Below are 72,089 nucleotides of genomic sequence, written 5' to 3' on the forward strand. Positions count from 1 at the left end.
ATTAATGTTGACATGTTGACAGTGTTTACCACTATGCTAATAATTGGTTTGCACATGCTAGCATTTCATTGGTCACTTGAAAGCATTTTCAATTCCAGGGGGCCAATTAGTTATTGGTTTGCATGAATCATTAATTTCCTGATACTTGAAAAATTATTTCTCGAAATATAATTATTCTATGCTTTATCCACAACTATTGAATTATGCTATACCTTGATCAATCTGGGGTTACAAATAAATTGGGGTGAGAAGGATTTATTTTTGGTGAGGGTGTGTTTACCTGAATGGGTGTTTCAGAGGGAGATATGAACATATATTTTATATGAAGTTAATGAGATTTGGGATGAGGTATGAGACTTATTATTATTATGCCATAATAGAACAGATCCTTTATTTTAATTAAATGAGATTGCAGATTTTTTTAATGATAATTATTATGACTTATTATTTGACTTTTAATTGTGGACCTGCAGCATTAGTAGAATAAGTGCAAACCAGATGTATTTAGTGTTTTATTGCTATACTGTTATTTCCTTTGACAGTGAGCTCTCCTGTCCTGTAGCCCTCAGTGAACAGTAGAAAGTATGGAGCTGTAATATTGTATGACAACAAATAAATAAACAATAGCAAAGACATAACATAATGACTTATGACATTAAAGGCCTCTGACTTTTTTCAAGCCTCCTTTATTGATGCCCCTCCTGGTGTGATACACGCAGCAGTGACAGTTAGCAAAAGCCCTTACATAAGCGGCTTTTCGAGACATGCGGAACCCAACAAACCAACTTTTGAATAAGTCGGCCTCCGCCACAGAAAAGTGAGGTAATAAAGCGAAAAACAGGCAACACAAGCTCGCTCCAGAATCCCCCTCTGTGATAAAATAATGAGGTCGGCAGCAGCTGATCTAAAGCGCCGGCCATCATGAAAGCGGAAAAACAATACCCGCTAAAGCCCCCCGATGCCCAGACCCAGAGCAGATCAAATGTCTGGCACAGACATTACACACGCTGCAGTCATATCTATTAATGAGGGCGACTGAATAATTGAACTAAAAACATATAAAGATAAAATATGAAGGCGACATCTGGACGCTGTTTTGAGGGGACCTTCTGTTCTCTCCCAGCATCGTGATGTCCCTTTGTGTCCCGGGTAATGATGCATTTGTGAACGCCTCTGTTGTCTGCAGAGTCTCTGGGACTCACGGTCGGCCTGAACCAGAATCTGACAAACACAGAAGACCCATTTCCCCTTCCTGTTTTCACTCAATTCCTTCCTCGTTCCCAACTGGTTCTTTGCTCATTTTTTGCTACCGTTTGAACTATTGCGATCTGCCTCTGATTAGTCCTCTTCTGTTCTTCCCCCTGCTTTCTGCCTCTTTCATCACTGGGCTTTAATTGGGGTTCTTCCTGCTCTTAAGTTCTCTTTGCTTCAAGTGCGCTCCAATTCCCAGGCTGAGAAAAATGGCTGTTAAAAGTAGAAGAATTGAACATGATAGGGAGGGCTTGATCGAAGAAGCCATCGTGAATTATACAAAAAAGAAAAGAAAATAGTCTGGGCATAAATGATAATGATGCAAAAGTTTAGTTTTAAACGTGTACACAAACAACTATTATTAAAGTGCGAGGAACGAGCTCAGTAATTTCATAATGCTTCACTGATGAAAGCAGACACATTCTCCCAGACAGTCTAAACACCTTCTGCTCATTTCTGTTTTCCTACCCCATTGAAGTGATTGCTGGCATATAATGCATAACAATGGTCTAATTTCCCATCTACGTTTCATTTGCTGCACTGGAAACTCAAATGATTGGGTTTTGATTGTTTGTGTGAAAACACACAGCAATTTTCAGAGGTGCGAATTGATGTTGTCATCTAGGAAACAGTATTGTAGTACAAATAAGCCTGATGGAGTATTTGTGGATGGCTTTTTACCAAGAAATGTGAGGTTTTCACATGCACAGCACAAAGTAGTCAGTATTATTAAATGTAATTGGTGCTATAAACTATAAAGGGATGCTTTCAGCAGGACCCACTCTAAAACCTCAGGACATGTGGCTTTCCATGAAGTCTGCTAAAACCCCATGGTGGCATTAAAGCTGTAGAGTAATTATACTTCATTCGATTATTCATGTTTCTATGGTTTTGTGATGCTTTTATGAAATATACATAGAGGAATACAACATATTGAAATATTAAATTAGTTTTAATTTAAAGAGAACATATGATTTGAATTGTCAGGTTCATATCAGTATGTAGTATCTCTCCTGTGACATGTCTCCATGCTTTAATGTTCACCCTGTCTGAAACCAGAGCCCAGTCTGCTCTGATTGGTTAGCTGCAGCTTTACCAAAATGTAAGCAAACCTATACATAAACTCAAAACATATGTCATAATTACAACGCAGGGCTAGCTCAAAGGCACACAGCACTTGATAGTCTATTATTTTAGTGCCTGTTTTTGTTAACCTCCTTATTATGCTTACAAATCCCTATCCTGTAGCCCTCATTGGACAGCTGTGTTTACTTTCCTTAACACGGCTAGTCGCATAGCATCATCCATGTGGACTCCAGTTTGTTCATGCTTTTTAGTTTTTTCTGATATGTGCTTTAAGTCACTCACATCTGTCTGGATCCATGCTGGGTCTGATCCTGACGTTTGAAAAAGTGGCATTGGGATATATATTTTTGAAATCCTCTGGAGCAGAGAGAGGAGCTGTGGATTATTGTTATTGATTAATGCATCAGTGTTTCTTAGGGTCAAAAACACTAAACTCACAACTTAAAATGAAAGCTTTTAATTTATTTCATAAAAGAGTACATGTTCAATGTGAAAAGTGAGAGTAGATTGCAATTTGGTCCTATATATATATATATATATATATATATAAAAAAAAAAAAAAAAAAAAATGTTAGCTTTCCCTCCAGTGTCCTCCTCTCAAAGGGTGTTTCTTTACATGATTAAACATAATTGTCCTCCATATTCGCTATCTAGTTTTGTTTACACTCCGTCTCCGTCTAACTCTCTCATTCAAATGTCAATCACTCATTCTGGGCTCCTGCTGCCCCCTAGTTGTTGGCGGTGTTAACAGCTGCTTTGGGCGCAGTTTGGTGCGCCTCGAGCTACTCCTATCTGTTGCATTGAAGAGGTGCGGACTGCACATGCACCACTTATTGCGAGAGTCAATGGACAACGATTTCTGCGCCCCAAGCCGGAAACACGTCACTTATCAATAACTTTAGATGTAAAACATTTTGTATCTATATTTTATAGTAGATTATACATTTAACTGACACCAACTATATAATATGTAGCTTGTTCATTAAAAGAAAATGTATAAAATAAAAATAGAGGTGGGGGTGGCGCCCCTAGCGCCCCTATGGGCCGGCCGCCACTGGTTAGCTGCTCTGTTGTGATTGGTCAACCTTATAGAGACATCCCACCCCTTAGCCTCGCGTATTCGAATTCTAGCCAGTGTTTCATAGTGATGTCACTATGTTACGGAAGTAAATAACGTAGTCCAATGGAGGTGTTTCAGGCAGGGGGCGGGGAAGTGTGTGGGAGGGAACACAGGGAGGTTAGCCTTTGCAGACCGTTTACCTGAACACAAACCTATATTACACACTACAGGAAAAGGAAACCCCCCAAAAGCATAATAGGGCCTCTTCAAACAACAAAACCAAATTTTGCTGATTGTGCTGCTGTCTTACTGATCTTAAATCATGGCTGCAACATAATGTTTTCCAACTCAACTTCAACAAATAAGAAGTTCTCATCATTGTTCCAAACTGCCTCTCCTCGCCCACCCAGTCCTTCTAGCTCACCATCGCTGGCTCAAATGTCACCCACACCATCCAGATTTGGGTATTTGATCTTGCTATAAACAAATGAAATGCTGATTATCAGATGTCTCTTTTCCAATGCAAGTCAATGGTAAGATGTCTTTCTGGTCCCAAATGACGTCATAGATTAACACATAAATTGTAGTACCACCATTGAGCCACTACGAAAATATGCTCCAATGGCTCATCTTCTGGGGCTTGGTCAAATCTGAAATGTGACTTTAACTAGATACAAAACAGGTTTCGATACATAAACCTTGGTTGTACAGATGTAGCACTGAATTTCGGACTCCAGTTTACAGCTTCCAGCCTACGGCCTGCCAAAGACCAGTATAGAGGAATGTTAAGCCCTCCCACTATTTTCCAAGAGGGCGTTGCCAGATTTTCATTTTCAGGTTTTAACCAGGAGATGGCGCTTCATTCACAAATACAGAAAGACAAGTTTCATGGACTTTCAGTTGTGTTTTGAAGAGCATTTGAACACATCAATATTTTAGATCAACTAAAGTATATCTAATCTTGTAATTCAATAATATATAGTCTTTATATATTAAATAATCATAATTATAATGTAAATGTTTACATTACACTTCTTTATTTGTTATGCTCATACTTTAACCTTTACAATCGTTTGCTTTAATATGCAGTTTATTTTTGTGTTTGCTTCCTCCTGCTCCCTTTCGGACACATACTGTATGATTTATTATTATTATTAATATGAAGATATTATTAAGATAAGATGTTACTTTATTGATTGAACATTTTAGTTTAGAATGTGCTGTCCCACGGTAATTCAGAAGGCTCACAGGTCACATTCCGACCATTATTTAAAACAATAGGTGCTTTCACACCTTCTACAGTTTGATTTGTATAGAGGGAGCTCTGTCAGTTTTCGAATTACCCATTTGCTTTCGGGGAGCCCTATTTTTCAGAGCACATCCTGCTACTAAATATGTCACACGCACGCTCTGTTGACTGGCGCAGCAGCGCGGATGCGATCAATTGCTATAAAAACTCTCTTCTACTAATACAGACGGTGTCACTATGCCGGCGGATGTGGCCGTTGTTGAAGCCTCTTCAGGCTCCGCATCGGCAGGCCTCTCCCTCGGTGTGGAGCTGTCAAACTCGACCCTCACGCCGCTTACAGCCGGCCAACTAAAAGTTGTTTTCCGTTCATGTTGTCATTTTTAGACTCCTTCGCTTCTTTGTTTGTGAATCCAAAAGCTGTGACGCTTGGCTGTTTTCGTTTTGCCATATTTTTTTATTACACAGCCAGAGTTAAAAAAATATCAATATGAACATTTCAAATACCGCGCCGGCATCACCGCCATAATCATAGCAACGTAAGTAAGAATGCAGCGCCGCCGCGTACAGATGGCAAAACCCAGACATATTCACAAATATAAAACAAATATTCAGAAACTGTAATGAACAATAACTATTATTTATTTCAAGAACTGTTATTTACAGAAACTCAACATTTCTAATCTGTGTGACACAAATATGCACGATTGTTTTGGGCTCCCCCTATTTATCTCAAAGTCAGCCTTCAGGGGAGCTCCCTCCCTCTTTGGGGGAGCCATGCTCCTCCTAGCCCACCCCCATTTCGAACAGTGTCTGTGGCTGAATGGCCAGCGATTAGGTGCGGCGCATTTGTCATAGGTGATCAGAGCTAACTGCCTGCCGTCAGATTTCATTTAAAAAACAGATCTGATTTTAAGACTATTTCTGCGCTCATAAAGAATGATAAGAATAAGAATAATGCGTATTGAACTGGTTTCATTAATTAGTGAGTTTATTTAACACTAGAACCGCCAATCGGGTCAATTTGTGTGATGTGTGTTGTGTGTGTGCAATGTAACTTTTTTTCAATAAAATATTAAAGTCTCCCAGTCCCTGACTTTTCCTGAAAGTGTGTTATGTAGCACCCTATGTTGTTAAAAAATTGCATTCTAATAGCGGGATTTGACAGGTTTAGGTAGGCCTATACAAAAACCTCTGGCGGTTCTAGTGTTAAGGTAATTAGGTACAGTAGAAGCCCTTTTTTATCAGTAACGAATTTAGCAGTTGAACATAAAAGTCAACTAACTGAGGGTCACTTGCAATGACAGTGTTGTGCTTAACTGTAAGCTTGTCACTCAGAGTAACCTACCGTTAATTTAGCTGCTGGAGAAGAAAGATCAAGGGGGGAGGGGGGGAGAGAGCTGTGGTTGATGGGCCATTAGTTGTGTAAATACACAGCTGAGAGCTGCCGTTTCATTCAGACTGTTTAAAAAACTGTAACAACCGACTATTTTTCTTAGCGGATGCATGTCAATTGAAATCAATACATACAACTATTTTTTAAATCAATACATAAAACTATTTTTTAAATCAATAAAAACATTTTCTAAATCCATAAAAGCATTTCAATTAATATTGGGAGTCATGTCGATACTTTGTTGAGAATGTGGCCGTGTAATAAGCGGGATAATTTGCAGCGACTTGTTCCTTATGGGGAAAATAACACCCGTCATGTGTGTGTAGAGGTGTGTGTGGTTAAAACACTTTCATGAAGTGAAGGAATTTCCTTCTATAAAACAGCTGTGGGCAGCAGTGAGTGTCACAGACATGAATTCATAGATCAAGGCAGACTGGTGCACACACTCTCCTGTCCTGCCAGGCGACACGCCCGTTCTAAGCCGTGTCCCTCACTCCTCACATCCCAAGCATCCCCACAAGTGTATTATGTTGTTACATCGTTTCAGATGTTATGTTTCAGTTGTGCTCTGTCTATGTTCAGTGATGCAAACTTGTCACCTTTCGGCGAAATTCGCTGTTTTGAATCCAAAATAAGTCGTTTGTGTGATTCATGTAGATCTGCAATACAAATATTTTTGGGGTATGGGGGGCGCTGGGACCCCGGAGTAATCTGCGGCCGTGAGCTGTTATGTGCCATCATGACACGCATTGTGTTCTTTTTTTATATATTATAATGAAGTACGAGCTGTGTGCTCGAGTCTTCATGCCTGTCGGCTCTGCTCATGGATGTATAATAAGGCACTGCTGCTCCGAGATGATGGTCTAGCTTCAGCAGCTACATTACCTACGGGTGCGTTCGTTAATATTAACTGTGCGTCCGGAGTCACTGTGGCACAGACTGGACCGCTGGTGAACAGCTGTTAGAACGGGCTGTTCAGGTGTTCAGAGCAGAGCTCCCTGTCCGAGCGGCAGAGCGTGATGTGAACTGAAAAGTTTTTCTGTGGCAATATTATTTAAGGAATCGTTGAGCTAGCTAGCTAGCATACATTGTCACTATCTGCTAACGTTAGCTTTAGCCTTCTATTTCTAATAGTTTCTTTCATAGGCTATAAACAGAGGTGGTATAAGTATATTGTACTTGAGTAAAAGTAGAAGTACTCAGATCTTGTACTTGAGTAAAAGTAGAAGTACTCAGGTCTTGTACTTGAGTAAAAGTAGAAGTACTCAGATCTTGTACTTGAGTAAAAGTAGAAGCACACAGATCTTGTACTAGAGTAAAAGTAGAAGTACTCAAATCTTGTACTTGAGTAAAAGTAGAAGCACACAGATCTTGTACTAGAGTAAAAGTAGAAGTACTCAAATCTTGTACTTGAGTAAAAGTAGAAGCACTCAGGTCTTGTACTTGAGTAAAAGTAGAAGCACACAGATCTTGTACTAGAGTAAAAGTAGAAGTACTCAGGTCTTGTACTTGAGTAAAAGTAGAAGTACTCAGATCTTGTACTTGACTAAAAGTAATAGTCCCAGAGTGTAGGAATACTCTGTTACAGTAAAAGTCCTGCATTCAAAATGTTCCTCAAGTGAAAGTAGAAAAGTATTATCATCAAAATATAGTGAAAGTAGCGACAGTAAAAGTAGTCATTGTGCAGATTGGTCCATTTCAGAATAATAGATATGATATGTTTTATAATGATTGATCATGAAAGTGTTCTCAAAGCTGCTAAAGGTGCAGCTAGTTTGAATGACTTTGTATACTGCAGGGTAGCTTGTGGATTTGCTCCAGGTGGAACTAAAGTCTGATTTAACACTTGATTATATTTCACTTAATTAATCCAGATCTGTGAAGTAACTAAAGGTATTAAATACATGTAGTGGAGTCAAAGTACACCATGTACCTCTGAACTGTAGTGGAGTAGAAGAACAAAGTAGCAAAACATTGAAATACTTAAATAAAGTACAAGTATCTCAAAATTGTGCCCAAGTATAGTACTTGTTGAGTTTATGAACTTAGTTACTTTACACCATGTGGCTATAAAGATAACAAGACTTAAGCCTTGCACAGAGGCATGAAAATACATTTTCAAAATGCTCAACAGTGCTGCCAAAATTATAAACTGACTGCTCCACAATTTGAAATAAATGCTTTTATATATTTCTATTATGTGACTCTTTGGCGTTTCTGTTATTATTAACACTGCTGCTTTAGTTGTTCTGACTGCTAAAATCCTCTGTCATTCCGTGGGGTGGGGGAGCCGGGGGCTCGGATCCTTGTCACCTTTTTCATACCTGATGAGTTTGCATCCCTGTATGTTAAAAAGCCTCAGTCACCTTAATTCATGTAATAAAAACATCTCAGGTCAGTAACACTCAAAGCTAAATGTGCAATACCATGTTCAGCTATGTTACTATTTATAATGTTATTGTTGTTACATCAGAAGATGTACATATTGAAATGATTTCTTAACTTACAGTAGGCTATTTTTTACAATGTGTGTTGGAAGGATTTATTAAATTACAATGAATATTGTCATTGTTGAAGGCTTTTAGAGAAGGGTGAACTATAAGCCTGAATTACATAAAATGTTATACCTAAAAACATAAAAGCCACAATAAATAAGTCACAATTATTGTAGTTATTGTTACCTCCCGTATTGCTTTCAACCCACCAGCTTTTATGGTGTTGTTACGTCACTAACTGTAAGCTTGTCACATACAGTCTATGGTCACTCAGAGTAACCTACTGTTAATTTAGCTGCTGGAGAAGAAAGATCAGGGGGGGAGGGGGGAGAGAGCTGTGGTTGATGGGCCATTTGTTGTGTAAATACACAGCTGAGAGCTTCCGTTTCATTCAGACTGTTTAAAAAACTGTAACAACGGACTATTTTTCTTAGCGGATGCATGTCAATTTAAATCAATACATACAACTATTTTTTAAATCAATAAAAACATTTTCTAAATCCATAAAAGCATTTCAATTAATATTGGGAGTCATGTCGTTACTTTGTTGAGAATGTGGCCATGTAATAAGCGGAATCATTTGCAGCGACTTGTTCTTTATGGGGAAAATAACACCCTTCATCCAGATGAGGATCCCTCCGCTACACTTTGGGATCCTGATCGACCGACGAAACTCCATTAAAATATACATATTTTTGGTGAATTACTGGCACGTTAATAACGTTTTAATGAACATTATTTTGTTAAATAACAACATGGTGATGTTTTGTAAATGATTACATGTCTCTTATTTAGCACAGTAGTATGATATCCGTGACATATGGATCTTAACAAAGTTCCGCTGTACATCCAGCATACTGTATCTCACTTTATTTCACATGAGCTCCAGTGTGGAACCCCACTGCACCCCCTGGTGGATCATTGATCCATTGCAGCTGGCTTCATTATAATTACATTTATCTATCACGGGGGCGGTTTCAAGTCAAGCTGGAGGTTTTCCCTTGAGCGAGGGCAGATCACGTACCAATCACGGCCCTCGCGTTTCAAACTGTCTGAAATGAATCGCTACATCTGTACCTGGTGCTAATTAGTTTGCATGCTCACTCGCTGACTGGCTGTTTTCATATACTTTAATTTTCCGACTTTGAAAAGTAAAGCAAGTAGTCAACCTATGTAGTCGTGAGCCAGGGCTTGTGACGTACTAAGAGCAACAACACGGGACTTTCACTAAAACACATCTTACATACTGAAGTAACGCTATTTTTATTATTTCAATTCAAAACCACAATCTTTTTATAACCCTAACAAAGCAGTATTGTGACCTAAACCAGTTCTGCACTTCAGGGGCTTGTACTGATTACTTTTTTGCCACTGTAGGGAAATAACAGTCAAATCAAACGCATGCTGACAGTTTTAGGAAAGAGACTTGATGACCTATCTCTGAACCAGACACACAGAGAGGAGAAATAAATATTGATCGTCTCATCTGACTGGGGGTTAGAAAGCAAACAAACATATTTACCCAAATGTCAGAGCGTTTCTTTAATATCTAAATCCTGAATGCAGAAAATATGAATAACCTCCCGTGGTTACATATCATTCTGTTATTATATGCTTATGTTGCATTTGATTAATTGCTATTACCACCTTGCACAGTGTGATAGAATCCCTTTTTACAGTATAATAAATGAAAGCCAAGTGTCTAACATGCGCTGTAAGAAATGATCATCACACACACAGCGAGAGAACATTATACGAGCAGTACTTAACACTCGTTTCACACTCGCACAAACACAACCAGACGCAGTGGGAAGTACCCCATCTGTGGACCACCAGATAGTGCATGTCACACTTCAAACCCCTCTTGTAAACACACTCACACACACTCAGTGTACACCTCATCTTTTGCAAAGTGGATCACACTTGTATACACTTCACACAGCCAGCCCTAGATAATGCACATACTAATTACAAAATCATAAGGTCATCAGTTGACTGCCCACTCAAGGGATAGCATGGGTATTATAGTATTACAGTTCACAATGAAGAGCTCTTTGGAAGTAGGTGGTCACAGTATTACTGTTATTATGTAATTACAAAGATCAAACGTAATTGCTATTTGCTGCGTTAAATAACAATACACATTTAACATTTCGTTAAAAGGATGTTTTCCTGCATTTCCTCCACATTTACCGTTTAGTGCGGCTGATAGCTGTAACACTCTTTCAGAACTGGATACAAGCACCAACTTGTCCATGTTACTCCCTCTCGGGCCATTTAAAAAAAAAAGCCATTTAGTCACTTTCATTTTCAGAATGGCAACCATTTTCCAAGATGGCCGTCATTTCCAGCTGATGAAACAGTATTTTAGCCACTTGATAAATGTTGGTATTGAATTCAATATTTTAGACTATGGGGAAGTCAAATGTATTATTTAAAAAAAAAATATGTATAGAGGTTTATGCTATGTCAATCAAACGTTTGCCTTTTCAGAATGACATCCCAGGTATATATGTTCGGCTTTCAAAATGTTTCGTTATGCATGTTTGTGTTACCCATTAAACTACCAAATTAGACCAGGACTCCAAAGGGTTAAGAGCGTGTCATTTTTATCACAAAATTATGAAATGTGGAGCATTTTGGACACTAAACCGCACCAATACTAATAATAGTCTTCTATGTTAGTAACATTTGTTAGCCGTCACTAAACACTACTAGACCATAGGGGTTTCACAACTACCAACATTTACTAGTCGACTAGTTTTTCAAAATAGTAGTCGACTAGTCGACTAGTCGTTACGTCATAATAGAGACACACAAAGAGAGGTTTACAACTGTATTTTATATTGGAACTCATACAGTAACATTAAACACTGCATTTTAATTTGTGTTACATGGCTGAGTGAATAACAAACACTGGACTCACCAAAATCGACAGCAAAAAACTTTTGTTTACATAAATGCCACGTAAATCCAGTGCACAACAGCGCATTGCGCAACACTTTATTCGCTGTCCTCCATGATAACGTCCACCTTTCCATATTTTTGGTTTGAACACCAACGCATCGACATGTGAGGGAAGGAGGCTTGACCGCTTTCGGGTGACAGTGTTGCCTGCCAGGGAAAAAACCCTCTCACTCGGGGTGCTTGTGGCTGGAATAGCCAGGTAGCTCCTCGAAAGCGGGGGAAGCGGTGCACGTTTTCTGCCCACCACTCCAGTGGATTATCCATTGTGGGGATATGCGGTGTCCGCTGGCAGTAATCCCGTAGCTCATCATCCGCATCACTGTTGACCCGTGTTTTCTTGCTGTTCGTTTGCCTCTGTTCAGTGCTGACGCCGGTCCGTTGCTCACTGGTGCTAGCATTACTGCTAGTGCTAGCTGTCGGCAGCGGGTGTTTCATCTTCAGATGGTTGCGCATAGCAGATGCATTTGTATTGTACTTCAGTACAGCTGTACACAACTGACACTTCACTGTGGAGTTGGTTACATCTTCGTTGAAGTACTGCCATACATAAGAATGTCGGACGTGTTTTGTAGCGTTTTGCAGCACCTCGTTTACCTCCATTTTTTTCCACGACTAGTCGACTAGGGCCTACAGCGCCGACTAGTGGTAAAGGTAGTCGACTAGTCGACTAGTCGATTAGTTGGTGAAACCCCTACTAGACCATGCCCTGGTCATGTTGCAAAAGCAATACCTCTTCTACTACACTCATTTTTAATAAGCAAATTAAATGGATTATAGGGCTTGGACATAGTGTAACGTCTGAGGTGTTAAGGCTTCAAAGATACTTCTGTGTAACAAGAACTCAGGAACTTAGTACTGTTTGGAGCGTCACAGACAGCACCTCCATTTATTATTGTCGAGTCACACCACACTCTCCTTTTCCACTCCCGGACAGACTGCGCATGATCACAACACATGACCTCTCAACCAAACGCTCACAATAGTAAAGAAAAGCCTCTGAGTAATTTGTGATGTCTGAATTTGGTACCAAATTAGACCAGGACTCCAAAAGGTTAAGAGCTTGTCATTTTTACCACAAAATTATGAAATGTGGGGCTTTTTAAAAATCATTTTGGACACTAAACCGCACCAATACTAATAATAGTCTTCTATGTTAGTAACATTTGTTAGCCGTCACTAAACACTAGACCAGGGCTATTCAACTACACATTCAGTCGGGCCAGATTTTATAACTACAAAATTCAGCCGGGCCAGACATTCAGCGGCCTGTAAAAAGCGGGTAGTCACACATTTTAAACCAACACATATTACTGCGATGAAAAACATGCAATTTTTATTCATTGTTCATCTAACAAAGGTATGTCAAAAAGTGCATAAAAAAACTACAAATTAGCATTAATTTAACAGAATCTGAAAAAAAAGTGCACAGTTGTAGCATTACATTTGTTTGCTTTAGAAGTCAAATATTCAGGTTATGTTTTTTGAACCAGGCACATCACAAAGTGCATTTACTGAATACAATAATAGCAGTCTTAATAAATGTCCTCACAAAAAACAGTACTGTAGCAATACTATTTTTTCACTTTTCAAGTAATAACAAAAAAATCATACGTTTTGGTCACATTTGACCCAGACACATTACAAAGTGCATTTAAATGAATACAGAAAGAACTGTCAAACCCTTCAGTGCACAAACCCATAACAAGGGATAAGGGTAACTATATGAATGAATACTACACTACACGTCTACTATAGTAAACTAGGTGCTTACTATCACCTCATTTGTGATTTCTCATCTCTGACTTTCTCAATGGGAGAAGTGACATTTTTTGTTTTGAACAAGGTCATTGATTTTTGGCTCATAGGATGTCAATGCAATCCTAAGACATTGGTGAAGAGTGCTGTCAGTCAGGGAGCAGCGAGTGCTACTTTTGATTGAGTTCATGTGTGAAAAGCTTGATTCACATGTGTATGTTGATCCAAACATACTGAGCACACAGATCGCTACTTTCTGAACGTTAGGGAACTGCTGTTTTTTGACATCACTCCAAAACTTCGCTGGCCTGTTAGTGCGCTGCATTTCAATAAGTTCCAGTGTATATTTCCCCTTGTTGATGAAGGGGACCACTTCCTTTGCTCTGGTTGATACGTCCCCCTCTATTGCAACAGTGAAGGGGTCTCTGGCAAAGCCCATCATCACCTCTGTGGGCAGAGCAAGTCCATCCAATCGACTGGCAAAGTTCTCTTTCAACATTGCAATGAAATCTGTCATCACATCCGTGATTTGTGCCGGAGATGTGATGTGTTTGGGCAGCGTCGGAAAATGCAGCATCCGACCCGTGCTCAAGTCGGTCGCGAAAAGGTTCAGCTTGACTTGGATCTGCTCCACAAGATCAATGACCGTTTTGTCTTTGTTTACGCTTTAGAGTTGAGAGAGACATGTTTTAGAGTTGCTATCATAGGACCACCGTTACTAGCACCACTAGATGCACTTTCAAAAAACGTGCTGCGTTGTGGTTTGGTGGTTTCTATGCAACGCAGAGTGTTGCGTTCATGGTCTGTACTAGTGTAGGAATTTGGCTACGGGAGGCTGGGCCACTCGGAAGTAGGCCTGTGGCGATAATCGATAAATTGACTTATCGTACGATAAATAAAAATTGACTCGATAACTTTTCTGAGCTCGATAAATTGCCGTTTACATAAAGATGTGACCAGCATTTTAGCCTGGAGCGCTGTGGCTGCCAGGCGCGCTGTGAGGGGCGGGGCTGACACACAGCCAGGTCAGGACACTCCGCGTGCACGCGCAGCAGCGTCGCAGCCAAATTAATAATAGAGCGACAAGCGGGAGACAACGTGTGACTTACTCGCGGGGAATTTAAAGTGAAATGGAATTGGTTACAAAACCTAACTACACATCTCGATTCTCCGGTGTGGCAGTATTTTGGATTCAAACCAAATCAACGAGGCGAACCTACGGACTTGAAGGAGCCGGGCGGTGTGTCGCATTGGTTTAAAAAAGGTAGCGACAAAAGCAGGCAATACCACGCATTTTAAACCACCTAAAACACAACCACCCCATTCCGTTTTTCCAGCTGGGAGCAAACACGGCAGCTGGAGATGGAGAGCCCCGCCCGACAATGCAAACATGTTGGTGTTCCTTGCTCGAAAACTTAGAAAAACAGATTTGGATATGGCCTGTTGAGGCATCTGGGTCTTTGACAGTGGACTGTACACTTGACTTGTTTTAAGGAGGGTTTTTTTGCTTGTGAGATAATGTGTGCTCATATTTATTTATTTATATATATATATATATATATATATATATATATATATATATATATATATATATATATATATATATATATATATATATATATATATATATATAGAGAGAGAGAGAGAGAGAGAGAGAGAGAGAGAGAGAGAGAGAGAGAGAGAGAGAGAGAGAGAGAGAGAGATCTATGTGATCCAGCCCATTGCGCTGTACGGTAGTGAAGTATGGGGTCCACTCAGTCACCAGAGCTATACCCGCTGGGACAAACATCCAACAGAGTCTTTCCATGCAGAATTCTGCAGATACATTTTACGTGTTCAGAGAAAAACACCAACAAATGCATGTAGAGCAGAATTAGGCAGATACCCACTGATCATTAACACTCAAAAGAGAGCACTGACATTCTTTAACCACCTTAGATCCAGCCCCCGAGACACCCTCCACTGCAAAGCCCTCCAAAGCCAAGAGCTAACCCCAGAGAAGAGTCCCCTATGTCAGCTGGTGCTGAGGCTAACTGCCCCCTCTCAGAGCCACTCTGACCAGTCTCTCAACAACACTGCTCTCCAAACACCAATCACAGTCAAACGCATTATAACACAATGTAAAGACAACTATTTACAACATTGGGAAGAAGAAACTAAAAGCCAAAGTAGATTAGAATGTTACCTGGCTCTAAACAGAGAGTATGAGCTGGCAGAGTATCTCTCTACTGTCAGAGATAGAAAGCAGAGACAGATCCTAACCAAGTACAGGCTCAGTGACCACAAACTGGCAATCGAAACAGGAAGACTCAAAAGATCCTGGCAACCAAAAGAGAACAGAACATGTGGTCACTGTACGACAGGTGAGACTGAGACAGAGATGCACTTCCTCCTGAAGTGCCAAACATTCAACGAAGTAAGGAGCATTTATTGGAACAAGTTGAACTCTGTAATCCCAGGTTTCAAGGAGGTTGATGACCTCTCAAGACTGAGAGTACTCCTAGGAGAAGGAGACAAGGCACACCTTGCTGCCCAATATGTATACACATGCCACAACCTGAGGGACAGTGAATGAGACTCACACACACACACACACACACACACACACGTGTTGAAATGTAATTGTATCACTGTATATATATATCATCAATAATATGTAAAAATTTGAAATGTCTGTTAATGTTGTTAATTATTTTGTATTGTGATGCTTTGGCAACATTGTTTAATTTAACTTTCATGCCAATAAAGCCCCATTGAATTGAATTGAGAGAGAGAGAGAGAGAGAGAGAGAGAGAGAGAGAGAGAGAGAGAGAGAGAGAGAGAGAGAGAGAGAGAGAGAGAGAGAGAGAGAGAGAGAGAGAGAGAGAGAGAGAGAGAGAGAGCTCTGTTTTCCAGCCTGACTCTATTTAATTGATTGTTTTGGTTGTGTGTGATTCAATTAATTTATTATAATTTAATTAATTTGTTTTATTTATTATATATCATTTATATATTTTAATATTATTTCACATTTCATTTGCAATGTTGAATGTTCAATAAAAAGTTATGTTTGAAAGGATGTACTTGAATTATTATTATATATTATCATTATGTCTAAAATGGTCTTAAAACGGCGCCGACAATATTATCGTTTATCGCAATAATTTCCAGAAAAATTTATCGTCCAATACAATTAATTATCGTGACAGGCCTACTCGGAAGTTGGTTCTGGGCCGCATCTGGCCCGCGGGCCGCCAGTTGAATAGGCCTGCACTAGACCATGCCCTGGTCGTGTTGCAAAAGCACTACCTCTTCTACTACACTCATTTTTAATTAGCAAATTAAATGGATTATATGGCTTGGACATAGTAAAGAAAAGCCTGCGATGTCTGAATTTGGTTTCCACATGGTCGAAAATAATGTGTTGACACCAAGATCACCTATATAGGATATATAAGGAAAAGTGGTTTTATGGCAAAAAATGACATTCCCAATCCCAAGCCATCATTGGTGGCCATCTGCAAAATTGCCACAAATCTTGGATTCTTGAATTGCTAACACGCTTTTTCAGAAGACTCAAAGGACTTTGTGCCAATTTTAGTATTAGTATCCGCTTTCGAAAGATTCCCTGAGTATATTCATTATCTGCACTGTTTATATTACACTGCACTGCCTGGCTGTGTGCTGATAAATATACCAGATACTTCTCATTGAAATGTCTCCACACAAAGCATCCTAAGTGAACAGATATTCAGGGAATACGGGACCCAGAAAACAGCAAACGACATGATTTACAACCGTTTCTTTCCCCAAAATGATTTACTTTCAATTTGTTCAGAGGCTGGGGGTTTGTTTACATTTCGGGAAACAAACTCTGTACTTCGGAGGGAGCTTTAATGTTGCTTTAATAAACTACTTTCGGCATCTTTAACAGTCTTGATTGCTTTGCCTCAGCCTGGTTCTGTAATGTATGCAAAAGGGAATTTATGGGAACCTGCATGAGGAACGACTTCCCGGAGCGCGTTTGAAAGAGGGCGATTAACTCTAAAGTCAGTGTATCCAAATATCTGCTGAAGATATACAAGCAAAGCAGATGTTTAACTCTCTACAGCCATAAACAGGCATTTAAAGAAGTAAATAAAACCGTCAGTTTGGGGCCTGCATTCTCAGACTACTTTTAGAATTTATTTTTACTAAAAGAATGTTTAGCATGTCCTTGGATGCCAAGTATTTCTTCAAAGATCCCTGAAAACATTCAAAAGAATTGCAATAACATAACTGTTATCCTCCTAATTTCAAGATAGTTAAAACTAGTCAACCATTAAACTTTGCAGAAAATAAATTACAAAAGTTTAAGAAATCACAATGTTTGCGAACATGGCTTCCTTGAATTGAGAGTATAGCTTCAAGTACAGGAGAATGGAAATAAGAAATATATATATATATATATATATATATATATATATATATATATATATATATATATATATCAGTGACGTGCGGTGACGTTCATGGCTGGTGAGGCACTCACTCTTTCAGTCAGATTTACAAATATTATATTTTGACCTTAATCGAAATGTCCGGTTATTTTCAAAAACTTTTTTAGTCTGATGCTTCGATTAATTTTAAACAGACTGTTCAACAAAAGGATACCCACAATCTAAATATTGGATTGTTCTTTCTTAGTAAGATCCCATATTCATTACAATTGTGGTCTTACCTTGACTTGAAGATGAAGTCCATGCTCTCCTTCTGGACAACAATCTCTATTAGTTTTTGTAAAAGTCCTCCTTATCTCCCTCTAGTTTCAAAACAAAAGTCTAGTTTGTTGTTTGCGTCTACCGTCTCTGCGTAAAATAACAGTAGCAACAAGAACCTGTGGGCTCACGTGCGCCCCCTTCAGTGCGGCAGAGGTTATGGGTGCCTCTCCAGGTGCTTTTTTCATTGTCGTTGTATGATGAGACCAGCGGGCCTAAATATCATATATACGTGAAATAAGTTATTTAGAGACTAAGGATGGCGAGGATAAATGTAATAAAGGGATCTACAAACATTACATGTATGACATACAGTGAGATGGTAACAGGCATGCGCTTAGGGCCCGCTTTCCAGACAGTTTCTGTGGGGTGACGCATTCTGAGGTGAGGCAGAGCTCATCTGTGCCTCACCTCACCCCACAGTAACTGGCTTGAGCGCACTCACAAAATAAGTGCCCGCGCTAAATTAGTGCCCGTGCTCCAGCAAGTTACTGTGGGCTTACGTGAGGCAGCGCTCGTCCCTGCCTCACTCCTCTTCGCTCCCATGTAGTTGTAGCGGAGCTCGGACAATTAGCTGATTCGTATACCGTTAAGCCGCTCGATAAACGGTGCTGCTATCGGTATATGTGTTACGTCTACTTCCTTAGTTTAACTTTAAACCATTCTGGTTGGTTGGGAACCGTCATCCCGTTTGATGTATCCGGTTTGAGACCCCTCTGATTGGCCACTGTTAATGCCACTCGTCATCTCTCTCAATAGCGCTCTTATTATTGTTGTGAGACTCCCGCAGGCATGGCGGACAGAGTGAAGCGATCGAAGGTCTGGGTGCACTTTAAAAAATGTAGTGGCGATAGTGCAAGGTGCAATCTATCTACTCAATCAGTTGCTTGTAAAGGGGGTAACACAAGCAACTTAATGAAGCATTTGCAAACAAGACACTCATTGAATCTGAAACGGTGCAGCGTATTTGACAGCCTAAACAATGTGATTGCTAGCGATACTGCGAGTGCTAATAGTACTAGCGGGCTTCAGCCGCGCCGTGTGTAAATGTGACCTGAGCGAAGGTTCGCAGGCAGGTTAGCTGCTGCGCACTGGTAATATGTTTTGTTTACCTGAGTGCAGTCTTGCAGGCACATCGCCTTGTCTTTTTTTAGTTTATTAACAGGGCTGCACATAACTGGTGCGCATGCGCACCCCCCGCCAAAAAAGTAGTACCGGATCATTTGAAAAAATACGCATTTGCGCAACAACATTGAGAGAGAAGAGAGAGAAAAGAGCAAAGAGAAAAGAGAGAGATAGAAAAGAGAGAAGAGAGAGAGAGAGAGAGATAGAAATGAGAGAGAGATATTTGCGAGTCTCTCTGCCTGTCCTGTCTCTTCCTGACATTGGATGAATGTATTTAACTTTAGCTCTCTTGCTAGTTTATTCACGCAATTTAAACCAAAGTATAGCCGAGAGCTGCAATATAAGTTAGTGTGCATGTTGTTGGACGTCCACTGACTAACGTAGAGCGTTCACACAGGATATGCTTGTCATATGATGTCCTGATGAACAGAAACACAAGCAGCCCGCTGGACTCAGATCTCTAGATACCTCATCACTCCTCCTCCTCCTCCGCTCCTCCGCTGCTCCGGTTCAAGTCCGGGCTGCGGTGGTTTGCTGATACATATGTCGTCTTCTTCTGTTTGCTTTAATCGAGGCTACGTAGTTATGCAGCGCCCCCATCGTCAGTAAATGGAAGTACTACAAAGAACCCCGTTAAGTGCAATTATTTCACAATCTTTATTATATACACAGCTCGGAAGAAATTACCGAGGTAAGGACGGTGACCTCAATGGTGGATATGGCCCTGCATAGGACCCTATTCGGGCCCGGCGCCACGAGGGGGCAAAAGGGGGCATTGCCCCCTCAGTTGTATTCTTTGCCCCCTCACTTTGAGCATCATTCATCCATCAAAAAGTACAATAAATGTCACAAGTATTAAATAACTTAAAATAATTATTTTCCCCAATACACGTTACTATGTTTGGATCAGATATGTGGGCAGGCAGTCAAGCAACGTGTAAAAAAGCCTCTAACCCAAATGAGCTTGTTGTCTTAATGTTAGCGTGTGTGCTTAGCTGTAAACACAGTCGGATGGGTGACCAAAACGTCCCCGTTTTCCGGGCAGAGTCCCCGTTTTCGGTGGCTGGTACCCAGTTGAAACTCCCGAAAATATTCCCGTTTTTTTTTCTTTCGTTAAAAAAACTAGAGCAAGGTGAAATCAAATGTTACATGTCAGTAAAAACAGAGTAACAGTGTTGTGCCTGTTTGTAGCGTTAGCGTATTTCGTCTTCTACTACTTCTTCTTCTTCTTTTGTCTTTAAAGGCGAATCGCTTCCACTTGGAGCATATATCGCCACCTACTGTTGATTTATTAAATGTTCATATGAAATCTTTGTCCTCAGGCCAGTGTTTTTGAGGAACTTGAAGATCAGCTTGTTTACTTAATTTCTTGATTTACTTTCGCATATTGACTTGAAATCCATGTTATTTGACATCAACCAAAAATAAGACAGACAACTACAGATATCACCACACGTTATGGTTACTTGTTATTATTTAGGGCTGTATGGATCAGGGGGGTATACTACGAAGCAGGATTTTCGCTTGGCCGGCTAACTTCAGGGAAAACTCTGGGTTTCCGGTCCTACGAAGCTGGTTCTCTTTTTAGCAGGCTAGATCTCCATGGTAACTTATGCTGTGCGGCTAACCTGCCCCAGAGCAGGTTAGGTTGCAGGCTAAGAAATCAACTCAGTGAAAGCACTGCCTGCTGACCAATCAGAGCTCAGTGTGCGGAGTTTAAAGCGATCAAGTCATATTACAGGAGAAAGGAAATACAGAAAAGCTGCCGTTGCAGGAAAGACGGCCGGCAAAAATCACCGACTGTGTGAACGTGAACATTAATAGAATATCACCTCCCATCTTCAGAGCAATCTGACTATTATAACATTAGCGTTAAGAAAGCTTACTTAAATATCTGCCACAACATAAGTAACCGGATCAGAGTAACATTAAGTACAGTAGGACAGTCCATGGCATATCACATCATAATGTATCATATATTTCCTTATCTGAGTCAGCTGAGCCGTATCTGGCCGTGCAACACTCACAGTGTCACATACTGTATGCAGAAGTATTATTTTAAGCAACACATTAAGTTGACGAAACACTTGAGTCAAATGTAATTAAAGTCAGATCGTGTCTTAGACGGGGCAGTGATATCATAAACTTGTTAATGTACGCATTCAAACACTTTTTCTTTTACCAGCTGTATTCACCTTGCAGACCTGTGCAGCTATGTGGCTTTTATCCTGGATAAAGTGTTTAAGTCATGGATGTTTAAAATGTAACTTCTTCATATTTTACTAATATTAAAGTTCACTTTTCATTCAGGAAGTATGACGCTGCGCTGTCAGTATGCTTCTCCATGTTTGTGATTGGTCGAATTCTCCAAATACCACCCCTTTCATGTAAACGCGCACCTAACTAGATAGGGCACGGCTGGCTTGAGCGATCCACTTGATAACCCGCGTCGTAGTACCGTTTAGCGAGAGCGCGTATGTTTTGGATTTGGCCAACAGGCTAACTCAAACATATCCAGGTTAGGTTGAACCAGCTTCGTAGTACAGGCCTCAGGTTTTTGCCAAAGCGAGCCCTTTTACAATAATATGTTATGTATTATATTAACCATATTGGTAGAATGAGCGACATCTAGTGACGGATTTCGGAACATTGATTTGATTTTTCTCATGGCAGTTAGACTCTAGAGACAAACCAGGGGACTTTATGTTTATGTTTAATCTGAGTCTGTCCATTTGGTGTAGTATTTGATCCAATATTACATTTGGTTTATATATTAGTCACTTTCTTATGAAATGCCAGGTTTGAGGCCTTGATTTGAACATTCAATCCTGAAAATAAAGAATCAATCAGATTAATGTTTCTTTAATCCTGACCTGACTAGAGTAGATAGTAAGTAAGTAAATCTGTATAGGAAGACGAGTTAAGGGATAGAGGAAAAGGTTATGGTATAATTACAGAGCCTGTCCATTTATAAATTGAGGATATCAATGTTAGTCTGTTAACCAAAGTTCGGCCATCTAATAATGTAGGGGAGACCCGGTACAGTTGAAACACGGGTTGGTTGTAACACCCTCAATATCTCCAATCATAAACAAGCTAGAGTGATGACACTCACTCTGCACATGCGCAGTTAGATGGTAAGATCGCCGAAATAAAAAGGAGCCACGTTTGAATATCTCACGTAAGTTATCAGCAAAAGTGTGTTTCTGAGGTCAAATATTAACTAAAATGATATGAGGTATTTTTTGGATACTGTCTTGAGTTCAAAATGTCTAGGAATCCAAACTAGTATTATTAGAATAACTGTTTTGTAAGCTACAAATATAGCTAGCTAAATATGGGTCAAGCCAGCAATCAGGCAGGTTCACAGGGGGTGAAGCAAGACTGGTGGTTCTGGGACGGTTGTAACGGGACGGTTGTAACATGGCACATTTACAATGATGGCTCATTTGCTTGAATGATCAATTGTTCATTCAAGCATTGATTGGTGTGCATTGTCCCTGTAAAAATAAACAGAATTAAATACTGTACAGTAGGCATAAAGTGTGTGTGTGTGTTTACAGTATGCCAAGTATCAGACAGAGGAAGACCGACAGGGGAGTGCCACTTGCTCTGCTGCAGGTGGCCTCAGGTGAAGTTCAGGATGGCAAATCATTCAGGGAAGTGGCAAAGTCCCTGGATATATGCCATGTCACCCCAGTGTTTCCCCTAGGTTTACTGCCTTGGCAGGGTGCTGCTCGGGTACCTCGAAAAAAAAATTCGGGGCACCCAAAAAATTTTTATCCTTTGGAGCAGAGAGAGGGGCTGTGGATTATTGTTATTGATATCGTACAGTAACAAAGTATTTGTACATTAAAAAGTAATAAAGTACAGTGTTACACTGTACTTTATTACTTTAATTCAAACTGTATTCCCTTCTTATCATGTAGCCTACACTTCTTCCTTTCATTGATACATTTAAATCACCTGACTACAGCATATAACATACCTGCTGCAACCCTGTGCTGCTGCTGCTTCTCTCTGCCTCATCCTCTATTGCTGGAGGCAGCTCCACCTCATCTGATCTCTGATATGAAAGCAATCGTGTTATGATCATATTGAGCTATTGGTGTGAGTCTAACATTAAACAAGCAGTCTGCTTGTCATACATTGCTGACGATACATTTTAAGTGGCAATTTGTTGAGTCACTGCCGCTAAATGTCGGTAGCATCAAGCTAGCAAATCCTGCATTAGCCTCACATCAACAAGTGACAGAACATCCAATTATCCTGAGCTAATTTACTGAATAAACCAACTCACATCTCCTGTCTTTTTTTTCACCCAACTCATTAGACTATTCTTCTGCTGGCGTTTGATTGTTGTTTTCTGTCAAATTCAATACTGTAGTTCAAAACCGCGGTACCTGCTCACCATCTGTGAGCTATTTTTAGAATGCGCACGCTACGTTTGTTGTCGCGTTCGCGCGCGTCCACCTGGGCAGGCTGTGTGTGTCCTTCTCCTGTGACGATAACGGCTTGCGGTTAAAAAATAATAATAAACAAAATTGAAACTGGGAGGACACACAAACGGGCAGACTGCAGAGCTGTTGTTCTCCTCCTTTCCTCCGCTTTTTTATCTCTGATTGTGAGTGTGTGCATTCTCTTGTGTGTGTGTGAGGGGGGGGGGGGGGGGAGCCCCGCCCTTCAGAAACAGAGCGGAGGGAGAATGTGAATACGCAAGGCTGTGGACACTGAAACATGCACATTGGATAAATAACATAGGCTTTTAGTTTATTTAATAAAAGAGCACATGTTCAATGTGAAAGTGACCGTAGATATATTACTTCAGTTGCAATTTGGTGCTATATATATATATATATTTTTTTTTAAATAATAAAAAAAAAAAATGTAAATTAAAAAAAATAAATAAATAAACACCTTGAATTTTCAGGCAGGGCGCGGGGCTCCGTTGGCAGGGCGCAGCGCCCCGCCAAGACAATGGTAGGGGAAACACTGCACCCTGTACCGGTTCCATAAGAAGAGGCTGAGGTTGGAGAGTCAGGGATCACACACACCCCCAAGAGTAGGCTACTGGACTCCAAAGAAGGTGTTCTCAACAGAGCAGGAGATGCTATTGAGAGACTACCTGATGGAGGCAGCTGATCTATATTATGGTCTCAGCTCAAAGGAGGTAGGTCATAATTAAGGTAGAATAGGCTATCTATAGGCTACTGAACAAAAGAAAAGTAAGTGATCAAATATATTGAGGCCTATAGTGAACAGACAAGTGAAATATTTTCCAATGTATATTCATTTTAGGTGCGGAAGTTTGCCTATGAATTGGCAAAGAACTACAACTGCAACTTCCCTCAAACCTGGGCAGAGAAAGAGATGGCCGGAGCTGACTGGCTCACATCGTTTTTGAAGCGGCACCCTACCCTCTCCATACGCAGACCTCAGGCTACCAGTCTCTCACGGGCTACAAGCTTCAACCGAACAAATGTGAAAAAGTTTTTTGACAACCTGTCTGCAGTCCTGACGAAGCATGAGTTTGTCACACAGGAAATTTGGAATATGGACGAAACCGGAGTCACAACTGTCCAAAACCCTGGGAAGATTGTTGCCAGAAAAGGGACGAAACAAGTCTGCAGTGTGACATCTGCAGAGCGGGGCACTCTCGTCACACTTGCATGTGCTGTAAATGCATTGGGGAATTCCATCCCCCCAATGATGATATTCCCCCGGAAGAAGTTTCATCTCTTCTTCACCAGCAATGGCCCTCCTGGCTGTATTGGCAGAGCAAATGGGTCTGGGTGGATGCAAGAGGAAGACTTTTTGGTCTTCCTCAAGCACTTCCAGAGCCATACCAAGAGCTCACAGGAGTCAAAGGTGCTGCTGATTCTGGACAATCACTCCTCCCACCTTTCTGTGGAGGGGATTAATTTTTGCAGGAGCCATGGGATCATCCTCCTCTCTTTTCCTCCCCACTGTTCTCACAAACTACAGCCCTTAGATCGCACTGTATATGGGCCACTGAAGAGGCACATCAACAGCCGCTGTGACAATTGGATGAAGACTCATCCAGGAACCACAATGACCATTTACGATCTGCCGGGCATTGTGAAAAGTGCCCTTCCTCTGGCTGCAACGCCATCAAATATCCAGGCAGGGTTCGCGTGCACTGGAATTTGGCCTTTTAATAGAGACATTTTCAATGATATCGACTTTGCTCCATCCCAAGTCACAGACCGCCCACCACCAGAACCTTCTACCAGTGCAGCTCCAACACCAACTGTGGCATCCTCTCCTCCACTCGCAGCCTCCTCTCTTACACTCGCAGCCTCCTCTCCTCCACTCGCAGCCTCCTCTCCTCCACTCACAGCCTCCTCTCCTCTACTCGCAGCCTCATCCCCTGTCAGGCCATGTGTGGAGCCTGGGACATCATCCTCTGCAACGCCTTTCTCACCCTTGTCCATCCGTCCACATCCAAAAGCTGGACCAAGGAAGCAGACCACAAAGGGGAGAAAAAGAAGAGAAACCGCTGTCCTCACAGACACTCCGATGAAAGATCAACTCGAGGCTGAGAAAAAAAGATCTAACGCAAAGAAGTCTAAAGCGAAGACAAAAATCAATTTCGGCCAAAAAACCATACCCAACAAGAAGCAGAAGATGCAGGCCTCATCTGATGAAGATGAGGCCCAATACTGCATTGTGTGCCTGGAGAGCTACTCCAGGTCCAAGGAGATGTGGCTGCAGTGTTGCTCCTGTAAAGCCTGGGCACACAAGGACTGCACAGATGGAAGTGCCTTTTACACCTGCCACAACTGTGAATCTGATTAATTCTGGTGTTCTGTTTTAAGTTCTGTTCAAGTTCTGTTCATTTTTCATTGTTTGTTGGAGGATGTGTGAAATCCCATTAAAATCTTGTTGCCTTAGAATTTGACAGCTTTCCCTATTTTTTTGTCATATAGTGTGAAAAAGGGTAACCGTTATTAAGATGTTACAACTGTGCCTGCATGGGTTACAACTGTCCCTGTACACAAGGACGGTTGTAACAGTTGAGTTTTTTTTTTTAAATACATTTTCCAACCTGTACTTATTCCATAAAAACATCTTAAAGACATTGTTTCAGTAGCTGACATATTGATAATGCATAATATAGCAAAATGGCTATCCAATTGTAAATGGTTTTTTACTTATTGGGGAAAAGCCCCAAAAGTGTTGCAACTATCCCTGGTCTCCCCTACTATCGTTAAAGATCAGAGGAAAAGAACAGAACGAGAGGGGTAAATCCAGAATAAAAATAAAGAAGCAAAGAGATTGCAGAGCAGTGAGAAGGAAAAAGCTTGGTGTGTCAATTCATTACATTGAAAGTATTTTTCGTTGTTGTGAAAAAAAATCGCCCCCTCGGATTTTTTAACTGCCCCCTCAGTCATTTCATCCTGACCCTATTGCATCATCTCATACACTGGCACTCAGTGGAAAGTCAGTGCAAGTGCATGATACATGTCTCTAAACTAGTGATGGGAATTCCGGCTCTTCTTGGTGAGCCGGATCATTTGGCTCGGCTCACCAAGAAGAGCCGGCTCTTTCGGCTCCCAAACGGCTCTTCAGTTTTCCACATATTATACCTTTTATAATTAAATCAAATGTAGCCCTTTTTTGACTAATGAATGATGTATAGGCCTATGTGTACACATATATCACTTAAATTAATCAATACATCCTTTGTACTGAAGTATTCCAAAGTAAAAATGTAAAAGTAAAAAAATAATGTTTTCATTGCATTTACAGACCCATGAACTCTCTGATACCACCCCATGAATGCACTGACTTGCTTGTAGAACCACGCTACACAAAACAGATAGCAACACCTATAAAAACTATTAAAAAAAAAGGGGCTACTGTATCGACATTTTAAAATGATATTTAAAGAAAAGGCCGATTCTGTGAGCTGCAGCGGACCACGCCCCCCTGCAGGAGAGGGGAGCGTGCTCTGAGATCAGCTGCTGGGCTCTCAGAAGAGGGGGAGAAAAAGAGATCTCCCCCCTTCGTGTTTTATTCTTATAGTAAGAAGAGAAGTAACGGGGCAGAAACCCTCCTTTTTACGCATGCGGTCCAGACCTAGACATCAAACGGCGACACATTCAGTTGATATTTACTTTGGCATTAGGGCAGGGATATCGAGATACTTTCCAAGGTTTGACATAATGAATTGTGCTACTTTTAAAGCAAACAACGGTGTTTTCAAATCTGTAATCAAAAAGCTCCTCAAAAACACTATCGAAGCAGTTCCTGCCGTTACGACGTTAGTTCAAACAGTAACAACGGACTATTTTTCTTTAGCGGATGCATGTCAAATTAAATAAATCCAACTATTTTTTAAATCAATAAAATAATTTTCTAAATCCAGAAAAGCATTTCAATTAATATTGGGACTCATGTCGTTACTTTGTTGAGAATGTGGCCATGTAATAAGCGGGATAATGTGCACATTGCATGATCATTGCATAGATCATGCCGATCTAGATCCCGCCGCAAAAAAAAAGAAGAACCGGCTCGTTCGCGGGCGCCAACCGGCTCCTGGCTCGATCGCGACTGACACATCACTACTCTAAACCAAGATGAACGACGGAAAGCCAGGTGGACCAAGTCACCTGCCGATATCTTGCCAATCCTTTTATGGAAAGCACTCCCTGCAGTTATAAAACTTTTGGTGACATCAAGTAACAACTAAGGAAACATATAATTCATAAATTGTCAAAGTATTGATTGTATGTTTGCAGGAAATCCTGATTATTCACCTGTCCATTAAAGTGGACGTCATGCATCACTGGATATATTTCAAGTACATTTCATACTGTTACTGCTACTGTTCTTCTTGAAAATACTTCATTTGCAATATGTTTTTGGGCGTTAAATATATATAATTGAGTTATTATAATGTCATTTTAAGTTTTCACATCTTTATTTATCATTTTTTCCAAATTTACAAGTTTTCAGTTTAGACTTTAACGCATACTATCCACCTGAGTGGTCATATAAAACATGTTTTTTTCTAAATTTGAAAAAACTAGATAAAAAAAAAATTAAGTTCAAATCTTGTTTGTAATGCTCCAAGAGCAATAAAAACACTTGGTAAAAAAAATCCTGAGTGAGGCTTTCATAATTCATGCAATAAACTGCTTTTAATTATTACCAATTTCAACTGGTGTATGTTGCTTTTCCTCATTCCCTAGTGGGGACGTAACAATATGTTTATATATATATATACTGATCATAATCAGTGAGACATTTGCTATATCAACTATCTCCATTTTTATTTATTCAAAATAGTTGATGCCATTCGAAAAAATTATAATCTGATCTACAGTTGAAGTAGAACATGTGAGCACAAGACAATAGAAAAGTAATGATATCTAAATGAACAAAGCTCAGAATCATGGCTTTGGACTTCAAATATAAACATAACAAATGATTATTATCTCAGCCAGGTGTATGTCAATGTTAGTGGATCAAGGTCATCGGTAAATAGGTCAATGTTGAAATAATTAGAATTTGAGTGCAGTTCTCAGTGACGATTTGAGCGGCGCTCAACACCGAGGGTAGCGCTTCCGCAGTCGGGCGGATTGAAACACAACGGTAATGCCGGCACAGAGCTGATTTGCCCCTTATCATGAGAATGCAAATGAAGGTAGCTGGCAGGAACAACAGAGTGAGAGAGAGATGTGTCGTCTGAGTACACGTTTCTAGTTTAATCATTCTCATTTTCTGAATGTACACGTTATTGTTAAGGACGCACTCAGCCACAGAAGCAATGGTCATTGAGGGGTCATGTGATTCTGATAATTGACAGTGGTCTTTTCGGCACACTTCATAAACATTGCAACTATACACAAGTTATTGAGCCGTTTCCGCTCTACATCCTGAACTCCTCCCTTCGATGCAATGCACTTCCGTTTTGGCGGACTGGGTTTGTTTTGCTAGCTAGCTCCGTTGTGCCGACAAAGCACTGATATCACAGAGACAAAGAGGATATAACAATTACAACATGAAGAAAAGTGGTTCGGGAACTACGTGTGCGGTAGTTGGTTGCAATCACTCGAGAAAGCACCTGAACGAGTGGTTAGATAGAGAGTGCTACGACCACAAACCAGCACCCAGCACCCAGCCATGTTGTTCATTAAATACAGATAAACACAACAAATACTGCATGCATTGTATTTTTTAATATTATATATGAATATTTTCATAGTGATGTAATTGTGTGGGCTGCTTTTATATTTTAATTTGTAATACCTGTTAGGATTAAACATGTGATATTTCTTGTTGAAGCCATTTCTTTAGTTTCCTCTAAACAATTAATTCATTCAGTGTTATTTATGTACAGTATGAGCTTAATATGAATGATGAACTGTGTTAAAAGAAATTGTAGCACTCTAAGGAACATATGAAATGCAATAATGCAATAACAGTGCAATAATGAAATTAAATTACATCAAACTTTATTTTCACTCAAACAGTACAGGCACATATGATATATTGCACAGCATAAAGAGATCATGTAAATTGTGCATTATGTAAACAACAGACAACTGTTGGCTCCTGTGGGCATGACCTAAATAAGGCAGTTTATTTTGGTTTTAAAATGCTGAGATATTTACTGCAGAACTGTAACCTTCCCTCAACAAAATCGTCAACAATTTTCGGGAGCATGTGGGCAAAGTAGAATGTGCGCAGCCTTATGATATGCCCCTGGACAAAGTCTTGGTCGTAGGGTACTTCGATTTCTAGGTGCTCAGTTTTGTTCCAGATCACCAACTTGGAGTGCTGAAGCCCTGTGCAGTGCATCCCAATTTGTACCTGCATATAGTAGCCTTTTGGACCATTGCAGGCAATATGGTAATCTATCCTATTTCCGTTTGCCACAGTTGTGATTTCACAGTTCTTTGTTGCCAAACATTCTGCAAGTGACTTGTTTCCCAACACAGGTGATTTGATCTCCAACAGAATGTCTTTGTTTATCACTCCATCGGGAGATGCTGCAAGCCACGGATCCTTGTCGCACACCACTAAGCCTTTGGTTTCAATGCTGTTGCCCAGAGTTTCCAAATAGTCCCTTGCAAGTTCCTCCCCCTCCGCTCCTTGACGGGTTGCAGCATTGCCACGGAAGGATGGGTGTAAGTGTTCTGACAAAAACTTGTCGGGCGCCGTGGTTGAGCGAATGGGCACCTTTCTAGCTGTGCTTGCTGTGATGCGCACTCTCCGCGCATCATGCCAGACCTGTTCTTTGCTCTGTGCTTTTGTAACCTTCTCGATCTCCTCAAGCCGGGCTGTGGACATGTTAATGTACTTATCATAGAAGGTTCTGCATTTTACACAAGCCAGTGGTATGTGGTGCTCATCATGGGTTAGGAGATGGAGGTGTGGACATGTTGTTGGCTCGGTGATGGAAGAGGTATCAGCATTAAAGCAGAACTGCAGGAGGCTATTCCCAGGGCAATTGAAAAGTTCTGCCATTGGTTAGGCAAGTGTGTTCTTCCTCCACTCTTCATGAGTCCTAAAGAGTGTCACCTCCTGTGCCGGTTCTGGAGTGGTAGAGGATGGCTGTGAAGTTGGTGGCGGCTGGTAGAGATCCTTCCTGTTGTGTCGTTTGAAGCGCACATACTTCATCTTCCTCTGACCAGCATTTCTTTTAGACCCAGCATTCCACTGGTTCTGTCTGTCTGTGCAGGCAAGCCCGGTTTTCCCCTGTCTCACAGCATTTTCTACCTAGAGAGATAGAGTAAAAACAGTGCATAGATATTATAATGGGTTCACTGCAAACATGTCATATGATATAATACATCATGGCATACACACACTTTGCACTCTAGCCAAGTAGCCTATGATGTAGTTCGGATACCAACAACAAAAGACACAGGCCTAGGCTACAATGGTCAAATAATCTAGTTACCTTCCACAGGATCGCAGCTGAGTGGGAACAAGATCTCCCTGGTCCAGCAACACACGTACATCCCGCAGTTTTGACTTCTCCAGCTTCAGTTACCAGCACCCAAGCATTATGCCACGCATTGTTCAAACACTGGCTAGGCTCTACCTTTGCTTTTAGATAAACAAAACGATCATGTTTGTATGACATGACACAACCAACTTTGTTGCTGTGCAAATATTGATATGCCTCGGAGGCCTTCAGACTGTCCATTGCTTTTCCATCTATTGCCATGGATTGAACGAAGTAGGAGCAAATTTTGCTGTACGTTATGCTGGGCCACGTCGTCATGTTATCCTCCCAGTTTTGCACTGAATTCGGGTGGGGGAGAGTAACGCCATCTCCAGTCAAAGAAGTAGAATCGTGTTCCCAAGCTAGCATCACTGTTAGCATCGAAATCGCTGTGTTTACACCAGTGCCCGTCTGACTGTTTACACCGGTTTACACAGACAGACGCTGTGCAAAAGACTTCCGGCGGAAATGAAGTGCATTTGTGTAGGGTTATGGCGCTACCCGTGGTTTGTCGCGTAAACTTGTCTATTGAACAGATTTCTCCTCATGGCTGGTCTGCCTGCAAGTGTCATCCAACCTCTGTAGCCCATCCAGAATGCTGCAGCTGGACTGGTATTCGACCTCCCTAAGTTCTCCAACACTACTGCACTCCTCCGCTTCATTCACTGTCTACCAGTGACTGCCCAAATCTGCTTTAAGACAGTGGTGTGTGTTTCTGGCTTTTCATGGCTCGAAGCAACTCAAGTAACATACTGTAATCTCAGTCACAATTGCACAGATACAGAGAAGCATGGAAGTCTGATTGTGTAGCTGGATGATGATCGTACAAAGTGGAGCAACAGATAACTTCTGTCTGTTGGCATGCTGTGTCAACTGCAGATTAAAGTTAAACTGCTGAAATGTGTTTTTAAAATAATGCTTGGCGTGGAAACATTGACAGCAATAGCAAACTGTTGTGATATTAAACTGGTACCTTGTTATTGTGTTGTGTCATCCAATTAGCCTTATATTCTTTTTAAGGAATGCACACATTTTCAAAGGGTATACAAACTATATAAAACCCTCTCTGTAGATCATTAAGCTGACCGTGGTGCATTATGGTCATTACGAATGTTTCAAAAAGGGCTTTTCATAATCCCCATAAAAGCAACACGTTCTCACTCCCAACCCGTCACATATTGACGGACGGTCAGGGCCCCTCCCCGTCACTCTATTACGTACAGGGTACCCCTTGGAAGTCAGTTTTCAACGGGCAGGGCGTCCCATTGACCTTCATAGACCTCCCATAGCGTTGATAATAGACGCCATGAGAACGCTCCCCGGCAAATGCTACCCCGACGGTCGGTTGTTATTGTCAATATTAATATAATAATTATTTATTTTGTAATAGTCACACTCGATTTCGCCGATTTTCTTGTTGCCCCAGCTGGTCGACACCTCTTTTAGCAGAAACAAAGGCTACTGTTAGAGCTACAATGAAGTCAACGTTATTATTTCTATTCATAATTGATAAATGATTTAGTGATGGAGAATGATTCATATTGCCGTGGTGAATATGTTTTGATGAAGTGATTGTTTATTTTATATCGTAAATATGATCTCTTTCCGTGTACCTTCCGGTGTGTATTTAAGTGAGGTAATTGAGGACAGCGTGCTCGGAGACCTGATGAGACGGGGAGCGGAACAGTTTTTCGACCGCAAATTGGACTGTAAACAAAGTTTAGTTTGTATAGGAAAGTATATCGCCGAAATATTATTTAAGATTTGTTATTTTGAGACTATTTAAGTTAATACTTTTTTGTTAATAAATTAATTTTTTTTGACTGAAAACCTTCGGCTGCTTATTGTTTTGGATTGCGTGTCGTCAACCCCGCTCTATAGTGGCAAGAGGAAACCCTTGGATGCCACTACAGCTACATTAATGTATTAAATCGATGTTAATCCATGTGTGTGGTTGTGGAATTAATGGACGTGCCGTTGTGCGATTGCGCAACCCAATAATTTACAAACTCTTCAACTACAACCCTAATTATATTTACAAACATTTTAGAAGGCCTCACGAAATACTTTAATGTAAATTTAAACTTAAATGTGAAGGGATGTGTGTAATGTGGGGATTATTAGTAACCTTTGGATCTATGGGTTGGGGTATTGTTGCGCACGGACATTATAGTTAACCGGACTTCCTGTTGATGTGAAATCCGCAAACATTTAAAAAATAAAAAATAATACTTTATTCCGAGTGTGCTTGCTTTTCTATTTGAAGGTCATCACATAACGGCATTGTAATACACGGTTCGGCTGGCCCTGGTGAGAAGACTTCTAGACAGGAATAACTGCTGCCGAAACTGAATATGTGGCGTGGAACATAAATATATCAGCAATCAAACAACATCTTCAATTTCTCTAAACACAATACGTCTCCTCGCAATATCAATACTAATTCGGCTGACTTTTATATTTGATCCTATTTGGTATATTGGTATATGTACACCATAACGGTGCACAGCTGATAGAAAGGGACAGCTGGTGGTTAAAGCGCGTTATTGAAATGCATTATTTTTATTATTAGATATTAATAGGAGACAGACAAACTAATAAGGCTTTATTTAAACATTAAAGAATACTTGAGATTAAGGTATTATTTTGAATAAGAAAAAAGCTTTGGGGGTATACAGTGGGGCAAAAAAGTATTTAGTCAGCCACCAATTATGCAAGTTCTTCCACTTAAAAAGATGAGAGGCTGTAAGGGGGGTTGGGAGGGGGGGTGGGCGGGGGTCCATGAGTGTTTTTTATTGGTTAAGTGGTCCTTGGTATGAAAAAGTTGGAGAAACACTGCACTAGTGGATTGTCAAAGGGGGAGCCTCGTTGCGGGGAAATTATACAGATGGCTAGTCCGCCCCTGACAATGTCTATGCAAACGTTATTATTAATAATAATTTAAAAAAGTATATTTAAAAAATATATATTTTCCATTTTTATTTTGTAATCATCTCGCGACCCCCACTCGGGGTCTCGCGACCCCCACTTTGGGAAACCCTGCTCTAGAGCAGTGATGTTTTGGGGCTGTCGCTGGGCAACACAGACTTTCAACTCCCTCCAAAGATTTTCTATGGGGTTGAGATCTGGAGGCTGGCTAGGCCACTCCAGGACCTTGAAATGCTTCTTACAAAGCCACTCCTTCGTTGCCCGGCAATCACTGTAAGTTATATTCTTGTTTAAATAGACTACTCTGTTTCATTTATTCTACTCTGTATAATTGTTCTGTAGTTATTGTAGCTAAAACGGCGCTTTTGAGAGATTTTAAATCTCAGATCTGCTCAACTGAACCTGTTACACAGGTCTCAGTGGGTCACGCGTCTCATCCCTGCATTACAATAGGCAGGAACACTCTAATGTCGTCCATCAGCTTTAGAGAGTTAACTAATTAGAGGGGCATGGCCCCACAGCTTTGAGAACCCAGCAATCAGGTGTCCATCTTAGGTAGCTCTTTCCTGGAGCGTCAGCTTCAGCGTCAGACAGTCCTGCGGGAGACTGACAAAGACATTGGAGTCCTGCGGGAGTCACGAGGGAGGCAAAGAGGAGGCAAATCCTACTTTGATTGAGCTAAGTATCGCTGGTGTTTTATTTTCTTTGGTTTTCTAGCCCCTCATGCTATAATCATGTGTATTTTCTCCATTCCTGTTCATGTGTCTTCTCACAATTATCACTGGCCCCGTGTATCTCCTAATCGATATAACCGGCCTGCTCTCGTCTATCCCACATGCTCCACTGAGATCCAACATCTAGTTTCAGGTGGCCTGTGGAACTGCCAGTCAGCTGTTCCTAAGGCTGACTTCATCTCTGGCTACGCTTCCCTGCAGTCTCTGGATTTCCTTGCTCTCACGGAGACCTGGATTACTCCTTCCAACACATCCACCCCAGCAGCTCTCTCCATATATTCCTTCTCCCATACACCCAGACCCACTGGCAGAGGAGGTGGCACTGGTCTCCGGCTCTCTCCCAACTGGAGCTTTTCTCTCTTCAAGCTACCTAACTTCACTCCTTCCACCTTTGAATTCCATGCCGTCACAGTAACCCATCCTATACAATTAACCATTGTTGTTCTCTACCGTCCACCAGGCGCCTTTGGAGACTTCTTGGAGGAATTAGATAATCTCCTCTCAAACATCCCTGAAACTGGCCCTCCCGCTGTACTTCTTGGAGACTTCAACCTCCAGACAGGGAAGATAGACAAACTAACATCTCTTTTAACCGCCTTTGCTTTCTCACTGTCTCCATCCCCACCAACTCATAAAGCTGGCAATGTCCTTGATCTCATATTCTCAAGGAACTGCACTACTTCTAACCTCTCTGTAAACCCGCTCCACACATCCGATCACTTCTTCATTTCATTCTCGCTACCCCTTTCCAAACATAACAAACTAATCTCTTCTCATCCGGCACCTGTCCGCCGTAACCTCCGTTCCCTCTCCCCCTCTACCTTTGCCTCATCGGTGCTCTCAGCCCTCCCTTCCTCCAACTCGTTTCAACCTCTGCCTCCAAACTCTGCTGCAGAAACTCTCCTCTCTACTCTCTCATCCTCTCTGGACTCTCTGTGTCCTCTCACATCTCGGCAGGCTCGTCAGTCCCCTCCTGCTCCCTGGCTAAATGATGCACTGCGTGCTAATAGAACCATCCTTCGGGCAGCAGAGCGGAAACGGTGGAAATCCAAACACCAAGACGACCTCCTAACCCAGGGGTCTGCAACCTTTTTGACCAAAAGAGTCATTTTTCTCCTTTTTCCAAAACATGTTTTTGTCTGGAGCCGCAAAACATATTTCATAGCTTGATAGCTAATACAGTTGTATTTATTGTTATATCAGACAAAAACTTCTTTTTTTTGTGCATTTAATAGGCTATTTATTACATTATATAAAACTGTTAACCTCTAATAAGAAACAAAGAACTCCTATAAGGAGAATTATAAATAATACACAGGCCTACTTTAAATAAATTAAACACAGCACTTGAGGAGTCATCTGCACATTTGAAGGGAAAAAAGATATTATTAAAATGGGCCCACTTTGAAATAAATAAAACATATAGCTGCACCCTGAAAATAGTTAAAGGTAGGGTAGGTAAGAATGGAGAAACCAGCTCGAGTGCGCTAGAATTTGAAAATACACAACCGGAACAAATATGCCTCTTCCTTCAGACTTTCTCACAGAGTCCCTCCTCCAACACACACGAACGCGCACATGACCAATGAGGGCACGAGATAAGTTTGTGCACAGATGGAAGGCTGACAGGCAGGTAGGCCATCCAATCATTTTAGCCCGGCCGGCTAAAATGATTGGTCGTGCTTTTTACAGCGCTACGGCTTCCAGAGATTAATTTGTTTATGTATTTATTGTCAAAGCATTTAATATATTCATTGCTATCGGGACGTTAAGAGCATTCCATGGAATATAACAAAAACTGTTTTCTGAAATAAATGACATACCTCATTGAATTATGACTGAAGATTGTCAGCTGTCTTCCTCTCCCATGTTGTTCCTCGACACGTAAAGGCTCTAGCACCTTTGACAACTTCTCTCCACATATCAAACATACCGGTAAACCAGCATCGTTTGCTGTGAAAGCATATTACTCTGTCCGCACCGAATTAAATCCTGTGTTCCTCCGGTACTTTTCTTTGATTTATCCATAGTTCGCTCATCGAGCCGGGGGTCAGGTTATTCGCCTCCAAGAAAAGGCGCTCGCGCGGGACCGTAGCAGGATGTGACGCATATTTTAGTTGACCTAATTAAAACCGTTTTGTTTTTTATTTATGTGTCACAGTATCACCTCAAAATACAAGATACGAAACATTTTCAACCATGCAACAAAATATAAATAGTCCTACAAATACTTTTATTTTATTTCCTTCTTATTTTTGTCTAAAATCAAGGGAGCCAGAGCAGAGGGCTTAAAGGGCCGCATGCGGCCCGAGGGCCGCGGGTTGCCGACCCCTGTCCTAACCTATCAGGCTCTCCTCTCCTCTTTCTCTGCTTCGATCTCTCAGGCAAAAAGCACTTTCTTTCAAGATAAGATCCAATCTTCCTATTCCAATCCCAAAAAACTATTTTCCATCTTCTCCACCCTCTTAGACACCCCCAAAGCCCCTTCCCCCTCCTCCCTTCTGTCAAGCGACTTTGTTAACTACTTTGAAAAAAAGGTTGATGATATTCGCTCTTCTTTTTCTGACTCACCTTTACTCACCGCTGGGTCACCAGACCCTCCTTTCACCCACACACTGACCTCCTTCTCCCCTCTCTCTCCAAGTGAGGTTCTTACCCTCATTACCTCTGCCCGTCCTACCACCTCAAACCTCCTTCAGACTATCGCTCCTGATATTCTACCGTTTCTCACCCATTTCATCAATACTTCTCTAACTTCTGGTCACTTTCCAAACAGTCTCAAGGAGGCAAGAGTAAACCCTCTCCTACAGAAACCCACTCTCAACCTGTCTGATGTTATAAACTACAGGCCTGTCTCTCTCCTCCCGTTCCTGTCTAAAACACTTGAACGTGCTGTCTTTAAACAACTCTCCTGTTATCTCCATCAGAACAACCTTCTGGATCCTCACCAGTCTGGTTTCAAGGCAGGTCACTCAACAGAAACTGCTCTCCTTGCTGTCTCTGAGGAACTGCACCCGGCTAAAGCAGCATCCCTCTCCTCTGTCATCATCCTTTTGGACCTGTCTGCTGCATTCGACACGGTGAATCATAAGATCCTCCTTCGCACTCTCCAAAAACTTGGAGTTTCAGGAACTGCACTTTCCCTCCTCACCTCATACCTCAAAGACCGCACCTACAGGGTAACTTGGAGAGGGTCTGAGTCCGATCCTTGTCAATTAACTACAGGGGTCCCTCAGGGCTCTGTTCTTGGTCCCCTCCTCTTCTCCTTGTACACAAACTCACTCGGATCTGTCATTAGCCCGCATGGTTTTTCATACCACTGCTACACTGATGACACCCAATTAATTCTGTCCTTTCCCCGCTCAGAGACCCAGGTCGTCGCACGCATCTCTGCTTGTCTAGCTGACATCTCTCAGTGGATGTCTGCTCATCACCTCAAGCTCAACCTTGACAAGACTGAACTGCTTTTCCTTCCGGGAAAAGATTGTCCCACCCTTGACCTAACGATCAACATCGGCACCTCTGTTGTTTCCCCGACTCAGACTGCAAGGAATCTGGGTGTGATCCTAGATAACAAACTGTCCCTCACTGCAAACATCGCTGCTGCAGATACACACTTTACAACATCAGGAGGATACGTCCCCAGCTGACCCAGAAAACAGTGCAGGTTCTGGTCCAGGCTCTCGTCATCTCACGCCTAGACTACTGCAACTCCCTCCTGGCTGGTCTACCTGCATGTGCCATCCGACCTCTGCAGCTCATCCAGAATGCAGCGGCTTGTCTGGTCTTCAACCTTCCAAAATGTTCCCACACCACGCCGCTCCCTACGCTCCGTTCACTGGCTTCCAGTAACTGCTAGAATCCACTTCAAGACACTGGTACTTGCATACCATGCTGCGAATGGATCTGGCCCTTCCTACATCCAGGACATGGTTAAACTGTACACCTGTACATGTCATCGGCCAAAGAGCTCGCTGCACCCGCACTGCGAGGGGGACCCAAGTTCCCATCAACAAAAACAAGTGGGTTTGCTATCCTGGCTCCAAAATGGTGTAATGAGCTCCCCATTGAAATCAGGACAGCATATAGCTTGCACATCTTCCGGCGCAGACTGAAAACTCATCTCTTTCGACTCCACTTCGAGCGATATAATTACTAACAAAGAACTGCTCACATAGCACTTATATACTAATAAAGGACTGGCTTATCTGCAGCCAGTTGAGTAGCACTTGAAATGTTTTAGCTCTATGAAACCTGATGTACTTGTATGATTCTGTTTTCTTCAAGGTTGTATCTTCCTGGTCGAATGTACTTATTGTAAGTCGCTTTGGATGAAAGCGTCAGCTAAATGCAATGTAATGTCTTGTATATCTTCCATTTTCTAATAATTGCTCCCACAGTTGATTTCTTCACACCAAGCTGCTTACCTATTGCAGATTCAGTCTTCCCAGCCTGGTGCAGCTCTACAATTTTGTTTCTGGTGTCCTTTGACAGCTCTTTGGTCTTGGCCATAGTGGAGTTTGGAGTGTGACTGTTTAAGGTTGTGGACAGGTGTCTTTTATACTGATAACGAGTTCAAACAGGTGCCATTAATACAGTTAACAAGTGGAGGACAGAGGAGGCTCTTAAAGGAGAAGTTACAGGTCTGTGAGAGCCAGAAATCTTGTTTGTTTGTAGGTGACCAAATACTTATTTTACCGAGGAATTTACCAATTAATTCATTAGAAATCCTACAATGTGATTTCCTGGATTCTTTCCCCCCATTCTGTCTCTCATAGTTGAAGTGTACCTAGGATGACAATTACAGGCCTCTCTCATCTTTTTAAGTGGGAGAACTTGCACAATTGGTGGCTGACTAAATACTTTTTTGCCCCCACTGTACATATTAAGCCTGACAAAGCACTAATATATTGCTTTCCTGCAATGTTAACGACTGTATGTTTAAGCACTTATTTTAACTGATATTATACATATGTAGATAATATAAGAAATGTGCAGAAAATGACGGTTTAATGGTGGAGGTATAGACACATATTGATAGATGTTTTGTAATGCACTGTTGAGTAACCTGTGACCCAGGTTTTTAATCTCCGACCTTGTCAGGTATTGAACAATCAGTAAATAAAGAACACAGACTTATTCAATATAAAACACAGAATTTGTGTGATTATACTAAGTTATTTACAAATAAACACCACTACATATTTACACATGCTGATGTAACGCAAATGTTTCCAACTTAGGATCAATAAAGTATATCTTATCTCTTTCGACTCCACTTCCAGCGATATAATTACTAATAAAGCACTTATATTCTAATAAAGGACTGGCTTATCTAAAGCCAGTTGAGTAGCACTTGAAATGTTTAAGCTCTATGAAACCTGAGGTACTTATATGATTCTGTTTTCTTCAACTTTGTATCTTGTTGGTCGAACGCACTTATTGTAAGTCGCTTTGGATAAAAGCGTCAGCCAAATGCAATGTAATGTAAGATGATCGATGGCTATGCCATATTTGCCTCTGAACCTTGACAAGTGCATGTTTCAGGCTTATCAATTAACAACAGGAGGGGTCACAGACATAAGAACAGCTGTTAAATAAACGGGGAGGACCCGTTCAAATCCAGTTTTGGACAGTCTGCCCTGGTTCCATCCCATTTCAAAGTGTTGTTCGACGCTCGGCGTAACCCTCGGCGCACACTCAAACATCCAATCACAGAGCTTGAGGACTATCACTGGGTTTGTCAAGTGAAGCGGAGAGAATACTTACTTCCGGGTGTAAAATTCTCTAAAGCAACTACTATGAGCTGCTCCGACCCTCGGTCCTGACGGACTCCAACTTGTGTTTATTAATCAAACAAATAAATAAACACAAGGATAATTATGTTTTATTGTTGAATAAATAACAGTGTGTGGTTTAGAGAAGAATACACAATTAGAAGGAAAAAACGATGAAACAATACAGATTTCAGTATTCTGAGCCCCTACTCTCCCCATAACTGACAGCAACAAAAGTCCAACTAAATTATTAAATTAAAATAAAGAAGAAAAAAAATAAGTGTGGCTTGATATTGAGTAAGAAAAAGGTTGATAAACGCTGTGAGAATGGATCTGCAGAGAGCATTTCGCCGCGATCCCAACTCCTTTATTACCAACGTTCAGGGAGCTCTATGCAAGTCAATGGGAAGCCCTGCCCGTTGAAAACTGACTTCCAAGGGGTACCCTGTACGTAATAGAGTGACAGGGAGGGGCCCTGACCGTCCGTCAATATTTTTTATTTTTTATTTAACCTTTATTTAACCAGATAAAAAGCATTGAGATAAAATCTCATTTACAATGCTAACCTGGCCAAGAAGGCAGCAACGTTACACATAACACATAACACAAACATATAAAATACAGAGAACATAACTAAGAAAACAAAAGACGAAAAAAAGCAGTTACTACATTGTGCACATTAGGACAGTAAGAAAGGCACTACTTATTACTGCAAGAGCAGCTGGTGGTAAGGACTTCTGACAACTTCAATTTAAAACAGGCTATAGAAACAAGTGCCTTCAGTTTGAGGCGTGATTGAAGGTCATTCCAAGACCAAGGACCATAATAAAAGAGACTCCTTTTTCCAGCCTCAGTCCGCACAGCAGGAACCTGGAACCGTATCAAGGCACTGGATCTGAGGTTGTAAAAGTCACAAACTGGAGCAAATCTGGCACATATGTAGAGTGGAAGATTTCCTAAAATGGCTTTATACATTAATAAAAACCAATGCTGCATCCTACGCATAGTGAGTGAGGACCATCCAGTTAGGCTATACAGTGTGCAATGATGAGTCCTATAGGGTGCATTTGATACATAACGCAGTGCAGCATGGTAGAGTGGGTCAAGTTTGGCCAAGACAGTGGGACAGGCAAATCTATGTGACGGGTTTGGAGTGAGAACGTGTTGATAAAAGACGTGCAAATGTAATATAGCTGTTGTTAACATTTGAGAATTTTCAATATATTTTCTTATTGTTACGACTGTAATGCCATTACTTACACAAATCACGTTTATGCACGGCTTGAGTTGGCATAGATTTTACATTGGGTTTTTAATCATATCTCCTAATGCATAATTACGTTGTCCCAGATAGATCCAAACCAAACCAAATTGTAGTTCCATGTGAATGGGACACTGTAAAGTAATATGTCCAGATCAAATTAAACCCCACTTTAATCAAAGCAATTAATTGAGCTTTTTTTGCAAATGTCTTATTTTTGTCTTTTTTACAGGGCCCAATTAAAGTATACTGTGCGCTGTGAAGAAATGACACAAATCCAAGAGGTTTGGGGCTAATTAATTATATTTAATGAATTCATTCTCTAGATAGAGCTGTGAAAATAGGACTTTAGGCGAGCTCTGACAGAAATGTCCGTGCAGAGGTTCGTGGACTCGGTCAAATGTTAAATCCTTGGTCCTCAGTGTTTAATCTCCATTTAATGGCAGACAAAGTGTGGAGCAGTGGTCTAACACACAGATCCTCTGTGACAGCGCTCTAACGGGTGACCTTTTGGCAGAGCGGTGCCTTCACTACCATGTGACTTTCCCTCCGTCAGCTACGAGGACTGTGTGGATGGGTAATGATGGCCCTGCCAATTATGTTAATTTGAGAAAGGCAGCGCAGAGAAGTGGGGAAGGAAAGGAATTAAATCGTTTTCATTGTTGGACAGAAGCAATTATAACCACTCCATAACGTGTGCTAGCGTGTTCAGGAGTACAGGCATTTACTGCACAGGTAGAAATCTACTCATGTTCATGTTATGTGGGTTGAGAAGAGTGCAATAGGCATCATTTTTGGTCAAATTGACAGAAAGTCTAAAGTGTATATTGACGATACATGGTATTGAGTGTACAATGATGACAGTACAGTTTAGATTGGTTCCCTTTCAGCCTTGTTTTGCAATGCAATTCTGTCTGCCACCGAGTCACAATCTCCCTTTCACAATAAAAGCTATTGAAAAACACACTGCAGTTCTGCCTACCAGAGAGAGAGGTAACTAAACAGGAACTACTTCCTTTGTTGTTTCCTTAGCGTAGTTTAAATGTTATTCCCCCTGGGCCTCAGGATCATCCAATCACATGCTTGCCGACCTGCATCCCTTTCACAACCCAAGCCAGGTCACCTTTATGAGTTCATACAGCTTGGTATGGTAGCACGTCGATTAACCTTGAGTTCATAAGCCTGCAAGTGTTCCTCTCCAGAGCCCACTAGTCTGCTACCTGACTGTCCTGATATGGCAACCCCGATAGTTGCCTTTAAGTGTTTGGAGGGTTTCAGCCTGGTTTTCACTGGATTTCATAAAAAGCACAGCAGATGGCGCGTTTGCAATGAATCACAACTCATTGACTCACTGGAGTCCACACAGCAACACGATCGAAGCCTTTTATGAGATAGAGAGACACAAGTGAGGGAAACTTGGCAGTGAAATAGGTTTTGAGATGAACCTTGTGTCCTCTGATGCCCTCAAGACCTGGTTTTTCAATAATGCTTGAGTTGAGGTTGTTCCGCCTTAGGTCGTCACCCAAGATAGTCTTCCCTTCACTCCATCTCAAATCACTGTTCACCAATAATCCTTCCTCAACTGTAACTTCCTACCATTACAATAAGATAATCGTATTGCTTGAGAAGACATACAGAATGTGAATTTTATTTATCTAATATTCTAATTGTTTATGTCTTAGGTTATTGAATACAGCTCAAAGTCAACATCAACTGCCTGCAAGTGATATTTTGGAATAGAGCTTCTAAGGAAAAGTCTGCAATTAATATCTAATATATGAAAAACAACTACACAATGTTGAAACAAGTCACAGTATACCAGCACTGCTTGCTTTGGTAAGAATCCCTTATGTGGGGGAGAGATGATAACACAATGTAAACATTCCTTCTCACTTATTGCATACAAGCTGGAACCAGGAAGCAGCAACAACTACATCCAACTGTATGAACGGAATCACAAGTACTGGCTGCTCCCTGACTCCCCCACAATTGAAGAATCGGTAGACATAGTTAATAACATATACATAGGAAAATTACTTTTTCTCTTTGCCTACAAATGAATAGATTTACTAAGTTTAGAAGGGGTTTCCTTTATCAGCCAGACACTTCTCACATTTCATAAAGTTAACAATCTGCTGATGAACTGATATCCAGTTCTACCAAAAAATAAAAGTTTGCTTGGAGTCCTTACCAAAATATTCTAATTTCTTGTTTGTTTGACTTTAGCACTAGAACCGCCAGGGTTCGCTGTATACCTAAAACTGCCAACGGGTAAAATGTACCCGCTATTAGAATGCATTGACTTTCAAGGTACAATGTTCTTTTATTTATCATACTATAACACAGGGTTAACAGTGAGTTTTAATCGCACAGTGATTAAACGTTTACCAATAGAATCTGTGGACTCTCAGCTTTCATATGATATCTAGTTTGTGCAGATAGCATGAAGTATAAGATATCTCTACGGTGAGTTATGTGCAAAGTGTCTCTCTATCTATCTATAACTATCTCTCTCTATCTATCTATCTATATATATATCTATATATATATATACCTCTCTCTCTCTATCTCTCTATCTATAAAGGAACCGCAGTAGTTGCTATAGCAACACGTCATTTTTACGCACAAGATCAATAGCGCGGAAATCACTGCATTTTCTATAAGGTAAATATTACCCGCTGGCGCTGATGGGTATAAATGGCAACCTTTTGGGCAATTTTTTCAATCTGACTTCATATTGACAATTTTTAACAACAGAGGGTGCTACATAACACACTTTCAGGCATACTTGCCAACCCTCCCGATTTTCGCGGGAGACTCACGATTTCATCGCCCTCTCCCGGTTTCCTCCCGGGGTCATATTTCTCCCACATTTCTCCCGATTTCTGACAAAATCAGATTTACTCACGACTGTTTCCACTCGGACTTTAATACAGCTACACCATTGTTTGGTTTCCATGGTAGCGCGTCTTGGTTTCCATGGTAGTGCACGCAACTGAAATTCTGAAAGGTTGAGGCAGATAGTCACAGAAAACAGAACAAGAATCAACAACTCTACCCTCTGCTCACTCCTTTCCTGTATAATACAGGTCCAGCCCACACATATGCTCCATCAAGACAGTGTACTTACAACTACAATAAGCATGTTAATGTTCATCTAATACAGCTCCGGCGATCCACTAGCAACCCCCCCCCCCCCCCCCGCGGTAGTTTTGAAATGCTCCCGATTTCTGAGGTCTCAAGGTTGGCAAGTATGCTTTCAGGAAAAGTCACAGACTGGGAGACTTGAATATTTTATTGAAAAAAAGTTACATACAATCAAAAAACAGCTGCGGGTAAAATGTACCCGTTGGCGGTTCTAGTGTTAATAATACCTGCAGGGTTGTCCCTCACTATGTTGATTACGCCTCTGTTACTGAACATCCCTCTAGTTATTGTGTAAAGTTCATGCAAATTGTATAAGATGCAGTTCAAAACTAAAAAGAAGATAATGAGAAGGGGAAGGTTTCAATTTATACTGTTCCCTTATTGTGAACCTTGACTACTCCCCATAACTGCAAGTCTATATCATTGTAACGAGTTCAATGTTCTCAACTATATTCTAAATATAGAATTGTAAAAAAGAAAGAAAAGGAAAAGCTAATTTCATTAAGCGCCTGACCCACTGCCAATCCTCTTCTGTTTGTCAGACAGATGTTTAGCTTATGAGACACAGATCTTCATTTTATTGCACATAATTCCCAGGAGCTTGTCTTTAACATCTCTAGTCTGGTCACTGGCTGGTCCAGAGGGTTGGGATTAGGAGTATGTTGTTTTCTCGTTCCAAATCTTTCTTGGTGCCAGGACCAGAAATACTTGGTTTCTCATCAGCTTGGATTTTCTTTTTGTATTAGTTCCTCAAATTGTCTTGGACTTGCTTGATTTCCCAAAGCATGCCTTGACTTAATGTAATATCAAGCGGTTCAGCATGGCGTTAAAACTGACCATTTATGCTCAGTCAATTGTGCCAACATTGACCTAAATACATGTATTTCCTTATCACCAAACACAGCTAACAGTAATAGACAAATGTACCAAAGACATCCAAAGTTCAAAGGAATGAAGTGGGGTGTCCTATCACTCAATAGGCCTCTTTAGAAACAGCTTTCATTCAGGGTCATAGAGGGATGGTTTGTTTTCTGGCTATTCTCAAATAAAAAAATGATACATGTATTATTTTTTCTGGAGCCTGTTGAATGTAGTTGTAAAAGTAGATGTAGATACTTGGAAAGGATGTTCCTATTTGACTGGTTATCATTAAATGTCATGTTTTCCAAATGGTCCAGAACAACACACACAAAGAACACCTAGCCCTATTGAGTTATTTTGGGGGCGGGGCTATGGTAAGATTCCTACTAGTTGGCCTTTCGTTGATGGTAGGGTTGAGTTCATGGATAATAAGAACTGGATACAGCGTCGGAGGCACTCTCGGCTCACTAGAATGAATGCAGAGAGAAAATAAATCTAAATTTGGCTTTTAGTGCATTTTACAACTTTAAGGACCTAATGATTCTAATAAGTGCTATGACATAGTTCATACTTTCAAAAATAGTTCAAATAGTCTCTTTCCCAATGTTAGTCAATGGGAAAAAGTATTTCTGGGCCGGGTGACGTCAGGGACTGATACGGAAATTGTAGTAACAGCTTTTGGACACTACGAATATTTTGGTTTCCTTTTTGAATTAGTTCCACAAATTGTCTTTGACTCATTTAATTTCCCCAACCGAGCCTTGTCTTGGTATTGGTATAAGCCAAGGATCTAGGGATGGAGGGTGTGGTATACTGTTGAGACCCGTGTGGAACATTTTATTTATGATATTGGTATGTATATATAAAATAAGATGATTTTATTGATATTGATTTCTCTTTCAATATCTCCTCCCTCCATTCATCATCATTAATCAAAGGATTCACTACTTCTAGACAAATTGCTGTTTGTATTCTTATTAAATTAACGTTTCAATCAATGAGTTAACTGGATTTGTAGGATCTGTAATAAATGGAAATCATACAAATTCAGTGTGAATTTATCAGCATAACACTAATAAGCAAGACTGCAGAATGTTGTTTATGGACGTATTAGGTGTTTCTGAGGTGCACAGCATGAGGCAATAGTTGTCGTTTTCCTGTTGCCATTACATTACAGCTCAGTCGAATTACATTGGCCTCAAAAAGACTGTTAAAGACGAGGAACACACTTTTTGAGTGTTAACTAGGTAGTTCATTGAGTAGATTGTTAATTACAATTTGATTCAAGTTCCAATAAGAGACTCAGATTTAGACCACATTAAGAATGCAAAAAGGGTTGCCATGGCAATATGTGAACTTCCACCGGAGGGAAATAACCAGATGCAAGTGAGTTTCATGTGGGAAGTGTTTTTTTCTTCTTTTCTCCACCTAGAAAGGTTTTGCAATTAAATGAGTTGAGATAATAATTAATAGAATCACCCTGCAAGGAATAATTGCATCTCAGGGCTCCTAATGATCCATGAATGGTCTCAAATATCTAAAGTAACCCAGTCATATATTATAAATAACATCCAAAATCCTATAAATTAGGCCAATTAACTGAAGTGAAAATAATGGACTGTTTCAGTTGTAAGAACCAACAAAAAGTAGCTTCCAGTCGATAACAAAAAAAGAAAAGAAATCATGGCAAACAGATTTTCTGGCTCTGTATTTGAGATGTACTTTTCTATTAGGACTGGCCCAGTGAGTAGCGTAAGTGTTTTGAACCGCACACATTAAATTAAGTGCAGTGAACTATTTATAATCTCTGGTGAGTTAATTAGCTATCTGATACACATCAGTAGATTATTCTTCTCATTTACACACATCCTGAATCTCTGTAAGAAGTCTCATTAAACCTTCTTTGATTGCCCAAAAGTGAAAAAGTAATATATTTAGAGAAGTACATTTAAATTGATTATCCCTTTCAGTTTTCTTTTCATGATGTCACATGGTTTGACTGATATCAGGCTGCTGAATAGGTGTTATCACCAGGCATCTGTCCCAAATATACGAGCTGGTTTAGGCATGTTATCCTGCTCATTGGTTCAGAGGGCTGTTATCACACGTCTTGTTCTCATGTTGGTGGAGCCCAGAAATCTCCAACATTATGTCCACTGATAAAGAGTTACTACAGTACAGTTAGAGATGTGTTGCTCATGCATTTGTCAAAGAAATGGCATTCCTTTATTAGCTTCTGCGTCAAAAATAATAATAAGTTACTTACTTACTTACTTACTTACCGAGTGGTGTTTATTCATGTTAACTCTAAATGGTGAGTGACATTGTCCAAACGTGTATCATAAATACATCCAGAGGTGGGACATAGCTAAGTAGATTTACTCAAGTACTGTACTTAAGTGCAATTTTGAGGTAATTGTATGTATGCAGTATTTCCATTTGCTTGTACTTTGTACTTCTACTCCACTACAAGTCAGAGGTAAATGGTGTACTTCTACTCCACTACATGTATTTAATACCTTTAGTTACTTCACAGATGTGGATGAATGATGTGAAATATAATCAAGTGTTAAATCAGACTTTAGTCCCACCTGGAGTAAATTCACAAGCTACCCTGCAATATACAAAGTCATTCAAACTAGCTGCACCTTTACCAGCTTTGAGAACACTTTAATGATCAATCATTATAAAACATATCATATATATTATTCTGAAATGGACCAATGACTACTTTTACTGTCGCTACTTTCACTATATTTTGATGATAATACTTTTATACTTTTACTTGAGGAACATTTTGAATGCATGACTTTTACTGTAACAGAGTATTCCTACACTCTGGTACTTCTACTTTTACTCAAGTACAAGATCTGAGTACTTCTACTTTCACTACAAGATCTGAGTACTTCTACTTTCACTACAAGATCTGAGTATTTCTACTTTCACTACAAGATCTGAGTACTTCTACTTTCACTACAAGATCTGACATATCTACTTTTACTACAATATCTGAGTACTTCTCCCACCTCTGAATACATCCGATGAACACATCAAGTCATCACATTGTCGTTGTAGTGACTAGCGCTAGCTGAATATATCTTGAAAGATATCATTTAGGTAGATAATATTTAGGTTTACTTCATTAAAAACATGTAATATAACGCAGTCAATTGGGAAATGCCCAAGCCAAAATGCTGTCTGCGAAGAGTCTACATGCATAGATGTTTAATTAAAAAAGGATATGTAATTAAGTGAAAACATTTAGAACAGAAGAAATGGAAGATCCCCTAAGGACAAATAACAATTCCACTCATCAGGTTCAGTAATTATGTTAACCATTCAATGAATTTAGGAAATTAATAATTACTCCAATTATTGAAGGCTAATACACTCCCACACAGACCACACACACAGTTCCTGCACATGGTGGAAGATGATGATAACCTATACAACCTAATATACCATCAGTCATTCTGCCAGCGTTTTTTATGTCTGTGTGATGATTGAAGGCGTACTTTAGGTTTACAACTCATTTTGGATAAGGTCACTTCCAAGGTTAACAACATTTCCCTCATGTTTTCAGTCCTTTATTGCTATTCTCTCTTCTTAACTTCTTCATTTCCTATAGCAGATTTACTCATTGAAGACAATCCCCCAATCAGATTAGGTTTTAAACGGCACCTGATGTTGAAATTGACGACATTTTTTCTATTTATTAATTATTAATGTATGGTACATGACAAAAGATTTTAGGAGCATTCGGAAAATATCTCAACTTTTTAAAGTATGTGTAGGGGTTGTCAGGCAAATAATCCATTTATCTAAGTAAACAGACCTCTTAAAATATATAAAGCATATTTCATTTAAAGATTTCACAACTTCAGATGATATTTTCTGTGTTAACACTTTTTTTTCCACAGATGGATCAGAGTCAAAGCTTCCCATCATTTGTTAATTCCACAGTTGCACGTAAACACATTCCCAAATGCTTATACAGACATGTTCAGATTACATATGCACAGACACACATGGATCAGCTCTCCCAGCCTCTCTTTAATTATATGGAGTATACCCAGGGGCGGATCTAGACAAATATTCATGGGGTGGCAAGAGGGTGGCAGGAAAATTTGAGGGGTGGCATCCCCTGGCAGAAGTATATTCTGATTTAATCGCAGTCATATCAATCAATGTTAACTTGGAAAGCCACAATATATATATTTTAACTCAATAACATTAGGTGAGATTATTGTGGCACATTAGTAAAGCCTTAAATATAAATATATAAGGTGGCACACGAAATTTAATGAATTTTAACTGAATGAGTTGGTTTAACTCTTAGACCAGCAGGGGTACCAAATATGCAGACTGCTGCAATAAATACATTAATTAACTGTCTCATCGATGTGTGTCTGTATGAATATGATAATATTAACAATCATAGTATCCTATCAGCTGTCAATCACTGTTATGATTCACATCTTTAGTGTTATTATTAAATAAAATAAATAAACTCTCTCTGTTTTTTTTTTGTTTTTTTCATGTCCCTTTAGGGGCTCCGTACTAAGGTCATCATCTTAACAGTTTATTATTCTCATCGACTCATCCGTGAGCAGAGCATCAAGTTGGCATGCCTATAACAGCTGAATGTGGCGATTACCATCTTAATCAGCAAAACGCCTGACAAACTTATTAAGATTTAAAGCTATGGTGCGTTTTGATTCAATGCTGAGTACAGCCAAACTTGACAGGCTCTTCTTTGTCATAGTAGACCGCAAACAGTTGCGGCTCCAGAGTATTTGTGTTGGGTAATCTATGGTAGGGCTAACCCATACAGTGGTGGGGCTCAAGTCAGTATTTGCAATGTAATTACATACAGGCCCCCCTTGACAGTGAAACGCCACGCGTGAGGTTTAGATTATTTCCCTGTCTCAATCCAAATTGAACTGTATGAAATAAAAAGGCACATTTGTCTTGTAGTAAATAAAAAGGGCAACCTGGAGCCAATCCTGCAATTTCCCCACCGGTGAAAGAGTTGAAAACCCAACCCCTGCAGGGGGGTCTGGGGGGATACTCCCCCCGGAGATTTTTTGAAATACTAACCTCAAATACACATTCTGGTGCTCTCTAAAGAAGAAAAAAATATATATATATATTACTACACGACGTATTTAAAAAAATGAATGTAATTTTTGTTTTTTGTTACTTTGTTCTGAAAGCTGAACCTGCTGCTCCTCACAGAGAGGAGAGGGAAGAGGCTGTGTGAATTACTTTACATTGTGGATAAGGGTGGATAGCCCCTATTGTTCTGTGTGTCAAAATGAAAGACAGCCCACACACCTATCAATCATCAAACCGTGGGGTCTTATAGTTGTACCGATGTATATCGAGATGTACTACAGCAAAAGTATTCTCCGTCGGGACTTCCTGCAACAACACCACGCCGTTATCTTGATTCTGATTGGCCAGAAGACATTATCAAAGATGTTCTATTGAGAAGACGATCACTACGTGACAAAAGTTTTCAAAACCGTTTCTAGTCTTCGGTATTAACAGACAAGTGGCTACTGAAATCAATCTTAATAACTGCTGTCTGTGCAATTTACTCCGCGCGAGTTTGCAGACTTTATTTTGCTTACTTTAACATCATTTTTCATGGTGGGGCTAAGCCATTTATTGGTATGGCTGTAGCCTACCCCAGCCATACCCTGACCGCAAATACCTCATTCCTTCTGTCTACTTGTATCCAAAATGCTTCTCGTTTTGCGCTGTCCTCCCGTTCAAATGAAATCGCCGCCAATCATATTTCCAAGCTCGCGCCAGGGGGGGGGAGGGGTTACAAGGCTCGCGTCTTGTGCTGCATTCACTTGCACTCGGACATTAGAGATTTTCTCTCATAAATGTCCGAAGAGCCACAACTTTTCTTTCAAAACAAAGCTGCCGAATGGGGTGGCAGCTGGGGTGGCAAGGCATTTTTCTGAGGTGGCAGCTGCCACCCCGTGCCAACCCGGAGAACCGCCACTGAGTATACCTATGTTTGCAGCCGTGCTCAATTATAGCCATGATACAACTTATCTGCATATGTGAATAATTTAGCATAGCAACCCATCTCCGGATTCTTTCATCAAGCCTTCGGAGGCATCTGTGTGTCTCGGTCTGTCTCACATGTGCCCTAATTACAACACGAAGCAGCTCTTAAGAAGCAGACAGACTGGGGATGTCAAGAACCACAGTCAACCTGTTCAGTCTAATCCATTGGCATCAATAAACAATATGCATTAATAGTCTAGTTGCTGAGTGAACCCGGAACTGTTGAGTACCCCAAGGTTTTATTTAAAAATGTATAGTATTGTTCCCCAGCACATAGAAACTGCCATATGTTGGGCAACTTGCACAATTAGCATATGTTCCGTCAATTAGCATTAATTACCATTAAAGCCTATGTGGACAATAGTTTAAAAAATGGCTTGGCCGATTTGTACCATTTTTGAGTGGTTCTGGGGGTTATTAAGGATGCTGAGTCCATTTCTGCAGTTTTAACCCTCTGAGTGATTTAGACTACCATGAGTAGTTTTTGTGACTGTTCGATACAGAGAGCACAAGATGAAAATGATTGTCTCTATTGGACAATTATTTTCCAAATAAATAAGCAATCAGTCCAATCCAAAAGATCCAGAGCTAAACATTGATCAAAAGCAGCCAACAGAGCACAAATATTGGCATTTTCTGTTCAAAACTGCCATTTTTGATCCTGTCAAACACAAGGCAATAATAGTAACTAGAGAATGCAATTCCTGAAGAAATTGCTAGTGGGAATGCTTTATGCTGAAAATATGACGCTAAACTGTTGAAATGTAATGTGTAAGAAAAAAAGTGAATAATTTAGATTGAAATGATACATGAACACTGGGGGCTTGAATGTGTGATGAGAGAAGAAAAGAAAGTGAAAAGGCTTGGAATAGCAGCAGAATATTTGAACCGCAAACTTCTGAACTAACTTGATGGCGAATGATCTGTCGCCATGGCAACGACATTTGATGACACCTCATAATACGCTTAGATGCGTTGATGGCTGCATTGTTACCAAACCTGTGAAGTTTTGGGCTGTTTGGAGTATTTTCACTGAAGTTATGAGAAAATCATGTTTCAAGGCGAGCATTGTGTTGCCATGGCAACGGTATTTGAAGAGATCTCAAAACTGTCCCGTAGATGTCTTCATGGCTGGACTGTTAGCACACTTGTGAAGTTTGAACACTTTTTGAACATTTGCATAGGAGTTATAGCGACATCATGTTTTATGGCAAGGGATGCGTTTCCATGGAAACGGCATATGGTGAGATCTCAAATTTGGCGTAGAGCTGTTGAGGTATGGACCGGTGATATACAAGTGAAGATTGGGGGACGATTGGACCGTGTCCATTGGACTTATAGCGACATCATGTTTTATGGTGAGGGATGCGTTTCCATGGAAACGGCATATAGTGAGATCTCAGATTTGGCGTAGAGTTGTTGAGGCATGGACCGGTGATATACAAGTGAAGATTGGGGGATGATTGGACCGTGTCGATGGGACTTACAGCCACATCGTGTTAAATGGCGAGTGGTCCATCGCATGGCGAGTGGTCCGTCGCCATGGCAACGGCATTTGATGACACCCCATACTACGCTTAGATGCGTTGATGGCTGCATCGTTACCAAACCTGTGAAGTTCTGGGCTGTTTGGAGTATTTTCACTGAAGTTATGAGAAAACCGTGTTTCAAAGCGAGCATTGTGTTGCCATGGCAACGGCATTTGAAGAAATCTCAAAACTGTCCTGTAAATGTCTTCACGGCTGGACGGTTTGCACACTGCTATCTGAAGTCTGCTGCTCTGAGCATGTCAGTTGGAGTGATGACATCATCGTGTTCAATTGCACAGGTGTTTATAGTTGAGCTAACGAGGTGCCTAGACTTCAAAGGCTTCATTGTTCTGAATGAGAGATGAACCTCTTACATGTGAGCGTTTTCTGGAAGAACCGTAACAGATATCTGTGAAAACGTGAAGCATGTCAAGGAAGTTGAGTATCTGGAGTGTAATTTTTGTGTAGTTTCGGGTTAATAATGTGGCCTTTTTGGCAGTTTAACTAAAGGTGTGCGGCTGCTGCCGTGAGGAAATATCAGCCTGAAATTACAATGGGCTTTAATGGAGGAATGTTTTCAACGTTTTTGTCACTTCATGCCCTCAAAAAGCATTTTGTTTAATTATTTTTTCCTTAATTATTTGTCATTTTTCAAGCTACGAGATGTTTTCCTACGTTTGTCATGATAAATTATGTCTCAGGAATGTAGGGTTTGGGAATTATGGCAGTTAAAAAAAATATATGAATGCAAATTTCAAGCTGTCCTCCACTCTAGCTGTGACATCACACACTCTAGTTAATGTTAAAATGTGAAGAAAACCTCTAAAACAAGCTCTGAACAATGTTTCATATCTCTCAAAGTAAGAATCAGATTTAAAAGTTGTTTTACACGAATAATTCCAGAAAGATGTGTAACATTTTAAAGTTGGAATGAGGTGTCTGAGTGAAAGTATGAATGAACAGTTAGCAGTTGAATTGCATGAAGATTTGTTGAAGTCTGAAGATTTTCTCCATTGACTTCAATGTTAAAAATGTGATGTATTATGGGATGTATCTCTGGAATTATGAAAGTTATGAATGAGAAAACTAATAGCCATCGATTCCCGACCGAGCTGAACGTTTTGATGTTTGAACGGAGTTTCTGCAATGTTCAAAGTGGGAGGAGAAGCTCGGCAAAATACCGGCGGAATAATAAAAATGTTGTGCGTAGAATAACAGTTAGTTGGAATGCTGTTAACAGCATTCCCACTAAATTAAGTAATTTATAAAGTTAGTTAGCATCCGGCAATTTCTCTGTGCTGGGGACCCTTACTCAGACCCGGCGGCAGACATACGTCTCTGGGCGGGCATTTGATTTACCAGTGCCGGCCCACCCCGAAACTTAAATTTCCCGGGAAATCTGAATCTTCAATTGGGGGGTGGGGAGGCGCTCGTCAATTGTTGTTACGGAACCAGAGGGGTTTTAAGTTGCCATACGGCTGTTGATGGTCTTATTATAGGCTACATCCATTGGTTGGTTTTGTGGCACATTTGTAACGCTGTGCCAACTTGGGCAAGCAAGCAGGGTGGGCGGAGAGGTGGAGTAAGGTTGAGCGATGGAGAGAAAGGAAGAGAGAGATTGAGAGAGGCAGAGAGCGTGTGCAGCGGTCTGCTTGCGCACAGAGCAGTTTGTGAGAGAGCCGGCTTGAGAGTCAATTTCTCTTCAAAATATAAGTGATTGCCAGCCTCCCTTGTCCATGGCTGGCTTGCTAGCTCGTTGGTAACGTAACTGAAGTCTTCTAATGTGCCTGCATCTGACGCTGAGTTGCCATATTCCTTTCATGAACCACTTCCTGATATCCATTGTTGAAGATAAATATAAATGATAATAGCCAAACTAACCTAGCAAGAGTAAACTGACAGGCTGCTGTGCGCCGCATCTCACTCAAAAACCTACACGACTCAACACAGCGAAAAACCAGTCTTGCGCGCAGCCTTTCATTCAGAATTTCATAGCAAAATAAAAAAATGATATTTATCTAATCTTTCAACATAGTTTAAAACAAAAATAAATATTAGGACAAAACCCTACAAATAACAACAATAAACATAATAATAAAACAATTCAAATGTTGTATTCAGCCCTGATTAAAACAGCGGGCCCAAATCCTGGATGGGCGGGCCCAAATCCTGGATGGGCGGGCCCGGCCGGGTCTGCCCGTACTATTGAGGGAGGCAGAAAGTTTGATATAGTGTATTTCTGGTATATTCATTTTAATGTCACCTCATATACTCGTGTGTGTTCAATTTGAAGGGACAAAGTACATTTTTCCTCTTTTTAATATAGCGCAATAGTCTTTTCTTCCACTTTTATGTGTAATCAAAAGGGTGGTTTTTTGGCTATCTGTGGTTAGGCATAATACAAATTACCTTTGACATCTGCTTTGCAGTTCCCAGACCTCTGAAGAGGCCCTGAGTTTCTGGCTTCCTCTGTTAAGTGCTAAAACTATTATTGATTAAGCCAAAGGACATTTTCCTCAAATATAATGCTTAAGAAATGGTTAAGAAACTATAAGGATGTTGGGGTGTTGAAATGTACGTGCGTTTCCTGCAAGACTCTTATCAGATCAGGAGATGATTGGGTCACACACAAGTTAGAGAGACAATGGTCCTTCTGATTCTAGAGTAAGCTGACTTTGGGGTGAAGGGAAGTTCAGGGAAGCCATTAAGCCACAAGAACAATTAACTTATGTTGGTTGACTGATTCGGTGACTGTCATGGGACGATGGGGTTTGGATATTTACAAATATGGCTTTCATAAAGAAAAAAAAGGTGACTGTTGTGTGATAAGATACATGATAGGATGTGTGTGTGTGTTGAAGATGTTTAGGGGGAATGAGTATGTGTCCTGTCAAAGAGTCCTCTGTCATGACTCCAAATCATTGATTGGGGGATCTGCCTGAGGGCAGAGGGACAGAAACACACACACACACACACACACACGCACACGCACACGCACAGGAGCGAAACAGATGGAATCGACAAACTGCTGACTCACTAGCTGGGGTCCCGCCCAGAAGTGAAACGGACCAATTGAACACTGCCAACTCACTGGCTAGCTCGCTCAGAAGTGAACTCGCCAATAACAAATAGCTAGGGAGGAGCAAGCTATAAAACTCCTCCCCACCTGTGTATAAATGTTGTGATCATTTTGAAGATCGGCGCTCTTGTTTCTGACTGGCTGTCGTGGTACGTATATCACACGGTGGTAGAACCTGAGCCCGGAGTACTCTGCAGAGTGCTTCGTGATTAGGTGAATAGGAGATTGGTTGATGTATTGTATGTTCTAACATTAAAACAGATTATTGTTTAACCCTTATCCTGGTGCTTTGACTTTTCCTTCTTTTAAAATAAATTCATAGAGGAATGCGCGGAGCAGAGGTTCTGCCCCAACACTATACATTTCTAACATAAAACTTTGGGGTACTCAACATTTACCGGTTCACAATAGGACTATATGAGCTGGCCTATTATGAGATAAGTATGAAACCTGCCCTTGACGGAGGTTAACACCTCGGGGCAGAGGCTTGAACATCAGGTGGTAAATAAATTGGGCCCTCAAGCACCGATGTGTTCTGGCACCTTTCATTATTTCAGAGCGGGCCTGATGACTCCCTTGATTGTTATATTATGTGAAGCATTCAGAACACAACCTGCAGTAGTCATCAATTATTGGGTGTCTTGCGGGAGGGATGCCCATTGTTATGAATGCCAAATGGTCCGAAGAATTTCTCAGGGGACCAAAAGCTAGTTTTTCTGAAAGCCGTTTATCCCAAATCATATGCACATTGCTCTGAAACACAGACTCCATTATGCAACAAACAGAAGCACATGTTGTTAACTAATACACCCTTCCATGCAGTGATTTCTTCCCCCCATCAAACTGCTTACATATCTGTCATTCAAAATGAGCAGTAGAGCAGGACCAGGTAAAAATAAATAAAGGGCAGGTCATTAAATCACCTTTCCAAGCGTTGTTTAATTTGCCATGGACCCCCGTTTATCCGATATACAAATCAAAGTACTTGTATCATTTCTGACAAACTGTTTAAGGAAGCCGTCATCTCCACGACAACGGAGAAAACCCAAACTACAACAAACTGACTAAATTGACTCACAATCAGAAATCCTTAAATCGATCAAGTGAAATAAGACAATTGAAGAATTAAGATTTGCTGCTCGTTAATGTGAGGACTCTATCTACCTTTTTTATATTGTTGGCCTTTTTGAAGGAACTGAACTGTATGTTCTGGACTGTTCTTCTATAAAAATGCTTAAAAAAGAAAACCAAGATTGTACATTTTGATTTGGATTGTTTCGATTTTTAGGAAAGATTAAAAAACTGAATATTTTTATAAGCATGAAAAAGGTTTGAGCTTTTCTTTCTTTCTTTAACGTCTCAAGATATTCGATGTGAAGTGTGTATATTTTCTGAAATGTATACATCTCGGTGCAGTTGTGACTGACCCGTCCTGAATGTCAGGAGAGAAACATGGCTGGCCTGTTCAAGGTCAAAGTCTCACAGGTCACTGCTAATGTTACAGGGAGTGTGTATTGGAGCCAAGTCTATCTATGATATGGGTTTACACTCACTATTGGAGGTGGGTGTGTTCACTAGAGCTTGGGGTTGGTGGTGGTTTAACCTGACCGCATTCAACTGATCACTAGGGTAGACAGGTGGGTTGTCGGGAAGTGACATTTTCTGTTGACAGCAATTTTAACACTGCCGGATATGTATTGTATTGTATTTTTGCCTGTTTGTACAAGAATACATGGAAGGAGAAGAGAAGCTTTTGTTGTGCGGGTCAAAGTGTTTCTTACCTCGTTTAGTCCCCTGCAGCTCTTGTTTTCTGCCTATATCCATAACAGTGTGTGTTATTATACCAATGGGCTAAAGCCTAAAGGTCTAATTGGATAAATGTTCTGACTTTTGGGGGTTTTGAAACAAGAGGCAATTGGAGACTTTGGCATGAAGTAGAATTCCTTGGTAGACATTGTCTTACTCAAAGAATGTCATTCCACTAAACACTGAAGGGGTTCAAGGCTAAACATGGGTGAATGGATGAATATGTAAGTGAGTAACAGGACCAATAAAGCTGTTAGCAAGGGAGCTTGTGTTGTTCATATATCACCACATCCTACTGATTGTATCAATAGTTTTCATCTATTTGTCTAGCTCTGTAAATAATTTGATCAAGAGCTGGTACTGCAAATTACACAACTGTGATGATGTCAGCATCACGTTGTAATAATTGTAACCTTTTAGGCCAATGCAATATGTTTCATCACCTGATAGCATTCATCAGGGCTTGTAATCGGAACCAATAACTCATCAGATTGTTGTCCCTCACCTATACCTACTGACACACATACAATACATTTACATTATGTCACAAATGGCCTTCTTATATGTGGAATTTCATTCATATTGATGAATGAAATTAACTGATGATCATACAGGAGACTTACCTCCACGTTTCTTTCACAGAGTATTGACTCAGTGCTGCACAGCTGTGGAGCATTTGAATGGTGACTCGTTTCCTTAATGATTTACATACAGTCATGCATTTGAACAGCATTTGCACTGCTGACTTTGATGAAGTACATTTGAATTGTAACACACGTGTATATTTTAAATGTAAAGGTATCTCGAATTGAAATCATGCCTTCTCATTTGGGGATGGCGTTTCCTGAAGCAGATTTTAGCAGCACCTCTGGTGTTGTAATTGGCGAGTGTTCGCTGAGCGGTGTCTGACTTCATTAGGATGACAGCTGACAGTAAATCACTGGCTGAACCGGAAACTTTTTTGACTAAATATGGAGCCAAGTGTAGACAGGTCAGTGTAACGGGAGCAGAGGCCACACTCCTGCTCTGTTTCCATGGAGTTATAAAACACCACCTTTCACACCTTCCATTTCACTCTCCCAAACCAGCCTGCAATTACACTAGTGTCGGTTTCAAAGGTATTGTTTTCGGTGTATGTTTCTGAAATGTCCAGTAGTGTGCAATTCAAGTTTCCTGACAGATTTGATAAGAGATCTATGGTTGTAGCACTCTTATGAGAAACATGGCCCCTGATGTAGAAACGCCATCTGTTTCATGAAGGGGAATTATGCTAATCACTGGCTGCTACACGACCCGAGTCTGGAAGAGGTTGAGAAAGGATGAAGGGAGAGATCATCGAAGCGAGACGAAGAGAAGAAGAGATTGAGAAATGTTGCGAGACCCAACATGAGCAAAACATTTGAAAAAGGCAAAAATAAATGTGTTATCCTGGTTCCATGCGAGACCATTTTATAAACAAAAAGCATATTTAGTCAAAACATTAACAAATAAAAACAAAAAATGTGAAAATCAGTAATTAGTCAAGTTAGAATGGGTGAAAGCTGAATATATGAACCACAATGAGTCCAGGTTCTGCAGGATAAACCAAAAACCAGTCTGCACATAAATCTGTTGAACATATTACACCTTTGCTGGTTTGTGGGAAGTTTGGTTAGAAGTGGTTAAAGACCATTCAATCATTCAATGAAATTGCATTTCTATAGAAAATTACACAGTTTAAAGGGGAAAATGGAAGAAACCTCAGGGAGAGCAACAGAGGAGGATCCCTCCCCCAGTACGGACAGACGGGTAATAGATATGTTCTCCTTTAAGATAGATAATGTGCCTATAAATGGAAATGAAGATGGGTCTATGTAGATGTCAACAATCCTCCGGGTGCCGACAGAAAAGGAGTTAGGTGAGCATGAGGAAGGACCACAGCATCGTTTTGCTAGTGATTGAGCATTGATCATGATACAGGGAGTGTCCTTATACAGATGTAGCACTGAATTTCAGACTCCAGCTTACAGCTTCCTGCCTACGACCTGCCTAAAACCAGTATAGAGGAATGTTAAGCCCTCCCACTATTTTCCAAGAGGGCGTTGCCAGATTTTTAATTTCAAGTTTTAACCAGGAGATGGCGCTTCATTCACAAATACAGAAAGACAAGTTTCATGGACTTTCAGTTGTGTTTTGAAGAGCATTTGAACACATCAATATTTTAGATCAACTAAAGTATATCTAATCTTGTAATTCAATAATATATAGTCTTTATATATTAAATAATCATAATTATAATGTAAATGTTTATATTACACTTCTTTATTTGTATGCTCATACTTTTACCTTTACAATCGTTTGCTTTAATATGCAGTATATTTTTGGTATGTTTTTGTGTTTGCTTCCTCCTGCTCCCTTTCGGACACATACTGTATGATTTATTATTATTATTAATATGAAGATATTATTAAGATAAGATAAGATAAGATGTTACTTTATTGATTGAACATTTTAGCTTAGAATGTGCTGTCCCACGGTAATTCAGAAGGCTCACACTTCACATTCTGACCATTATTTAAAACAATAGGTGCTTTCACACCGTCTACAGTTTGATTTGTATAGAGGGACCTCTGTGGCTGAATGGCCAGATTAGGTGTGGCGCATTTATCATAGGTGATCAGAGCTAACTGCCTGCCGTCAGATTTCATTTAAAAAACAGATCTGATTTTAAGACTACTTCAGCGCTCATAAAGAATGATAAGAATAAGAATAATGCGTATTGAACTGGTTTAATTAATTAGTGAGTTTATTTAACACTAGAACCGCCAATTGGGTCAATTTGTGTGATGTGTGTTGTGTGTGTGCAATGTAACTTTTTTTCAATAAAATATTAAAGTCTCCCAGTCCGTCACTTTTCCTGAAAGTGTGTTATGTAGCATCCTATGTTGTTAAAAATTGCATTCTAATTGCGGGATTTGACAGGTTTAGGTAGGCCTATACAAAAACCTCTGGCGGTTCTAGTGTTAAGGTAATTAGGTACAGTAGAAGCCCTTTTTTATCAGTAACGAATTTAGCAGTTGAACATAAAAGTCAACTAACTGAGGGTCACTTGCAATGACAGTGTTGTGTCTAACTGTAAGCTTGTCACTCAAAGTAACCTACAGTTAATTTAGCTGCTGGAGAAGAAAGATCAGGGGGGGAGGGGGGGAGAGAGCTGTGGTTGATGGGCCATTAGTTGTGTAAATACACAGCTGAGAGCTGCCGTTTCATTCAGACTGTTTAAAAAACTGTAACAACGGACTATTTTTCTTAGCGGATGCATGTCAATTTAAATCAATACATACAACTGTTTTTTAAATCAATACAACTATTTTTTAAATCAATAAAAACATTTTCTAAATCCATAAAAGGATTTCAATTAATATTGGGAGTCATGTCGTTACTTTGTTGAGAATGTGGCCATGTAATAAGCGGGATAATTTGCAGCGAATTGTTCCTTATGGGGAAAATAACACCTTTCATGTGTGTGTCGAGGTGTGTGTGGTTAAAACACTTTCATGAAGTGAAGGAGGTTTTCCTTCTATAAAACAGCTGTGGGCAGCAGTGAGTGTCACGGATATGAATTCATAGATCAAGGCAGACTGGTGCACACACTCTCCTGTCCTGCCAGACGACACGCCCGTTCTAAGCATACAGTCTTTGGTTCTTAGCCGTGTTCCTCACTCCTCACATCCCAAACTGCATCCCCACAAGTGTATTATGTTGTTACATCGTTTCAGATGTTATGTTTCACTTGTGCTCTGTCTATGTTCAGTGCTGCAAACTTGTCACCTTTCGGCGAAATTTGCCGTTTTGAATCCAAAATAGGTAGTTTGTGTGATTCATGTAGATCTGCAATAAAAACTTTTTGGGGTATGGGGGGGTCTGGGACCCGGAGTAATCTGCGGCCGTGAGCTGTTATGTGCCATCATGACACGCATGGTGTTCTTTTTTTATATATTATAATGAAGCGTGAGCTTTGTGCTCGAGTCTTCCTGCCTGTCGGCTCTGCTCATGGATGTATAATAAGGCTCTGCTGCTCCGAGATGATGGTCTAGCTTCAGCAGCTACATTACCTACGGGTGCGTTCGTTAATATTAACTGTGCGTCCGGAGTCACTGTGGCACAGACTGGACCGCAGGTGAACAGCTGTTAGAACGGGCCGTTCAGGTGTTCAGAGCAGAGCTCCCTGTTGGAGCGGCAGAGCGTGATGTGAACTGGATAGTTTTTCTTTGGCAATATTATTTAAGGAATCGTTGAGCTAGCTAGCTAGCATACATTGTCACTATCTGCTAACGTTAGCTTTAGCCTTCTATTTCTAATAGTTTTTTTCATAGGCTATAAACAGAGGTGGTATAAGTATATATATATATTGTACTTGAGTAAAAGTAGAAGTACTCAGATATTGTACTTGAATAAAAGTAGAAGCACATAGATCTTGTACTTGAGTAAAAGTAGAAGCACTCAGGTCTTGTACTTGAGTAAAAGTAGAAGCACACAGATCTTGTACTTGAGTAAAAGGAGAAGTACTCAGATCTTGTACTTGAGTAAAAGTAGAAGTACTCAGGTCTTGTACTAGAGTAAAAGTAAAAGTACTCAGATCTTGTACTTGAGTAAAAGTAGAAGTACCAGAGTGTAGGAATACTCTGTTACAGTAAAAGTCCTGCATTCAAAATGTTCCTCAAGTAAAAGTAGAAAAGTATTCTCATCAAAATATAGTGAAAGTAGCGACAGTAAAAGTAGTCATTGTGCAGATTGGTCCATTTCAGAATAATATATATGATATGTTTTATAATGATTGATCATGAAAGTGTTCTCAAAGCTGGTAAAGGTGCAGCTAGTTTGAATGACTTTGTATACTGCAGGGTAGCTTGTGGATTTACTCCAGGTGGAACTAAAGTCTGATTTAACACTTGATTATATTTCACTTAATTAATCCAGATCTGTGAAGTAACTAAAGGTATTAAATACATGTAGTGGAGTCAAAGTACACCATGTACCTCTGAACTGTAGTGGTGTAGAAGAACAAACTAGCAAAACATTGAAATACTTAAATAAAGTACAAGTATCTCAAAATTGTGCCCAAGTATAGTACTTGTTGAGTTTATGAACTTAGTTACTTTACACAATGTGGCTATAAAGATAGAAAGACTTAAGCCACGGAGGCATGAAAATACATTTTCAAAATGCTCAACAGTGCTGCCAAAATGATAAACTGACTGCTACACCATTTAAAATAAATGCTTTTATATATTTCTATTAGATGTGACTCTTTGGCGTTTCTGTTATTATTAACACTTCTGCTTTAGTTGTTCTGCTAATATCCTCTGTTATTCCTCATTTTAAAGCCGATATTCCGTGGGGTGGGGGAGCCGGGGGCTCGGATCCTTGTCACCTTTTTCATACCTGATGAGTTTGCATCCCTGTATGTTAAAAAGCCTCAGTCACCTTAATTCATGTAATAAAAACATCTCAGGTCAGTAACACTCAAAGCTAAATGTGCAATACCATGTTCAGCTATGTTACTATTTATAATGTTATTGTTGTTACATCAGAAGATGTACATATTGGAATGATTTCTTAACTTACAGTAGGCTATTTTTTACAATGTGTGTTGGAAGGATTTATTAAATTACTATGAATATTGTCATTGTTGAAGGCTTTTAGAGAAGGGTGAACTATAAGCCTGAATTACATAACATTTTTTACCTAAAAACATAAAAGCCACAATAAATGAATCCCAATTATTCTAGTTATTTTTACCTCCCGTATTGCTTTCAACCCACCAGCTTTTATGGTGTTGTTACGTCACCAACTGTAAGCTTGTCACATACAGTCTACGGTCACTCAGAGTAACCTACAGTTAATTTAGCTGCTGGAGAAGAAAGATCAGGGGGGGAGGGGGGGGGGGGAGAAAGCTGTGGTTGATGGGCCGTTAGTTGTGTAAATACACAGCTAAGAGCTGCCGTTTCATTCAGACTGTTTAAAAAACGTCAATAAAAACATTTTCTAAATCCATAAAAGCATTTCAATTAATACTTGGAGTCATGTCGTTACTTTGTTGAGAATGTGGCCATGTAATAAGCGGGATAATTTGCAGCGACTTGTTCCTTATGGGGAAAATAGCACCCGTCATGCAGATCAGGATCCCTCCGCCACGCTTTGGGATCTTGATCTGCCGACGAGGCTCCATTAAAATATAAATATATTTAGTTAATTACTGAGTTTAGGCACGTTAATAACGTTTTAATGAAGTTGAATACAGTATATTCATATGTGTCAGTGATTTCATGTCAATTCGGCGAACATAAACATGAATGATCGTGGTGAAGATGATGATTAAATCAGGATTAAAAATCGAGGGCCGGGCTGCATTTCCTCCTGTTCGTTTATTTCGACTAAACAACATTATGTTGTTAAATAACAACATGGTGATGTTTTGTAAATGATTACATGTCTCTTATTTAGCACAGAGTATGATATCCGTGACACATGGATCTTAACAAAGTTCCGCTGTACATCCAGCGTACTGTATCTGACTTTATTTCACATGAGCTCCAGTGTGGAACCCCACTGCACCCCCTGGTGGATCAATTGCAGCTGGCTTCATTATAATTACATTTATCTATCACGGGGGCGGTCTCAAGTCAAGCTGGAGGTTTTCCCTTGAGCGAGGGGAAATCACGTACCAATCACGGCCCTCGCGTTTCAAACTGTCTGAAATGAATCGCTACATCTGTAAGTGATTGAGGGTGAGTGATTGAGGTGTGACTGTGTTTGAGAAGCTCAGCACGACACACAACATTTCAGGAGAATCCACCAGAACACCGTGACCAAAACGGTTACACGGTGTCCCCAGCCATGGGTCCATAGATATGGGCAGAAACCTCATTAAGGCCTCCATAGGTGTACGACTCTTCCTGTTCTTCATCACATACATCATGAGCACTGGTAAGATTGCAATCATTTGGGCATAAATGGCTGCTGGAGAATTGTCCACCTATAAAAGATGAGAAAAAACGAATGTTTGGATAATTAAACTGATAATAAACCAATTAAAAAGACATTCAAACAATACAATGCACCATCACACATAATCATGTGTCATTGACTACCATGTTTTATGACTTTGTTGAAGGCTATACATGTGTCCATGTAAATGGTGACTCTTCAACATGATTCATTGTTGCAGAGTCACGTCACACAGTTGCAAATAAAGGGTTCTAGGAAAAACAGGTCTACAGCCGACCAGGCATATTAATGCTGTTTAATCACTGCAGTTAGACTGCCACCCCCTGGAGTCTCCTGCTCCAACAACACCTCTACAACCACAGCAGCTTTCAACTTTCCAAAGCCTAGTTTGCTGAGCAGCACCGTGGGAACGATCTTAAACCTTGATTCAGGAGCGTGGCTTTAAAACAGGTGTGGGTGGGCGTTTCAAAGACACGTTGATAAGCTTCTCCAGGTGGCTCGGCTGTAAGCTAGGGAGATCGCTCTCATCCTGTGCGATCAGTGCTCTCAGTGCAGCTTTGAGAGCCTGGATACAGGGAACAACGGAAGAAACAGCTGTATCATCCTGGTAAACCGTGTGTGTTGCCTCTTCAAACGCTCCAGCACTTTGACAACGTCCTCCACACGCACCCAGGTCTGTTTCTGTGGACATCAGCTCTGTTTCTGCTCCAGTGGGCACTGCAGCACAACACAGAGATCGACCTGGTTGGCGCTATAGAAACCAAACTAAGTAACAAATCTAGGAAAGCGCTGGGAAACAGATTTGTTTTATTGACAAAGTTTTATTGACAAGACCCAAGAAGCCTGTAACCTCTCCTCTGTGCTGGATTAAGGAAGGCACTTCATCCTCTCAGTAGTTCTGCTTGCTTTTGGTTAAGTCAGGGGTCGGCAACCCGCGGCTCTTTAAGCCCTCTGCTCTGGCTCCCTTGAGTTTAGACATAAATAAGAAGAAAATTAAATAAAAGTATTCGTAGGACTATTTATATTTTGTTGCATGGTTGAAAATGTTTCGTATTTTGTATTTTGAGGTGATACTGTGACACATAAATAAAAAACGTTTTTAATTTGATCAACTAAAATATGTGTCATATCCTGCTAAGGTCCCGCGCCAGCTTCTTTTCTTGCAGGTGAATAACCTGAGGTTAACAGTTTTCTATAATGTAATAAATAATAAATGCAAAAAAACTGTAGTTGTTGTCTATGATATAACAATAAATACAACTTTATAAGCTATCAAGCTATCAAATATGTTTTGCGGCTCCAGACAAAACAAGTTGTTGGAAAAGGGGGCAAAATGGCTCTTTAGGTCAAAAAGGTTGCCTGTATTACCTATTAAAAATATTATCTGTGTAGTCTACCTGTTTCTTTTGTTTGGTTCCACCCTGCTCCACTCCACCTCGATACATCGTCCTCCTGTGTGAGGCTGCTCAGACGAGACCTTCCTTTTACATTAATTTTGATGCTTAATTGTCATTCATATTATTCTGAACATGTTCTTGCCATCTTAAAACCATAACTTTCTATTCAAAGCTGCACTTTCTCACTCCACTACACAGTGAGTAAGCTATCACGGTTCCATCTCACTCAATCATTTAAAGGAGACATGTCATGGCCATTTCCACTGATCATAATTCCATTGTTGAGGTCTACTAGAATAGATTTATATTGTGCAATTTTCCAAACTCACATTGGTTTCTCATACAGCATCTCTGTAAGCTACGTGTATTCACTGAATTTCACTCTCTGCCTTTAACGGCTCGTTGTATCTCCAGTAGCTCCAGCCCCCACCCTCCCTGTGAGCACAGTGTGCTCTGATTGGTCGGAACGTTGTGAATCGCGCTGAGCTCCGTGGAGGTGTGGTTTCCTTGTTTAGCGATACACAGCCAAACTCATCCTGAGCACACACAAAGTCACAGCCGAAGTAAAAACAATAAGTGTGGCTTGATATTGAGTAAGAAAAAGGTTGATAAACTCTGTGAGAATGGGTCTGCAGAGAGAATTTCGCCGCGATCCCAACTGTCTGTTATCAGCCTGCAGCCAGGGAGGAGAGATCAGCAGAGCTGCCTGCACTGAGTGTGTGTGTGAGGAAGTCCGTGGATTGGTCAATTTGGACCAATCAGAGGCGGCTTAACGTAACGGCTCCACGGATTGGTCCATTTAGTTCCGGGTACGTGCTTACGTAATCTCGTACCCGGAAGAATCAAATGGTTGATGACGTTTCACTCACGAGGCGTTTTGGGGAGGTATTTTGTATGTTAGAGTTTTACTCGCTACAGGGTGTAGTTTGAGGGTTTTGACTCTGCAGACCGTTTACATGCATAAGAACCTTCATAACACACAACGGGACCGGTAATAACCGGAAAAGCATGACATGTGACCTTTAAGTAAGAAGTCTCAAACTACAGCGATGTATGCGTAGTTACGGGGTGAGGCTCAGGACAGGAAAGGCTAATATTTTACCAACTATTATACTGTTTTACTGACCACACAGGAAAATGTTCATATCTGCAAATCTTTGTACTGGATGAACAACCATAACATAGAGAAACTGTAGCTACAGAGGGCTGGATAGTTGAGAGCAATTGCTAAATATGAAGGGTTACGCAGCAGTGAAAACAATCATGTGAATTCAGGTTTTGGTGAACAAATAAAATGCATGCAAATCAAGTACAGACCTCCCTATTTCAAACCAGTCACAACAGAAAGTTCCTGAGCATTCACATCTGTATATATTTAACTATCTGAAAGTGCTTGCTTCTTATAAATGCTCTGATTTAAAAAGGCATTCTTTAAATGATGAAGCTGTAAGACGTTAAGGGAACATCTGTTTATTAAGTGTCTACAGATGCAACATTACAGAGGAGTCACTAATGTAGGCTTAGCCACTGCTGGAAGTAGGAAACATTTAGCTCACAATAGGAGGAGCAGACGAGTGCTGATGTAGAATGGTGCTCGTGCAGAACCATCACTGGAGTTTAAAGGGTCCAATTTGTGTTCATATTCAGGTTCATATTTGTATTTGTATGTTGTGTCTCTCAGGGGCGTAGCTGGAAATTCTGGGCCCCATGAAAGAATCTATTTGTGGGCCCCCAATCCATGCAAGTGCGCATTAGCGCGCACACTAAAAAAAATGTGGCCATTTATTTATTGATGAAAACGCATAATATGGTTTTTACCTATACATTCGGATCAGCAGTTCAGCACCAGTTCAGGATGTCACATTGCGTTCATCTTCAATGAATGGACCAATGCAATAGTCTACCAAACAACCTTGAGTTGCACTAGCTAGGCATATTTTCCCCTATTCTTGTGACAATGTTTTCTGATACTCAACATACAAAAGCTGTTACTTGTCCTGTCTCTCTGTAATCCCATCTCCAACACAAATAGTCTACTCAAGCACACTATTAGGTTGACAGACACTTACATTTTGATGTGCTCTGTAGTATACAATCGTTCCCTGCTTGGATATACCTTTTACGAAGCAGATTTTGAACTGTCGCGGGCAGAGCACTAGCTTTTTTGCTGTAGCGGCCGGGTTGCTGCCTTTCTCAGCAGAGTGCTAAAGCCCTACCTGTTACACGCGCAAGTAATTCGAGGAGGCGCGAGTGACAAGTGTTGAGTTATTGGTGGGGACAATTCAGGATTCTTGGATACTGGTGGGGTCAGAACCTTGCGTCCACCCCCAAAACGACACGATGAAACCCAACCTCGAAAACCCTGTTGAAGTTAATGAACTGTAATGGACTGCAAGAAATCAACATGCACTGACTATCAACTTTATCTTCTGTCTATTTAATTGAAAATTACACCCAATACAGGAATGAACAAACAAAAAATCTCAACATTCTTTGACTTATTAAATTAAGATTTGAACAACACAAGGACAAAAGTATAAATTAACTGAAGATTTGAACATAATTATAAAACAATAAACTCTCAGGACATGAACACACTTACAGCAAACAATGAAAAATGTAGTGCGAGAGGACTATGCATCAGATAGTAATTGTTCACAATGTGGGCTGTAGCCTATCAGCTTACTATAGGGAAACATCCCACAATCCTGTCATAGACTGGATTTTTATTCCTAAATCCCGAACGCCAATCGCCGGACCTTCTTGGTGGCAAAATCTTTTACGAGTTCTTTGAAATCAAGTGACAGAGCCAGCTTGCTTTCAATCGATAACATTGCAAGGCTGTTCAACCTCTCTTGCGACATGGTAGATCTTAAATAGCTCTTGATAAGTTTCAACTTACTAAATGATCTTTCACCACCAGCTACGGTAACTGGGAGCGTCAAGAAAATTCTGAGGGCAATGCAAACGTCTCCAAAAATGCTCTGGAGTTCCATCTTGTATATTGCATTCAGTAGATCAAGAGAGCTACAATCAGGGGGGAAAGTGGCAGAAAATATTTTATTGAGATGCCTTATCTCACTCTCAAACTGATCTGTGAGATCCTGTGAGTATTTCTCCCTCAGTGGCTGACACACAGAAGCCATGACACTGTCACTCAACTTCCCAATTTTAAGTATGGCAGCAAATTCTTCAACAATATTTGCTGTTGTTTGGAACCGAGTGTCCAAGTCACTTATGATCTGGTCCATGGCAGTGAGAAACACAGTGTTACGGAATGTTGTTTCTGGCCTATCCTCCTGACCTGTTCCTTCAGCAGTTTCATCATGAAACCTCTTCCTCCTCCTCTCACGGCAAAGTTCTTTTTTGAAATGAGGTGGAACCTCCATTTCCTTAGCTACCATTGATGCCTCAGACAGAATAGCATCCCATCCATTTCTGAGAGTCTGCATCTCATCTCTTAGTGCAGCAACATTACCTGCCTCCACCTCTATTGAGATTTTCCCAGACTGGAGTATCACATTTCTGTCATCAATAGATTGCAATACTTTCACCCAAATGGTGAGAAGGACAATGGCATCAAATGACATGAGGTAGTTCCTCAGACCAACAGCTTCAGATCTGGCCTCACCTGTGAGACTGCATGAGCTCAGTATGGTAGCAAGGGCTTCAATGACACCAGGTAGGTGCTTTGCTACAGGTTTCACAGCATCAATTCTCGCACTCCAGCGAGTGTCAGATAGCCTATGTACAGAGCAACCTGTTTTCTTTTTGTATATAGACCAACGAGATGGACTGGCACTTACAAATGTGTAGAGGCGGTTAATGTAACCAAAAAAGTTGGATACTTCAGGGCTCGATTCTGCAGCATGCACGCCTACCAGATTCAACGTGTGGGAGGCACAAGGTGAGAAAGTAGCAAGATTATTCTTTTTCAGTATTTGTGCTTGGACTCCCTTGATTTTCCCTGACATATTCGCCCCATTATCATACCCTTGCCCCCTGCAATCACTAATGTCTATCCCTAGATCCAGAAGCACACTCTCCATCATGCCTGCTATTTCACATCCTGTTTTTCCGTTGAAATCTTTGAATTCAATAAATCTTTCAGTGATCTCCCATTCGCCTGTGTCTTCATTATAATGTACATATCTTATGAGCACAACATTTTGCTCGGTGTGGGAAATGTCAGGCGTTGCATCACAAATGATTCCATAGTATATGGCATCCTCCCTTTCCGTCAGAATGGTTTTTAAAACCTTTCCCCCACACAATTCAATAAACTCGTTCTGGATGTCTGGGCTCAGATAATGAGTTAGCTGGCTTCCTTTTTTGGATGTCCTGATTTTGTCTAAGTGGTCTTTCAAGAGTGGATCATATCGTGACAAAAGTTCTAGCGTACCTACAAAATTTCCATTGTGGACATCGCCCAAAGCATGCGTTTTACCTCGGAAAGCTAAATTCCTCGTTGCCAAGTGCAGAGTGACATCAAGGAGTCTCTGCAAGATAGCTTTGTTTTTCTCAATTTCAGACTGTAGCTCTCTCTGCAACTGATGATCAACGCCACATGCAGTCATAACCGAACACTGTAGGTGTTTCCATCGCAAATAACAGTCCCTGTGATTCCTACTTGTTTCATGGCTTGGGAATTTATCATACATGCGACGCCACTCGACGTCACACATCTTGTATCCCTGGTCACTACTCAAAGCACTAAGAGAGGGTATTTTTTGCTCCTTGGAGAAAAGAACACATGGTATGCAGAACAGTGCATTTGCACTTTCACTGTGAATCAACCAGTCCCTTTTCACTTTTCCCCTACCCTTATCTGCTTTGGTGTATTTCAAGTAATCTGGAAATCTCTTTCCCTTTGAATCATGTGGAATTTCTTGATCTGTTTCTCGCATTGCTAATTTCTTTACAATAGTTGCCCTGTCCTTGTCACTCATCCTAGCTGGGAACAACCCTGGGTCAAGTGATAGCAGATCTTCTACCTCAGACACCACTGCAGGTGGCTCAGTATCTGTGGCATCCTGTGTCAGAGCCTCACTTTGTCCCTGACATTGACTGTCCATAGCTGCTTCCTCCTCATCTGTGCTGCTTTCATGGTCCTCGACCTCTTCTTGTACTGGTACCTCTGCCTCTTCACCTCTGCTCTCCTCGTTGGCTGCCTTGCTCGAAGGCCCTGGCTCTAGAGTATCCATAGTGTACATAATTTATAAAATGCCCTATAATAGTAATAACACAGTACAGCTCGAGCTATCTCTTAATTGTTATAATAATAATAATAATAATAATAATAATAATAATAATCATTTGTATAGATATTTTTCAATTGCTCAAATCTAGCTATAGCTACTGTAACAACCTCAATTTAATGTGCCAGTGGTCAA

The 72,089-nt window shown here is 40.6% G+C and overlaps 1 protein-coding gene and 1 long non-coding RNA gene across 3 annotated transcripts; one reads left to right on the forward strand and one right to left on the reverse strand.

Annotated features, from left to right (window-relative positions):
• Positions 1-24,094: 24,094 nt before the first annotated feature.
• LOC307033977 (uncharacterized protein) lies at positions 24,095-26,034 on the forward strand. The gene is made up of 2 exons (XM_079672612.1): positions 24,095-24,287; positions 24,416-26,034. The coding sequence occupies exons 1-2, from the start codon at positions 24,225-24,227 to the stop codon at positions 25,934-25,936; spliced, it is 1,584 nt and encodes a 527-aa protein (XP_079528738.1). The 5' UTR covers positions 24,095-24,224; the 3' UTR covers positions 25,937-26,034.
• Positions 26,035-29,579: 3,545 nt separating this feature from the next.
• On the reverse strand, positions 29,580-31,627 carry LOC307034473. 2 transcript variants are annotated; one of them, XR_013806927.1, is made up of 2 exons: positions 31,053-31,627; positions 29,580-30,864 (listed from the first exon to the last, which is right to left on the reverse strand). It is a non-coding gene; the product is annotated as an uncharacterized lncRNA (long non-coding RNA). The 2 variants fall into 2 exon arrangements; XR_013806928.1 differs by having other exon boundaries at positions 29,580-30,868.
• Between the last annotated feature and the right edge of the window lie 40,462 nt (positions 31,628-72,089).

The sequence above is a fragment of the Notothenia rossii genome, assembly GCF_949606895.1.
Source record: "Notothenia rossii genome assembly, chromosome: 3".
Taxonomy (NCBI): Eukaryota; Metazoa; Chordata; class Actinopteri; order Perciformes; family Nototheniidae; genus Notothenia; species Notothenia rossii.

Coding starts and splice junctions, on each gene's coding strand:
- LOC307033977 (XM_079672612.1), top strand. CDS start 24,225: ATGCTATTGAGAGACTACCTGATGGAGGCAGCTGATCTATATTATGGT. Junction 24,288..24,415: donor ATGGTCTCAGCTCAAAGGAG/GTAGGTCATAAT, acceptor TATTCATTTTAG/GTGCGGAAGTTTGCCTATGA.